This window comes from Euphorbia lathyris, chromosome 10 (genome assembly GCF_963576675.1).
Source record: "Euphorbia lathyris chromosome 10, ddEupLath1.1, whole genome shotgun sequence".
In the NCBI taxonomy this organism is placed as follows: domain Eukaryota; kingdom Viridiplantae; phylum Streptophyta; class Magnoliopsida; order Malpighiales; family Euphorbiaceae; genus Euphorbia; species Euphorbia lathyris.
Genome location: NC_088919.1, coordinates 17,131,578 through 17,203,426, shown reverse-complemented (window position 1 = coordinate 17,203,426; position 71,849 = coordinate 17,131,578). Strand labels below are relative to the sequence as shown.

Below are 71,849 nucleotides of genomic sequence, written 5' to 3'. Positions count from 1 at the left end.
TATAGTGCATGATTAGGTTTAAGGTTGTCAACTCCTTAGGGATTCTTACAAACTTAGGATTCCATTTCCCTCAAGGATTCCGGATCCTGGAAGGAATCATTTGTCTTGTAGGATTCTAGAAAATCTTTTGATTTGTTGAAGCTTGGAGCTTTTAGTGATTGGTGATGGACCACCGCTTGCTTGGGCTTGGACTACACCAATGGATTCTGTTCTATGGGAACTGTTCTGAGTCTTTGTTATGCATGAATCTGGACCAAAACGAAGATAGTGATGACGTCGCGCGTGTGATATGGTTTAACCTGATATCACTTACCAAAATATTTACTCCAAAGCTAATGTAAATTTGAGGTTGTATTTCAGTTTTGAATTTGTGTATATCAATAGGGAGGACTATAATTAGTTTTAATTTTTTTCATATAAAATTAATATAGGTGAAAAATGATTTTTTTTGCTGCGTTTTTTTAACACCCTTAATGAATAAGGCCATAAAACAGAAACACCCGTTTATACTATTTTAAAACAGGGATCCTTGTTTTCAAATGGCTAAAACCAAAGAAGTTTTATTTTATTTTATTTACATTACCCTATTTTAAATATTAATATTAATTTTATATTTTATAAATTGAAATATTAGATTATTATAGTTATTTTTGTATTAACTTTTTTTTTGGAAACCATTTTTTATTAACTTAATGTTTATTTTATTTAAATTTAATTTTTAATTAATATTTAAAATAAATATAATAATAAAAAAATCTTGGCATGTTCCTCAAAATATTCAAGCCGGGGATGGAACCATTTTCCGTCCTGTCACAAAAATTACAGCCCTAAAACTAATTTTCCTCTAAAAAAAATATAATATTTCGCTGCTATTAATCGGAATCTAGACAATTGATCTCACCAAGCTGCTTTTTCTTCAACATCTTGGGCCTGGGCTTAATTGGCTTCAAGAATTGGGCCTGCAGTCTAACCGTTTCCTTCAGCAGCCCAATCAGTCTTCCTTCAATCTCCGGCCCATTCTGTTCCATCGCCCCCAACCACCGCGCCACCGCCTCCAACGTGCTCACGCAGCCGCCGCACGGCTCCTTTCGCAAAACTAATTCCGAATCATATATGCTTCCTCCCTCCGTCTGCTCATTAAATCCATCCAAGCAGACTCTCGTCGCGAATTTGCTCAAATACCCTTCGCTTGATTTAACCATCTCTTTCGCGTGTTTCCACGTCGCATCAAAGACGATGAGAACTACAGGCGAAGTTTTGGTAATCTGGAATTCGTTAATGGACTTTTTGAGCTCGCTTAGGGTGACTGCAGGCGAGGACGGGGTGGGTGGAAAAAGGTAGAATGTGGCGGCGGGACGGGGTTGGCGATCAGTGAGGAGAGGGTGGAGATTAGTCCTCAGGCGTCGGGAAACGATAGAGGTCGCGCTGAGGAGGGATTTGGTGAGAAGCGGTGTAGTACTGAGCTTGTGGTGGGATTCGTGCGGGTGTTGGATTATTATGATCTGTGTCGCCGTTGAGATTCGTGAGGTTGGAATGACGTGGCATAGACAGACCGGGATTGGCCGATTGCAATTGCTGCAGACGGAGCGGCGCTGCTGCGACGGCGGAGACTTTTCTGGTTGTGATTCCATTTTTCAATGGCGATGGCCGATGGCTCTAATATTTGTTGATGTTTGAAAAGGGAAGAGTAGAGTGGTAGGAGACGATGAAACGCAATGCCGCTCATAGTAATGTTTCGACAGCAGGAAACGACGTCGTATATATAACATATGAAGCTATTAATTGACTGATAGCGTGCTGAAGAGAAGAATAGAACGGTGACATCACGGAGAGAGGAAATAAAGAGAAGATGACGAGTGGGAGCTCTGAGTCTGAAGTTCAAGTAAGCGAATCGGAGATTTCTCAATTCGATCACACGCCTTATTACTGGTATTTACCTACTCGCAAACCTTGATTGTGAGCACTCCAACAAGAAACTTACACTTCTTTCACCATTTCTGATTCAAATGCCTATCGAATTAATTTTGAGTAATAATCTAACAAACATACAAATTTTAGGTTTTCAGTATGTGAAACATTGACTTAATTTTTTTTGGTAATGAATTGAACTTCCTAGTAATTGTTGTTGCTATGCCCAGAAATATTGTGCGGGTGTTTGAGCCTGGGTTTAAATGTGCCTGGGTTTTTAGTTTTGGAATAGTAACATCTTCTTGAACGAAAGGCTGAATGTTGAAATTAATGAACTAAACCTAATCATTTTCAACTGAGAAAATTGCCCTGTTTGGTAATTTTCGCTACATGTTTTAAGGTTGATGACTTGCTGTTATAATGTTCATTGTTCAGAACAGTTTGTGTTTTCTTTGTTCAATTGTTGATTTTCTGTTTATGGAAGATATCTGTGGTTTTGTTGTTCATTTATTAAGTTTTGTCAGGAGTTCTTTTTTTGTATTGTCTGCTGAATTGCTTGATTTTGTTCTCATGTTTTTGTGTTTGTCACAGTGAGGAGAACGTGTACTTTCTTTGCAAAAAACTTTGCGAAAGTGGAGTCTCTGATGCTAAGGATACTGATCTTTTTGTTGCATTCATTTCCAATGAAAAGAAACAGGCATGTGTTCTGGTTTCTTTACACATTATATCAATGTCAGGTATATTTTAGCTAGAGTTCACCAATACTTACGAAATGAGAAACATTTGATACCGTTAGCCTCAGTTGTTTGTATAAAACGTCAAGTCCTGCTTCGTGTGCATCCTATAACCAATTTATTTATATAAATAATGCCATATATTTTCTAATGCATGGTGAGAAAGTGTGATACTGAGCTTGCCTTTGGTGAGGTGAACTGAACCTTATCATTTGATTGTTGTGTCTGGCTCGTTGTGTCAGTGCTACCGCTAGGACCCTAAGCTAGAATTTCGTTTCGTTTGCAATTTTTCTTCTCATGTCTTGGTGACAAATTCACTATAGGTTCCTCTGTGGCATCAGAAGGCCAGTACGAGAGCAGATGGGATTATCCTTTGGGATTATCATGTCATATGCATTCAGGTCAGAGAGTTTTGATGATTAAAGGTCATTTGCTTTGCAACTTGCAATCCTCTGATAAGATGTGTTGAAAAATGCAGAAAACAAGAGGTAATGGGTCTCAACATATGGTGTGGGATTTGGATTCAAGTCTTCCCTTCCCTTCTCCACTGGAATTGTATATGTCTGAAACTATCAGGCCATCATTTCAGCTCTTTGCTGATTACCAGAGGTAGTGTTGAAATCTTGACCTGATTTCAAATTTGTTTGATCAGTCTGTCAGTAGTTACTTGCTAGTTTTTCTTTAAAAAACATGCTTGCTTAATTGGTGGCGGTAACAATTAATGCTGCCCTTTTATAAGAATAGTCATTCTCTTCTGGACCAGAGAGCATGTCAAGGGTTCTATGTTATTTGAAAAAAAAGAAGAAGATATAAGTTATAGATGTGATTTATTATTATTATTAATTTTTTTTTTCATGTATTAGGTTCTTTAGGATTGTGCATGCTCCAATATTCCTCCGATACTTTGCATCTGATAGAAGACACATGAAAGATTCAGCTGGGAACTGGATTGCTCAACCTCCTGCTTACGAACCAATTGTAGCTGAAGGCAAGTACTATGAACTATACACTAATCTGCATCTGTTCATTTTAACCTTATTAAGTCTGCTGCTATGCTTGTGACATCTAGCATAAAGCTTTTCATTGCAGTTTGTGGCTCTTATAGCCAGGTATCCTATATTGATCCCTACAAGTATGTGATTAAGAATTAGTGGGATGGATTGTTTGGTTAGGAAAACATTGCTAGAATCTATAAAGTGTTGTTAAAATGCACATGTGCCTCGATCTGCACACGCAACCGTTGTGCACAGTAATGTTGAGTCGTTGGAGCTGGTAGAATGAGTATACTAGATTATTTGTGTTTGATGATTGTAAGCATTGAAGATTTTGTTTCTGCAGATGGGATAGTGCACAACTTAAATGAGTACATGGAGATCTCTGCATCGGACGAGTTGACAGATGACTCGGACTCGGTGAATCTAGTTTTTACCCAAAAAACTGGTGTCGTAATAAGTGAAAGTCAGCTGGAGAAATTCTTTTCTCAAATCTGTTCATCTGATGTTTGATTTCTTTGCATGTTGTGCATTTTCCTTGTCCTTGATGAACAATTGTTGGGGGCAAACATGAATAGAAGTGCTCCACTAAAGAAGCATTGAAAGCGAAAACTTGAACAACAGGCAGTAGCAAATGCAGAACTTGAACTTGACTCATGCCACTGCTCAAGCTTAATAAATCAGAATTGTCAAATAGAATTTGATGTGAATAAATTAGGGTGTTGTTAAACCCAGCCCCAAATTCCCACCCCTAGCCCCGTGAAAGGACGAAAATGCCCTTTCATGGGTTTTGGGGATGAAAAAGCTATTTTTTTTTGCCATTCCGTCACGCAGGCGTGTGGCTATCACGCCTCACCGCGTGGTCGGGCGTGATATCCACACGCCCCACCGCAAGGTCGGGCGTTTGGCTATCACGCCCGACCACACGGTGAGGCGTGTGGCTATCACGCCCGACCACGCGGTGGGGCGTGTGGCTATCACGCCCACGTGACGGATTGGCAAAAAAAAAATAGCTTATTAAACCCGTAAATAGGCTGTTAAACACGTAACTACAAAATTGTATTTAAAACCTAAAAATACCATACAATTTTAACTAAAATCAGTAACAATAATATAAGTTCATGAATAAATATTATTAATTACAACACATAAAACTAATATAATCTAGTCCAAGCCGCTCTCCTTTCAGCGTATAGATTGTCCAAGTGACGAACACTCAGATCACGAAATATACGCCATTGGGTGGCAATGGGAGGCACTGGAAATGCAGGACTTAAATAAAGACGTATGTAGTGATGATAACTCCCCAAATGACAAATCACAATCTCTCGCTCTGGTAGTCTAATATCGTCCGAACGCATCGGCAGTATAGTGTAACATCCTAACTATGATGTAGTAAAAAAGAATATTACTGCATTCAAAACAGATGCAGTAGCATATAAGTCATCCGGACTCACCATCCAGTGGGACTCACTATATCTCGCTCCTGCCCATTTAATACGCGTGAGGGCAGCATCGAATCCGTTCCCGTACACTGGCGCATACAGATCACGGTTTGCCCGCATCTCATTCTCTATGAGCACTCTCATCAGCTTCCACTCCTCCTGGTTATAGGTGATGGCATCGGCTAAAACACGAAATCCACAGTTACCATCTGCTACAACATCATGGTATCCAGTAATAAATGGTACGATGAGACCTTGAACCCGATGTAAATGGTGGTAACCGGCGATATCCGCATCAAATCCGACTGAAAATATTAATATATGAAATTCATCAAAAAAAAATATATATTTACTTTAACTTCGACATATATATTACTAAAATAAAATATACCCGGCATCTCGTTGTTATGCACAGATGAGGATGAGGATCGGCCTCGACTACGACTACTCCTCGAACCTGAGGACCGTGCTCGACCTCGTGGTGCCTGACTGTACTCCCATGCACTCAGATTTCGTTTCGTTGATGAATTCCCCTTTGGTCTACCCCTAACAGTGTCTTTGACCTCAGGTTCTTTGAAGCCACTTTGTTCCGGGTTTATCTGATCATGAATCATCATCGATATGCTACGCACCATTGACGGATCTAATTTTTCAACATTTTCCACAAGAGAGTGAAAAAACCGATGATCCTCAGACCCGTCAGCATATACGGGAGCAGTAACTGGTATGTCACTCAAACCTTCAAACGCAAGAGATCTCCAAAAAGGATGGATGCGGTCAACACGGACCGATTCATCTGTGTCAATATACGTTTTAAGCTCACATGCACACGGAATGCCATGAGTCATGGGCAACATGCATCCGCATTCACTTACCACACCCATACTCAATCCGCGCATACGCTTGAGCTCATCATTCAGTACACGCAAGCAGTAATGTGAAATGTGTAAGTTGAGATACTTGAAAGGTTGTTGACAGTGAGCCACCGCAGTTCTTCTTCTCGAGTCCTCGAGTGAGTATCTGATTATATACAGTAAAGGATTACAAAACTAATGTGAAACAATTTAAAAGATTAAATTAAATAACAGAATAAATGTCTTACTTGATCGCCTCGATCTGAGCCTCAATGTCCTTGTGCACCTTCACCCACACTGTATCGAGTGCACCAGTAGATGAATTCAACCATTGTTTCAACTGTGCATGTGAACTCTCCACTCGACAGGTTGTGGTGTTTCCTAAGTGCAACACCTTGTTCGTCCATGCTCGAAAAAACTTCTCTTTATGCACTAGCCATGTGGTCTCCACGTACTCTATCACACGAGGCCAGTTGGTAGTAGTAGTTTTCACGGCTACCACTGCCGCCTCATATTCGGCTACTGTCGGGGCTTCAATTATACGTTTCCATTTGGAATTCTTAAAAATTTCACCAAAACTCTTCATTCCACACAACTTGCCTACTCTATCCTCCACATCTTTATTAATATGCCATGTGCACAATAAATGATGACTATGAGGAAATACCTCACGAACCGGTCTCATCAGTCCTAACTCCCGGTCCGTAGCAATGGCTGTCGGATGCACATCAGGTAGGAGCAAAAGCTTCAATTTTTGTAACACCCACATATAACTTCCCTCAGTTTCATCCTTCATGATTGCATAGGCGATCAAGAAGTTTTTGTTTGAAGGCGTCATTCCAATGATCTCAAAGAATGGCATCTTATACTTGTTTATTTTATATGTTGAATCCATACCAATAAACAAGTAATAAGATCGGAATAGTGTGATCGATGTAGGATGTGCCATAAATAAGTGAGTCACAACATTGCTGCTCGGCTCCGCTTGCGTCCAATGTACGTATTCCTTATCTACAGCAAGACGATAAAACTAACCGATTACATCCCGACCCTCAAAGCTCTCAGTCCTGATTTTCTCCCTGTAGTTATAGACATGTCTTTGTGTCGGGCAATCCTCCGGATGTTTTTCTTTGATTACAGCAAAAATAGCACAAGGCTTAGCTTGAGCTGAACTCATTTCACGAACAAGTTTTTTGGAACCCGGGCTTAGTCCGCTCATCTGTCTATAGCCCTGACGATATACAGCCAACTGATGATAGTGTTGTCCTCTATCTCCAGCAATCCCATTCACTACCCAACCGCCTAATTCAGCGATTTCCAGAACCTTTATCTGAAATTTACAACCACAGTACTTTGTTTTTATATCCCTCTGTACTACTTCCTCCATATCCATATCCCTTTTCCTTCTATAATTCTTAATATCACGAGCACATTTAACCAATATCCATTTTGACTTGCCCCCTGTCTTGTGCAACGCTGTGGTTAACTCGAAGCCGATCCCAATTGCCGTCTGTTTTGCCCAGTTAACAGCTTCATGATATGTTTGAAATGTTTCTTTGGGAAAAAACTGCGAACTGTAATCAATGTCGTTTCCGTCAAATTCTTCAAACGAAACCTCCTGCCAATGTTAAATAACGAACATTACATTCCAACACGCGATATTTCTACAGTGTTTCAGTGTCTAAACCCGAAAAAACAACAACAAATATGCTCGGGCGTGTGAGCATCACGCCCCACCATGAGGTGGGGCACAAGGTGGGGCGTGATGCTCATACGCCCCACCACATGGTGGGGCGTGATGCTCACACGCCCGAGCCCCGAACCAGAATTTTTTTAAAAAAATTACAGAATTAAATGGAAGTTTAATCGGAAAAATACCTCGACTTCAGGGACAGCGTCACTCTCGTTTCTTCCCGGTGATAACAGATTGCTCTCCATCAAACGTGTTGTCTTTGATTTCGGATCAAAATGTTTTTGGGAGAGTTTGAGAGAGTTTGGGAGGGTTTGGAATTTTCAATTTTTGGTTAAAGGGCGGTTACGTCTTTTTTCGGGCTAGAAGTGTGAAATTGGGGCTGGGTATAGTAATCCATATAAATTAACATAGAATAATAAAATATGAGGATACACACAAAGCAATAAAGGGATGTATTAGATTTACATGGAAAACCTTTTTTGTAAGTAAAAAAAATCATGGGGTGCCACAGAATAACTCAACTAATAATAATAGTAGGCATACAGAAATTAAAGTTCTCTCAAGTACGCTCAAATTTAAGGTATGCAGTAATTTAGGAGATAGTTTGAATATTTAGATTGTACCATATTGTAGTATTTTTTTGAACTCTCAACTCTATCTTTCTATTTTCCTGCATTATTCTACGGGAAATCATTCTGGAAAATGAAGCTGGTAATAAGATTCTCGGATAATTTTCCACTTCTCTACCAAAGACTATTTATAGCTTATGAATTGCACAAGTTGTCAATATTGACAACTTGCAATTTCGATGTATTATTGTACTGAAATTTGCTCTTTATTGATACAGATTAAAGACGAACGTGATGATTTTGATCGTAAATCAACTAAGAGTTTATTCACTAGCTAAATTAGTAGGAGTTAATCTCAAGATATAGATATGAAAACCTTACTCTCAAAGAGAAGTATTGTTTGATGATTAAAAGTCAATCATCTTCACAAAATATTGGAGTTTAAATATTTCCCTTAAATGAAAGACTATGAACGTAAATGCCTTTACTAGGGTAACAAAACAATAGAGCAATAAGGGTAAGGGAAAAAAGGGTATAATGGCATATACAGTCAATAGGAAGAAACTCGGTTGATTGTCAGATTTGTCTCCTTAGGGAGAAAGTAATGTTGGACTCCTTTACAAGGAAGTAACCCATTGCATCTGATAAGGAAGGATTCGCTAGTGTAAGCTTTGCCAATGATGTATTCACCTTTTAGATTCCAAGATTCACCCTATGATTCTCATTGCCTTAAGTGGAGCATCTGTCAGGTCTTGTTCCAAAAGGGGATCTAGGTATGATGTCTTCATCATTCCCTCTTTCTTTTAAAGAGTTGGATCTCGACTCGCCTTTGGTAGTTTCAAGGGGTCCATCTGGCTTCCATGGACTGAGATCGCGTACGTTGAAGGCTGATGACATCTTGTCCAGCCAATTTGGTAAGGCCACATGATAAGCATTGGCATTGATCCTCTTAGTCACTTTATATGGACCATACCTTCTTGGCCGAAGTTTGCAGCTTGGGGCGCTGGCGAGCCTGTCTTTGCTTAGGTAAACCATCACTTTGTCCTCTGCTTTGAACTGAAGGTCCTTTTAGTGTTCATCCACTTTAGCTTTCAACTTCTGGTTCCGCTCCTCAAGAGTCTATTTCACCTCTTGATGCATCTGCAGATACACATTCGCTAGCTAGTGGGCGGTCACTTTCCTCTTATCCCCTTTTGGGAGGTTTGCTATATCCAGAGTGTGATTAGGGATTTTGGTATATAAACGGTGACTTCCCAGTCCCTGAATGTACTAATCCATTATAAGCAAACTCTGCCTGAGCCAGAACCAAGTTCCACATCCTGGGCTTGTCCTTACACTTTCTTCTTAATAAGTTCCTTAGGGTCCGATTAACCACTTTTGTCTGACCATCAGTTTGCAGATGTGCGACAATACTAAACTTTAAGGTCTTATGAAAGAGAGCCCATAACGTCCACCAAAAGTGGCTCAGAAACTTTGTATCTCGATCTAAAATGATACTTTTTGGTACCCCGTGTAATCTTACTACCTCTTTGAAGAATAGTTTGGTGATCGCTAAGGCATCGTTCGTCTTTCGGCATGCGATAAAATGGGCCATCTTGGAAAACCTATTAACCACAATGAAAATGGAATCCATTCCCCTCTGGATTATGGGCAATCCGAGGATGAAATCCATTGATAAATCTTCCCATACTATCTCTAGCACGGGTAGTGGTAGGTGTAGGCCGACGTTTGTCCCATGTCCCTTAGCGGTTTGGCAAATATAACACTGCTCCACCAGGTAAACGACATCCCTCGTCATTTTAGGCCAAAAGTACCGAGAGCTCACTGCCTCGTAGGTCTTGTCTCTCCCGAAGTGCCCTCCTAGACTCCCACCGTGTAAATCTCGGATGACATTCTCTCGGATGGAGGTACATGGTAAGAAAAGTTGGTTGCCTCTCATAAGATAGTCATCAAGCAGATGATACGCACCATCCACGTGTTGGTTTCTACTAGGGTTGTGCATTATGCGATTTGAAACTGAAAAACCGAACTGAACCGATACTGTTTGGTTTTTCAGTTCGGTTTTATAATTACACGGTTCGGATTCGGTGTGTTATTTTAGTGAATATCGGGTTTCGGTGCGGTTCAGTTCGATTTCTAATAAAAACCGAAATAACCGAATTGCACCGATTAGTTGCTACTATGTCATTTTATACATGTATGGTTGGAAAAAATATCATAATCCTTCCTAAATTTATACAAAACCTATCTAATGATTAGACTACCTGCTAATTTTTGAATGTATGATTCTGCCAAAACAAACCTTTAATATAACCATTAGATTCTAATCTAACACCTATTTACTTTAACTTTGAATTTATGCTCTTACTTAGTCTATCCTAAGTTAATTGTTCTCTCCAAACTAAAAAGTAAATGGGAAAAGAAATAGAAAAAAACACTTATTTTCTATCGGTGTCTCTTCACTTTGACTCTCTGGCTCTCTCTAGAAGCCTCCACAACCACAAGACTAAAAGATAACCTTTGAAATCCTAAATGTAATCCACTCAAAGTCTCAAGTCTCAAACTACCACCGCTCACTTCCCATCTTTTCTAATTCTATTTTCGTTTTGAAGCTTTTATTTGGACTACCTACTGATCTAGATCTCATTTTTCTCTTGCTATTCTTGGAAGTTCTAACCCGTAGGTAAGGTTTAACTTCTATTTGAGATTTTTTTCTGAGTTTATGTTACTGTTCTTGAGTTATCAAGCAAACTCAGAACACTTGATTTTTTTTAGTGTTCATCATTTTTCCACGACTCAGTTTTTTTTTTGGACTGAGCAAGCTAGATTTGCTCATCTATACTAAGATTGGCATAGGCCTTCATTGAAAACGATAAATATTGAAGAAGATCTAGATGATCTTGAAAAAGCTGAAAAGGGTATTACAGTATATTTTTTTTATTTGTAATACATATTTTAATTTTTTTTAATTGTTTCTTAATTGATAAGTTCTTGTTTTGATCTTTCAAATTTGTCAGTGGACAAGTTTGGTAAGAGTTTAATTTTCTTATATGATATCCATTTGTACTGATTTTTTTATTTAATGGTTATATTCATGTTTTTTTTCTTGGTGAAAATTCCAGCTTTAATGATCATAGCATGAGTTATTGGTGTTGCCATTTTAGCCATGCATATTTGTGGAAAGGTAAATTTGTATTGTAAAATATGATTCCATACAAAATTATGTTGCTGGAAACTTATTTTATTGAATTTTGAATTATCTTCAACTTGTTAGGTGAAACAGTAAGTGGATGCATTTTGGTCTTTTGGAATGAATATAGTGGTGAATACAAATGGTGGGTGGAATGGAATTGTGAAGAAGTTGCTTACTTTTTGGTGATGGATACTTATAAGCACATGGAGAAATATAGTTTTTGATGATGAATACTTGTAAATACAAGGAAAAACATACTTGTGAAGAATAGATCTTAACTTTGTTTTGAAGTCATTTGGCTAGTTTATGTAAATGGCTGGTTAGTTCTTTTGAAGTCATTTGGCTTTTTTATGCAAATGACTTGTCAAATATTTTTTGATGCATTCACCAACTATTAATATTACAATGGATAATGGTAGAATTTAGAAATTTGTGTGTTTGCAGTTTACATTTTTGAAGTTATTTGATAACTTGCAGGTATATGAATTAAAACTTTGTGCTTTTTAGATTATTTGTAAAGTTTTGTATTAATTCGGTTAATTTGGAAAAAACCGAACCAAAAAAAATCGGTTTGGGTTGGTTCGGTTTATGTTATTACAGTTCGGTACAAGGTTTTTAGATATTTTGGTATTTGGTAAATTCGCTTCGGTTCGGTTCGGTTTTAAACCGATGCACAACCCTAGTTTCTACAACTCTCCCAAATGTTTTCGAAGTCCGGATCCGCCCTATAGTCTCCTCAGATGTGCTCAAAACAATCTATCTCTAGATTCACTGTCTTTAAAAGTTCCACCCTTCTACTTAAGGCATCTGCCACTTTGTTCTGTTGTCTAGCCTTATGGATAAGTTAATAGGGGAACTTATTTATGAAGGCGGACCATCGGGTATGCATGGAGTTTCGGAGCTGCTTCTGACTTTCTAAACACTTAAGAGCTTGGTGGTTCGTGTAGTGGACAAATTCTTTCCCCACCAAGTAATGCTCCCATGTTTTCAAAGGCCTGAGCACGACATAGAACTCGTGATCATAGGTAGCCCACTTCTTTATTGCTTCACATAGTTTTTCACTAAAGTAGGTGATGGGCCCCTTCTCTTGGATCAAGACGCCCTCAATCCCAACTCTACCGGCATCACACTCAGCTTCAAACAGTTTATCGAAATTTGGAAAGGCTAACACTGGCATTGTACTCAATTTCTCCTTGATCAAGGTGAAACTATTTTCCTTCTCTCTTTGCCGCTTGAATCCATTTCCTTTCTTTAGGCATTTGATTAGTGGGGCTACTAGGGTGCTAATGTTTGAAATGAACCGTCGATAGAAAGTTGCTAGCACATGAAAATTCTTAATGTCTCCCACATTCCTAGTGGTAGGCCATTCCCCAATAGCTCTCACCTTCTCCTCATCCACTCAGATTCCGTCTCCGCTAACCATAAACCCAAGGAAGACTAGACTCTCCATGATCAAGTCACATTTATTGGTGTAGGTGTACAACTGATGCTTCCTCAACAGGTCAAATACTACCCGTAGATACTCTACATGCTCTTCTAATGTCTGGTTGTGAATCATTATATCATCAAAATATACAACCACAAACTTCCCAATCACTGAGCAAAGCACTTGATCATCAGTCTCATGAATGTAATAGGAGAATTAGTCATTCTGAAAAGCATCACTATCCATTTATACAGTCCATCCCGGGTCTTGAAGGTAGTTTTTCATTCATCCCCAATTCGGATCCTTATCTGATGATATCCGCTTCTCAAATCAATATTGGAGAAGACTTTGGATCCGCCAAGTTGATCAAGCATATCATCCAGATATGGGATATGGAATTTGTACCGAATAGTGATCTTGTTGATAGCCCTGCTGTGAACGCACATCCACCACGACCTATCCTTCTTGGGCGTAAGTAAGGCTGGGACGACACATGGGCGTATGCTTTCTCTCACGTACCCCATCTCAATGATCTCTTATACCTTCTCTCGCATGATATCACTCTCTTTTGGACTCATATGATAATGTGGGAGACTTGGCAAGCTAGTCCCAAACAATAAGTCAATATGATGCTGGATGTCCCTCATAGGTGGTAAGTTATATGTAAATTCTTCAGAAAACAAATCTTGATACTCTCCAAGCATACGGGTCACATCATTCGACATCTCTCTTCCTTCTTCCTTATTTGAGTCACGACTCGCCTTGACCATCACAATATACACCAGCTAACTATCCTTACATTCGCTGATGAAAGACTTGCGTGTAGGGCATACTACCAGTGTGGATTTTTTTGGTGACATTCGACTCTTTCATTATTAGTGTAAGCACAAACTTCACCCTATCCTTTATAAATCGATAAGTGTTTCTCCTCCGGTGTGGATTGCATCCCGATCAAACTGCTAAGGTCGGCCTAGTAAGAGGTGGCATGCATCCATATCAACCACGTCACAATAAACTTCATCCCTATAATCTCCAATTTAGATGGGCACCTTGCACCTCTGATCAACCTTGAGCTCACCAACATTCTTGATCCATCCTACTCTATATGGATCCGAATACGCCTCAGCCAACAATCTGAATCTCCAAAAGGTGGTGCTACATGCTGCCATTGTCTATAATGACATTACATTTCTCCCCTTGCACTAGACATCGGGTCCTGATCCAATGGTGCCTTCGGTCTCCTTCTACTCGGCCAGAGACCAACAAACGCCTCAGTACATTACATGTCCATCCTTGTATGTTCCATCTTCCTAACCTTCCACGGGTTCACAAAACACCTCATCCTCCTCTTCGTAATCATCTTCATACATTTCCACAATATTGACACTCTTCCTTTTAAGACACTCATTTGATCTATGACTCGGCTCATTGTATCGAAAACATTTGAAAGGTGTTGGTCTGGTGTATGGATTATTACCCCTAAGAAGTGGAGGTCCCCCCTTATAAGGTCTCGTATCTTCCCCATATACCTTTTCCCGCACTGGTGACTTTCACCCCACCAGTGCCTGTCACTTACTTGACCTTATCATATGGTTTCACGCTATCTCTCACTACGCCAAAACCCTCTTCATACGACAGTTAAAAACCGTCGTCCCGCGAGATATAAATCTGTCACGGGGCTCACTGCCGTCTATTGCACCTTCAGACGATGGTCAACTTCTGTCATGTTTCGTCATCACACATGACATTAGCCTATTTTCTTACTGTCATCTTACCCTTGTTACGATGCAACTTATTTATTACTGCCATCACCTTTAATGTCATCAAATGACATTCTAACAATTAAAACCGTCAGGTTAGGGTGTGGGAAATTGGCATATTTTATTTGAGATGACAGTTCGTATAATAATTTCTGCCGTTATAGCCTGTTTAGATGGCACAGGTCTTAATCAATCATGTCAAAAGATTTTTTTTCATGTGACAGAAACATTAATTTTAATGTCTTTTTATTGCTGTTTAGATGACATTTTTAAAAATTAAAATGTCACTTTATGCCTTCTTCTTCGTTTGAATTTCTGGTTTTTATACCTGAATACAGAAACATTCTAAAATATGAAGATTAAATTCTATATATCAATGGTTTTAATTTTATTGGAGACCAATACTCATAATATGTTTACATTTGTGCATAACGTCAATCCATATCTTGAATAACCAATACATTTCTGAATTAAAACACACAAAAAAAATAACCAATCTTCCATAAGTCAATCCATATCTTGGAGTAATAATTAGGCCTATAATCCCAAAGGTCTTGGTATCTGCAAAAGCCAAGCAGGTCATTAATATTACACACAACCCTAAACTCAGTAGTAATTACGTGACCCTTCCTCTTTCACGGCCTTTCACTTACCACAATCATATCAATATAAATATATGCATCATAATTCAGAATCATACCTTCAACAACCAGAAAACTTACCAACAATGGATCCCCTTGTTGAAACTCCGAGAGGCATAATTGCCGACTTGAATAAGTTGTACATGGAGAACTCAGAGTGGCTTCTGGCCATCAATGGTACGTATGTCAATCCATAGTTGTTCTGTAACCCTTCCTGGTTTCTTCTGTGTATTTCTAATGATTCTTCTTGGATGATAACGTACATGTCCTCTCGATGGTAACTTATTCACATGGTCGATCAGGATGAAAGGCCCACAATACACCCCATATGAAAGGGGTGTATTTGAAATCAGAATCAGCTACCATCCGTATTTCCCAAACAGGCCTGCAAGAGTAATATTAACTCAGATCAGTAAGATATAATCACCTACATGAAACATACACTAATAAATCTCTCCTCTTATTCTCAGTTTTGGTTCCGGAATAGGATATATCATCCTAATATGGCTCCTCAGGGGTCGATTCATCTTCCCCGTATCCTTAATAACCATCGCTTTTCCACTGCCACGGTATAATGCAACCATTTATCTATTTCATTTGATAAACATACAACATCATATTTTTTGTTCTAATTATTCTATGCATTTTGTAGTGTCTGTGGCACATATATGATCTACTTCTACAGCCCCACAGTGAGGAGCCATATCCTGGGCAAGAAGTAGTTACTGAGCCATACCGCAGCAACAGGGAAGAGTATGAGGGGATCGCCCGGATATGGACTGAGGAGTATGCAAAGTGGATATGAGGGTGTCCAAATCTCCTAAACTATCTTGGCTAAGAGAAAGGAGAATCAGAAGGCAATGTGAGCTTCAAATGTGGTTCTCATTCCAATTCCAAATTTCCTTTATATAGTCAAAATAGTTAAGGAGCTTTGGACCTTTAATTCCCCCCCTTTTGTAATATATAATGTAGAGCTTTGTGCTCCTAAACTGACCCTTTTATAATGCTCATTCCACTTGGTAATGAGGGTTATGATATTGTCACCACAAGGGACTCTGTTTGTGCTGAATATGAAGGGTGTTCAAATCTCCTAAGCTGTCCTGACTAAGTGAAAGGAGAATCGAAAGGCAATGTGAGCTCCAAATGTGGTTCTCATTCCAATTCCAAATTTCCTTTCACTAGTCAGAACAACTAAGGAGCTTTGGACCATCAATTACAACCGAAAGGCAACACTCATCCCCCCTTTTGTAATATAACGTAGAGCTTTGCTATTCAGTTTGTATGTATGTGCAAGTAGACTAAACTGGCCTTTTTATAATGCTCCTTCCACTTGGGTTGTATTCGTGGTACTCTAAACTTGGTAATGAGGTTTATGATGATGTCAAAACAAGGGACTCTGTTTGTGCTGAATGCATCATAAACCTATCACCATGTTTAATGTTGTTGTTACAATATCAAACCGAGTGGAAAGGAACATAGTAAGAGTATGGCCAATGCACATACATAACCCTTTAAGTAGAGCTTATTATTCAGTTCGTATGTATATGTATATTCTATCTAATCAAAATATATCTTATCATTTGCAAGCCATATCAATACATGCAATTAGCCTAAATTTACCCTTTAATACATGCTTCATAAACGAATTGCATTCAGAATCCTTACTTATCATCATAGGTCATGTTCAAATAAAAATGAGCCAGTTGAGTTCATAACATTTTCAGCTTTAAGAGTATGCCTAACATGCTATAACAAGTAGACAACTTATTCAAGTAGACATGTATATTCAAGTGAACATGCTATAATAAGTAGACAATGATGAAAATGGAAATCAGAGCTCAAACTTGGGATCTCACATCACTCAATTAAAGCTTCCCGATGGACCTGTTACCCGAACAAGAGCCAAACAGTTTGAAGAGGAGCTTCAATCATATATGGTCCAAGTGATGGACGTCGCGGATAAAAGCGTAGTTTGTGAAATTAATGGTCCATTAATTGTCGTATCTCTTTCAAGTTGCATAAGATGTGAATACGGAGGTCAATTGGAGCATTCGGACTCACATGAGAATGTTCAAGATTGATTGGCGTTGTTCTCAAGGATTTAGCAACAATTTCAGAAGTTTTCCTAAGGCGTGGGCACGGCTTAGACAACTTTGGCCTCTGTTTCTCCATAACAAAAGTGGCCTGGAAATTGACGTGGGCACGGGTTAACAGATATCGGCTTCTGTTTCTTCATAACAAAAGTGGCCTGGAAATTGACGTGGGCACGGCTTAACAAATATCGGCTTCTGTTTTATTTAATAATTAGGAAGGTTACCAATATACCCTTAACTTCCTATTTCATTCCTTATTTTATTGTAAGGACTATTACGTCCAAAAACTAATTAGAATTAGGTTAGGTATTTATAGCTTTCCCTTGGATTGTAACGGCAGACATCGATTATCATCAAAATTAAAGTTTGGAATTTCTTCTCTTGAGATGGTTTCTCTTGTGTTCTTTGGAGCACTACAACTGAACAATTCGGAATCGAATCCTTGTTAGTTAGACTAGGGATTGGGTCTTTGCAACTTCGTTTTGCAGGGGTTTTCTTCCGTCTCAATTTATCATTCGGATCGTATTCTTGGTTGTTGGAGATTGGGATTGGGTCTTTGTAACTCTGTTTTACAAAGGTTCTTTTCTATCCAACCCTGATTCGTTAGCTTTCTTGGGAATCAAATCTAGTTGTCGGGTTTTCGAGGCACCGTTCCTCGTGGGTTCGCATCAGTTTGGTATCAGAGCCGAGCTCTAACTTTTCAGGTTTTACCTATCTGTTTCTTTTCTTTGATTTTTTTTATTTATTTTTTTCTTTATTGGTTTCATCAAATTGAAATTAGGGTTCATATTTGATTTAGGGATTAAAGTTGATTCATTGATTACATATCAACCTATCCTGCTTTCCTAAGTTTTCCGAAAAAAAAATCAAAAAAATAATCTGTGCTTCAGCTAACCAATTCTAGTTTGTTGAAGGTATAGAAAAAAGAAATCGAAAAAAAGAGTTGTTGTGGAATTGAATTAAGATTTCAATTAAAAAAAACAAAAACAAAAGTTGCAGTGGAATTGAACTCAAATTCAATTCAAAAAAAAAAACAACACAAAAAAAAGTAAAGCAACATAAAAAAAATCGAAAAAAAAATAGTGGATTGAAAAAAGAGAGGCTAGTTGTACTAAATAATTGTCATTCCTATTAGACAGTTATTGTTTTGTTCTATTCTTTCGTATCGTCATTTTTTTGGTCATCGATTGTTTATCTGCGATCCGTTCTTGTTTATCGTTTTGCTTCCTAGGTTGTAGGATTTAATTCCGGTTTGGAATTTCAGGGTTTTGAAACTGAATTTTATTCTATTGAGTGCTTTAAAGAGCACAATAAGAGAAATCGAGTGATAAAAGGCAACGAGTGGTGAGCGTATCAGAGTGAAAAGCCAAAGAATTGAGCGAAACACCGAGAGGATTGTGAGCTTGGATTAATTTTTCTTGTGTTTGTTCAACGTTATCTGTTTGGTTTTGTTTCTTTTTCTGTGTAGAGAAAAAAAATGGCGGAGGAACGAGTATTGACATTGTTAAACCGGTTAATGGAGCGTATGGATGTGATTGAGGAGAATCATAGAGTTGCTGAAGAAGCACGCAACGCCGAAGAACAAAATCGACGTGATAACTGGGATAGACAAGTTTGGCAACATGAGGGACAAGACAGAGGTCTTGGGAATGTGAAGCTGAAGATTCCTTCATTCAATGGTAAGGATGATCCTGAATCTTACCTAGAATGGGAGAAAAGAATTGAACTTCTATTTGACTGTCATAATTATTCTGATGAGAAGAAAGTGAGGGCAGCAGTGATTGAGTTCACAGACTATGCATTAGTTTGGTGGGATCAACTTGTGACCTCTAGATTTAGAAGCAGAGAGCCACAAATTGACACGTGGGGTGAGATGAAAGCCGTTATGAGGAAGCGTTTTGTTCCTAATGACTACTATGATGGCTTATACAGAAAATTGCAATCCCTTCGACAAGGCTCTAAGAGCGTAGATGCTTACTATAAGGAGATGGAAATGGCAATGTTGAGAGCCGATGTAGTGGAAGATCGAAGAGCTACCAAGTCTCGATTTTTTGCTGGCCTTAATTGGGACATAGCCAATATTGTCGAATTTCAGCATTGTGTGGATTTGGAAGACATGGTGCATGCATCAAAGACAGCAGAACGCCAACTTAAGGAGAGGAAGGAAGCTAAAACCTACAATGGGGGTTCCTCATCTACCAACTCTAATTGGAAGAACCGATGGAGAAGTCAAGAGAGGGGAAGCAGAAATCCATCCAAGTTTGATAAACCCACACCTAAGACAGACTCCACTGACAAGAACAAGCAGAAGGTAGAGGAAAAGCCGAGAGCAAGTAAAATTCAATGTTTCAAATGCTTAGGCTTCGGGCACATAGCTTCTGAATGCACGAATAGAAGAGCTATGGTGATGAGAGGAGGTGCAGTGGTCACTGATAGTGAGAGTGAGTGTGAGGTAGATGAAGATGAAGGGGAATTTGATTCTGATGAGGCAGACGGCTACACTAAAGCCGAGAGGGGAGAATCAATAGTCATCTTACGACTATTGAGTGCTCAAATGAAGATTGCCGAGGACAAGAAACAACGGGAAAATATTTTCCACACTCGATGTCTCGTGCAAAGCAAGGTATGTAGTGTGATTATTGATAGTGGTAGTTGTGCTAATGTAGCTAGTACTACTTTGGTAGAGAAGTTAGGATTGCCAGTAACAAAGCATCCACATCCTTACAAATTGCAATGGCTAAATGATTGTGGGGAAATAAGGGTTAATAAGCAAGTTTTAGTGTCGCTCAAGATTGGGCAATACCAAGATGATTTGCTTTGTGATGTAGTTCCTATGCAAGTCGGTCATATTTTGCTAGGTAGGCCATGGCAGTTTGATAAAAATGCTATGCATTTAGGGAGAAAGAATCAATATAGTTTTATGCATGATTGAAGGAAAATTATTCTAGCTCCCTTGACACCAGAAGAGGTCTATGAGGACCAAATTAAGCTCAGAGACCGCAGCGGGGCTGTTTCTAACAAGGCACCTGAGTCCATTCATAAACAGAGAGATTTGAGAGAAAAGCATGATCAGAAGAGTGATGGTAAGGGGGACTTGGGGAGAGAAAAGCCAAATCTAAAAAAAAAAAGAGATAATTGATATTGATGTGGCCAAAGAGCGAGAGAGTCGAGGTAAAAATAGTTCTGAGAGTATAAAAGGAGAGGGGCCACATGCAAAAGGAGAGTCAAGAGAGAATAACAGTGTGGGGCAGAGTAAGGTCAATTTCTTTGCAAAATCCAGTGAGGTTAAGTATGCTCTTTCTATGAATAAGCCTGTGTTATTACTTATTTATAAAGACGCATATGTAAATCAAGCTAACAATGTCCTGCCTAGTTCTTGTGTTTCTCTTTTGCAGGAGTATCAAGATGTGATGCCTGAAGACTTGCCTGAAGGGTTGCCACCTATTCGAGGCATCGAACACCAGATCGACTTAGTACCTGGAGCAGTTATCCCTAACCGTCCAGCTTACCGGTGTAATCCTGAGGAGACTAAGGAATTACAACGCCAAGTGGAAGAGTTGCTCGCTAAGGGATACGTGAGAGAGTCGATGAGTCCATGTGCTGTTCTTGTGCTTCTCGTACCTAAGAAGGATGGGAGCTGGAGAATGTGTGTTGATTGTCGAGCCATCAACAACATAACGGTAAAGTATCGTCATCCTATCCCTAGGTTAGATGATATGTTGGATGAATTACATGGGGCTGTAGTGTTTAGTAAGATAGATTTAAAAAGCGGATACCATCAGATTAGAATGAGAGAAGGGGATGAATGGAAAACTGCTTTTAAAACTAAACACGGTTTGTATGAATGGCTCGTTATGCCTTTTGGTCTAACTAATGCACCATCCACTTTTATGCGCTTAATGAATCATGTGTTGCGTGCATTCATAGGCAAGTTTGTGGTAGTTTACTTTGATGACATATTGGTGTATAGTAAGTCATTAGAAGAGCATATAGGTCACTTGAAAAGTGTCTTTGATGTGCTTAGAAAGGAAACATTGTATGCTAACATGTCTAAGTGTTCTTTTTGCACGGATCGAATTGTTTTTCTTGGTTATATTGTGACTGCTAAGGGAATTGAAGTAGATGAGGAAAAGGTAAGGGCAATTCGTGATTGGCCTGCACCTAGTAATGTGTCTGAGGTCCGAAGCTTTCATGGCTTAGCATCATTTTACAGACGATTCGTGAGGGACTTTAGCACTTTAGCTGCTCCCCTCACAGAGGTGATTAAAAAAATAGTTGGATTTTCATGGGGGGTAGCACAAGAGAATGCTTTTAATATTCTGAAAGATAAATTATGTTCTGCTCCTGTCCTTGCATTACCTAATTTTGAGAAAGCGTTTGAGATTGAATGTGATGCCTCCGGCATAGGTATTGGTGCTGTTTTGATGCAGGATAAACGACCGATCGCTTTCTTTAGCGAAAAGCTAAGTGGGGCTGCACTTAATTACCCCACATATGACAAAGAGCTATACGCTCTAGTGCGGGCATTGGAGACATGGCAACACTACCTCTAGCCCAAAGAGTTTGTCATTCATTCTGACCATGAGTCCCTGAAGCATCTCAAAGGGCAAGGGAAATTAAACAGGCGGCATGCCCGGTGGATGGAATTCATTGAGACTTTTCCTTATACCATCCAGTAAAAGCAAGGTAAGTAAAATGTGGTGGCTGATGCACTATCACGCATGTATGTTCTCTTAACTTCATTAACTACCAAGCTCTTGGGATTTGAACATCTTAAAGAGTTGTATCATGGTGATGTTGATTTTGGTGACATTTACTCTTTGTGTGGTAAGTCTGTTGTGGACAAGTTCTATATACTTGATGGATTTTTGTTTCGTGAGAATAGACTTTGTGTCCCACAATGTTCATATAGAGAATTACTTGTTAGGGAAGCTCATAGTGGTGGTTTAATGGGGCATTTTGGGGTTAGAAAAACTTTAGATATTTTGCATGAACATTTCTTTTGGCCAAAAATGCGTAGGGATGTCAATAGATTTTGTTCTAGGTGCATCACTTGTAAAAAGGCCAAGTCTAAGGTTTTGTTTCAAGGTCTTTACACACCATTACCTGTACCTACGGAACCCTGGGTAGATATTTCCATGGATTTTATTGTAGGGTTACCTAGGACAAAGAAAGGTTGTGATTCTATCTTTGTCGTAGTTGATAGGTTTAGTAAGATGGCACATTTCATTCCTTGTCATAAAACCGATGATGCTACTAATGTTGCCGATCTTTTCTTTCGCGAGGTTGTTAAGTTACATGGAGTCCCTAAGACTATAGTATCCGATCGAGATGCCAAGTTTTTGAGCCATTTTTGGCGTGTTTTATGGAGTCGATTGGGTACTAAGCTTTTATACTCTACTGCCTGTCATCCAAAAACGGATGGACAGACTGAGGTCGTTAATCGAACCCTTGGTCAAATATTGCGTACGGTAGTCGGTAAAAACCTTAAGAGCTGGGAAGAGTGTTTGCCTATGGTTGAATTTTCATATAATCGTAGCATTCATTCATCTACTTTGTTTTCTCCGTTTGAGATTGTTTATGGACTTAACCCTCTTACTCCTATTGATTTGTTACCTTTACCTGTGGATGCAAGGTCTAGTACAGATGGCGTTGAAAAGGCTGAGTTAGTGAAATCCATTCATGAGAAGGTTCGTAAGCATATTGAAGAGAAGAATCGACGGGTTGCTTCAAAAGTGAATCAACATCGTAAACGAGTTGTGTTTGCTCCCGGTGATTTAGTGTGGGTGCATTTTCGAAAGGAGCGATTTCCTGGACTCCGAAAAATAAGCTCCAACCTCGAGGCGATGGACCATTTCGAGTTTTGCAGCGAGTGAATGATAATGCCTACAAGATTGACCTACCTGGTGATTATAATGTTTCTGCTACTTTTAATGTTTCTGATCTATCCTTTTATGATGCAGATACTGATTCGAGGTCGAATCCTCTTGAGGAGGGAGGGAATGATGAAAATGGAAATCAGAGCTCAAACTTGGGATCTCACATCACTCAATTAAAGCTTCCCGATGGACCTGTTACCCGAGCAAGAGCCAAACAGTTTGAAGAGGAGCTTCAATCATATATGGTCCAAGTGATGGACGTCGCGGATAAAAGCGTAGTTTGTGAAATTAATGGTCCATTAATTGTCGTATCTCTTTCAAGTTGCATAAGATGTGAATACGGAGGTCAATTGGAGCATTCGGACTCACATGAGAATGTTCAAGATTGATTGGCGTTGTTCTCAAGGATTTAGCAACAATTTCAGAAGTTTTCCTAAGGCGTGGGCACGGCTTAGACAACTTTGGCCTCTGTTTCTCCATAACAAAAGTGGCCTGGAAATTGACGTGGGCACGGCTTAACAGATATCGGCTTCTGTTTCTTCATAACAAAAGTGGCCTGGAAATTGACGTGGGCACGGCTTAACAGATATCGGCTTCTGTTTTATTTAATAATTAGGAAGGTTACCAATATACCCTTAACTTCCTATTTCATTTCTTATTTTATTGTAAGGACTATTATGTCCAAAAACTAATTAGAATTAGGTTAGGTATTTATAGCTTTCCCTTGGATTGTAACGGCAGACATCGATTATCATCAAAATTAAAGTTTGGAATTTCTTCTCTTGAGAGGGTTTCTCTTGTGTTCTTTGGAGCACTACAACTGAACAATTCGGAATCGAATCCTTGTTAGTTAGACTAGGGATTGGGTCTTTGCAACTTCGTTTTGCAGGGGTTTTCTTCCGTCTCAATTTATCATTCGGATCGTATTCTTGGTTGTTGGAGATTGGGATTGGGTCTTTGTAACTCTGTTTTACAAAGGTTCTTTTCTATCCAACCCTGATTTGTTAGCTTTCTTGGGAATCAAATCTAGTTGTCGGGTTTTCGAGGCACCGTTCCTCGTGGGTTCGCATCAGACAATCTCAAACATAACCATCAAACATACTCATACTCATACAGAACCTCAAGCATAAACATCAACAGAACATCATACATAAACATGTTTCATACCCATATACATACTCAATCACTTCTAGCAGTATAACTCATAGGTGTAAGAGTAGTGCCAATCTTAATGAACATTCAAAGCTTTAGAGTATGCCTAATCAGCCACATGCTTAATGACCCTTTTACAATGTTCCTCTAATATTTGATGCATGATGAATAAGCTACATGCCCAAATGAACAATCGTACACATACTCATACAGAACCTCAAACATAAACATCAACAGAACATCATACATAAACATGTTTCATAATCATACACATACTCAATCACTTCTAGCAGTATAACTCATAGATGTAAGAGTAGTGCCAATCTCAATGAACATTCAAAGCTTTAGAGTATGCCTAATCAGCCACATGCTTAATGACCCTTTTACAATGTTCCTCTAATACTTGATGCATGATGAATAAGCTACATGCCCAAATGAACAATCGTACACATACTCATACAGAACCTCAAACATAAACATCAACAGAACATCATACATAAACATGTTTCATACACATACACATACTCAATCACTTCTAGCAGTATAACTCATATGTGTAAGAGTAGTGTCAATCTCAATGAACATTCAAAGCTTTAGAGTATGCCTAATCAGCCACATGCTTAATGATCATTCATACATAAACTCTATGAGTCCTAGCTTCCTAAACAGTTATATCTAACCAATCAGTTCATACCAATCATTTCATCATCACCCACAACATCATACATATATGTAATCGTTCAGTTCAAACCCACATAACAATATATATACTAAATCAGGCTAGTTTCCTAAATAAATGAGTTCTAGGTTCCAAAACAGTACATCAAACATACACAATCACTTCTAAAGGCATGACCAATCAGTTCAAACTAACATAACATTAATATATATTCAGTAAGTTAAAGAAATCTTCACATATGCTAAGGGCATGAACCGATTGACAATCTCTTCAGTTAGCCTTCCCATGTACTGAAGCATTCTTACTATCCCTGCAAATAGTGTTCAAATAAAAATGAATCAGATGAGTTCATACCATCTACTGTATAACATTAATATATATTCAGTAAGTTAAAGAAATCTTCACATATGCTAAGGGCATGAACCGATTGACAATCTCTTCAGTCAGCCTTCCCATGTACTGAAGCATTCTTACTATCCCTGCAAATAGTGTTCAAATAAAAAGGAATCAGATGAGTTCATACCATCTACTGTATCAGGCACTATCTTGCCCTAGATTAAAAAAGATAAAGACCCAAGCTTTACATCAGTGAATCTAAATACAATAAAATCAGTGTAGCTAAGCGAGAGATCTAAACCTTTCAACGATAGGTCTGAAAATCACAAAATCATTATTCCAGCTGCTGAAATCGACATACACCAAAGTAAATCGGATGAGGAAAAGATAGAGTAAAGAACAATGATACTCTAATACAGCTAGAAACGAAGAAAATATGGCTTACCAGTACCGTGTTTCGAGCTCACCCAGTGATTGCATGTTCAAATCAACCATGGAGATAGAGCGGGATGAGAGGGATGAGAGGGATGAAGCTTGCGTAATCTAAACTGGGGTTTGGGATTGAGAGAGGGTTTATATATCAGCTGAAATTTCAGTCAAATGATATAGAGCGCCTAAAATTTGGTATGGCCGCGTAAGTGAAATTTCATTTGCCGCTTTTTTGTTTTCGGCATACAATGACATTCATTTATTAGAAGTGTCATCTGTTGAGCGCATCAAATTTAACAAAAATGCGCGTTTTCTTTGGATGACAGGATTCTGTAATCGTAATATCATCTGAGAATCGAGCGCATTTTTTATTTCGCCTTAAGATGACATACAGTTAAAATATTGTCACGAAAACAAATGTCTGTCATGTATCTTGTGTCATGTGAAAGGGAAAATGGCATAGTGTCTTCCTCCAAGCGAGTAGTCTGCTCCAGATATACGAGATCTATCCCAAATCCTAACATTTAACTAAGATTCGGCCTTTAGAGCTAAATTTTGGGCGTCTTGCACTCGAATCACCATTTGTGTGCCAATGAGGTCATGGATGTTGTATCTTAACCCTTCTAGATAAAACTCTCAAATAGTTGGCCAACTCTCCACATTGGATGGTGAAATGAGCAATGTGTTCCCAAGTGAAAAAAGCCATTTTCTCTAGAAAACAACGAGAAGTGTGAAATTCTACAGCCTATTGGATAATTATTATCCAAATTTATCACAGTAGGTAATGTTTATGAAATTTTGGGCGACCTATTTGGCGAAGGCCAGGCCCATAGAGCTCACATACGACCTCTCTAACTGCCTCCATAGTCAACAGAGGGACCTATTGAGGTTGAGGGTACATGCCTTCTAGCATTGCATATTGATGACTATTTGGAGGTATGTAAACACATATGTAATTTACAGGCCCTCTAAAGTTGCCCCCAAGTCTTCGACTCCTTGATAATCCATGTTTTCATATATTGCAGGATTGGAGATAAGGTTAGTATTCCCAAAAATTTGAGGTCCAATCGATTTACTTGCCTCATGCATGTTAGCACTAACGACCTTTTGAGATGTAGAATATTCCCTTAGAGGCGGGATTTAGTAATGCTGATTCGAAGCGATCCTTGTCCTTTTGGCACTTCTGAGGAATTTTGAGTGGAACTTCTATCATAAGGCAAAAATAACGGCTCTTCAGCAGTAGTGCTCACCTTCTTTGTTGTAGGCTCATGCATCTTTTGAGAAGAGCTCTTGACAGCTGGTATGAGCTCTTCTACAGCAGGGTTGATCTTGTTATATGCAAGCTTGGAAAAGTTTTTGTAAGATTTTATGTATATTATATTTCACATCTTCGTTCTCTTTTTACATGGAAGAAAAAAAGTTTCTCTAGGTAAGGGGAATTCTGAATCTCTATTGAAGTCTAAAACTCTCCATTCTTCATCCCTTCTATAACTTCCACCATTTGCAGAACTTCTCCTATTGGTGGTAAAATTTCTTCCTCCTTAGAACTGCCAATAATAAGATCTTTAGGCTTCAAATCATTCTTCTTTGGTGGCATGGTGATTGAGGGTCCCATCGAGCTTGCCAATTTTATTGTGGCCCTTTTGGAACGAAAATAAAATTAGAAGAGCAGACTAACTTACATTGTTACTTTGTTCCAACCAGCTATCAAACTTTCTCTTCTCTTTCAACAGTTTCCAATCACTGGCCAACTTCAGATCGAAATCCTTGACCGGGCCCACAGGTTCTTCCTCACCTCAACGAGAGCCCTACTTCAGATTTGAGAATTTCATTTCCCTTGGGATGGTAACTTCCTGTTGAGATACCTGACTCGCCTTGCCTTTTTGGTAAGCCAACTCATAGTAATAGGCAGGACATGAGATTTCTACGTTAATGCGAGTTAGGCTCCTCGATTGCATTCTCAATTGAGAAAACACATGCCTACCCACTATCCCAAACAAAGGAAGGAGAAGGGAGCGGTATAGGTCTGGAGGCTACTGCATATGCGACTGGGTCACCCGGGTGTATGGGGAGACTTCCTCCCAATGAGAACTTTCAAAGGCTCAATTGGAGCTAGACTTAAAGCTTATCTTGAAGCCAAACCAAAATTAATCAATGCAACCCAAAGCAAACCAAGAATAGTTTCGAGACGCCCACTATGGCCCAATTTCCCAGGGGTTCCAAGGAATCATCAAGTTTTCCCGTATCCCAATAATCCTCTAGGATCCCATTCATTGGGGAGCTTTTTTAACGATGTGGATAGCTCCTCAAGTTCTGTTGGCTCCGCCGGCCAGAGTGGAAGTGTCAATCAGCCACTTCCTAATGCCGATGTACCCTCGAATCCTAACCACGCTAGCCCCTCTGCTCCCCTAGGGAAAAATTCAAATCTGTCTACGATAGTGGATCAGCCAGCTTGAGAGCAAAATCCGTTAATCCCATTCCTTCAAGAAGAGGGGGAGAGGGGAGATCTTCTGAGGCATATACATAGACTGCTAGCAGAGCAATTAAAGCATTTTTGTGAGCGAGATCTTCCCAGATGGAGGTAGTCACAAGGCACTGCCCATTATGAAGAATCAACTTTATCCATATTAAATTCTCTTGAGATCGAGAAGGATACGATCCCCGAAATTCATGAGTTTATTCATGAAATCAATGAGAATCCAACCCTATTGAAAGATATTTACTAGACCTTCAAAGCGAAGTGAGGCTGGTAAAAAAAGTAGTAACGTGAATCTTCAAATATTTTGAAAATAATGTTTTTATATAGAAGCATGGCGACAATAAGAAAGTTTACAAAAGTAAAGTAAAGATGTTAGAAGGAGCTAAGTTAATTGGTGCGAAAGCTGCTTACCAACGGTTTATAGTACTCGCAAACTTTAGAATGCGCCAAATTTCACTTTCAGACGATTGTTAGGAATAAAATGGACCAAATAATTCATTAAGGGTTCAAATTATCAAAAGTTAAGCTAAAGAAATTAAGAAACTTGCAAGAATGCCATATAATTGTAAGAAGATTGCAACATTCAGACTCAACCTGTAACTCGACTCAACAAAACTGTATCAAAACTGTAACTGTAACCATCCAGAACATTACAGAATTCATTCAGAATCAACCTGTAACATATATACGACTAACTGAAACCATCCAGAACATTACAGAATTCACTCAAGATTTATTTAGACTCAACCTGTAACTCGACTCAACAAAACTGTATCAAAACTGTAACTGTAACCATCTAGAACATTACAGAATTCATTCAGAATCAACCTGTAACATATATATAACTAACTGGAACCATCCAGAACATTACAGAATTCACTCAGGATTCATTCAGACTCAACCTGTAACTCGACTCAACAAAAATGTATCAAAACTGTAACTGTAACCATCCAGAACATTACAGAATTCATACAGAATCAACCTGTAACATATATACAACTAACTGCAACCATCCAGAACATTACATAATTCACTCAGGATTCATCCAGACTCAACCTGCAACTCGACTCAACAAAACTGTATCAAAACTGTAACTGTAACCATCCAGAACATTACAGAATTCATTCAAAATCAACCTGTAATATATATACAACTAACTAGAACCATCCAGAACATTACAGAATTCATTCAGGATTAATTTAGACTCAACCTGTAACTCGACTCAACAAAACTGTATCAAAACTGTAACTGTAATCATCTAGAACATTACAAAATTCATTCAGCATCAACCTGTAACATATATACAACTAACTGGAACCATCTAGAACATTACAGAATTGACTCAGGATTCATTCAGACTCAACCTGTAACTTGACTCAATAAAAGTGTATCAAAACTGTAACCGTAACCATCCAGAACATTACAAAATTCATTCAAAATCAACATGTAACATATATACAACTAACTGTAACCATCCAGAACATTACAGAATTCATTCAAAATGAACCTGTAACTTGACTCAATAAAACTGTATCAAAATCTGAAATATACACAATAATAGCTAATTGCCTCTAAGGTTAACCAATCTTGTCCATTGTGCTCTCCTATCAGCATAAAAGCGATCCCACCCTTCAACGCTACGATCATGGTGTTGAGACCACCATGTCAGTATAGGGGGGAGTGAAAAATTAGGAGATAAATTTAAACAGATATAGTGGCGATAGTGATTACCCAAATGAGCTATACATATCTCTCGTTTTGGTCTTGTAGCAGCGGATGCGGCATACAATGGTAACACAATACCACAAAACTGTGATGTAATTCCACCCATGAAACCGAAAAACATTACAGCAGCATTGTATAATGTAGCAATCAGAAACAAGTCATCATAAACGAGCATCCAATGCTCCTGCGAACATCCTCCGTCGTCCCAACTTATCCTATTAATTGCCGCATCAACACCGTCAAGTAACACATTTTCATACCGAAAACGGTTAGCAATTATTTCATTTCTAAGGTTATGCCTAACTAATTGCCACGAATCTTCGGTGCCAAAAATGTAGGGTGAAACAACACGAAAGCCATAATTTCAATCACCGATTACGTCGTAATATGTTTCGAAGTAGGGCTTAATGATCCCGATTATTTTGTCAGAATGTACGAAATCATTAACTTCATACGTATTTCCATCTGCATTGAGTGAAATAAGATATTGTAAACCGCACAGAACTTATGTTAAGTGTAAATAAATTAGATATTGCAAAAATGTATTACCTGAGGATGCAAAATTATGGACAGATGATGAAGAGCTTTTCCTACCACTTCTACCACGGCTCATAGACGAACTACTAGAACGAGCACGTCCACGCCGAGTTTCATTGTACTCCCAGGAACTCGGCGTACGTTTTATGGATTTACTCACCTTGGGTCATCCTCGAACATTAATTTTTACATCAGGTTCGGTGTAATATGCTTCATCAGGGTGTAGTTGATCATGTATAAGTATTGAAATGTTCCGCAGCAAGGCTGGGTCACCTTTAGAGACCTGGTCGACTAAGGATTTAAAATATCTCTCATCCTCCGTCTGATCATGACACCCTTCAGTTTCATGAGTCTGACCATAATTAATCAAAAGTGTTCTCCAGAACACATGAACCCTCTCAATACTGATCATCTCGTTAAGCTCATAAGCTTGTTTGATCTCGCATGCACATGGTATCTGATGAGAGGTTCTCAATACACAACCACAAAGCGCATTCACTTCATGTCTCAAACTTCTCATGCGATCTAACTCAATAATTGGCAGTTGCATGCAGTAGTGGGATTGCATACCAGGTAGTTAAGGGGGAATCCGGAGTAAAAGACTCCTTTACGAAGCCTGGACTGCTCAAGCATGTACCTGATAAAGAAGATAAACATACTATCAGTTGACTGAGATTACAAATACCTAATAAGAATATAAACAACTTTTAGTAGAACGTATTGAAAATACCTGATATTAGTTGCATGGGATTCTATCTGCTTATGAACCTTTTGCCATACCGTATCCAGGGATCCTGTGGCTGTATTGAGCCATTGCTTTAGACTCGCATGTTCGCTCTCCACACGATAAGAAGTTGTGTTGCCAAAATGTAGGAAATCTTTTGTCCAAGCAACAACAAACTTCTCCTTATGCACCAACCACGTCTCCTCAACGTATGAGATAAGAGTTTGGTACCTGCTCATCGAATCCTTCATCTTGCTCAGATTTTGCTCTTACTCCGCAATGGATAAATATTGAATTATTGTTCTCCATTTTCCATTCTTGAATTTACCGGCAAATGATTTGTCTCCCGTAATTCTGTACACTCGATCTTCTACATCCTTGTTTATATGCCAGGTGCATATCAAGTGTGCTATATGTGGGAAAACCTCCAGGATCGGCTTCAACAATCCCAACTCCCTATCACTAACGATAACAGTCGGGTTGAGATCAAACCCAATCAAAACTCTCAGCCGTTGCAGGACCCAACGGTAGCTTCCTTCAGTCTTATCTTTAATGATGGCATGCACGATCTTGAAATTGTTATTGCAAGGCGTCATCCCAACAATTTCAACAAATGGCATTTTGTACTTGTTGGTTTTGTACGTTGAATCAATGCCGATGTACCAGTAATAGGTCCTGAATAAATCTACTAATTCTGGATGTGCAATAAACACATGTGTAATCACGCCAGAATGAGGATCGGCTTGCGTATAATGAGTATACTTGTTCTCGAGAGCAATATGATAGAACTGACTAGCCAGGTCTCTACCTTCGAACCCATCCCTCCTCATCTTATCCCTATAATTGTAGACGTGTTTAATTGTTGGGTTGTCTTTGGGATGCTTTTCTTTAACGGTTGCTAAAATAGCACAAGGCTTTGCTTGAGCCGAACTCATATCACGAACAATTAATTTAGATGCGGTACTGAGTCCACTCATATGCCGACTTCCCTCTGGATACACACGTAACGAATGATTGTGCTGACCAGTTAATCCAGCCTTAGCCTTTATCCCCCAACCAGTAAGGTCTGACCGTTGATAGGCTTTAATCTCAAATTTACACATGCACGCTTTAGTTTTAGTTTTTCGTATTAACCCTGCATCATCTGTTCTCCCTCTGTAGCGTTCACCCCGTGAACATGTCAATTGCTTTTACTTTCCCCCATGTTTATGCGAAGATATTATAATCTCAAACCCAATTCGAATATCTACCTGTTTTGCCCAATTAACAGCATCTTCACACGAAGGGAAAACGGTGTCCGTTATAAAACGGGAACTGTAATCAATGTCGTCGGGTTGCCAATCTTCTAACGGTACCTGAATATAAAAAAAATACATAATAGGTATTAACAATACGCGCAAAATTTTTAAAAAATGGCATTCGGGTGCATAATAGGTATTAACAATACGAGTAAAAATTAAAAAATATAAATTTGGGGCTTATTCGGGCAGCCTACCCGTTAAAAATTAAATTCCGAGCTTGTTCGGGCCTTGTATAGGCTAAACGGGCAGGCTGCCCGTTAAAAAGCAAAAAACGGGCCAATATTAGCCTAAACGGGCAGCCTGCCCATTCCACCGTCGGTTGGAACGGGCAGGTCAATCTGCCCGTCCCACGGAGGAATGAGCGCAGCGTGCGGCCCGTTCCGCAGGTGGAACGGGCGGCGCATGCCGCTCGTCCGCAGGCCGAACGAGTAGTTCATCCATTCGGCCTGTGGACGAGCGGCATGCGCCGCCCGTTTAGGCTTATTCCATAAAAAAAATTCAAAAATTAAAAAATGAATTTTTAATTTAAATTTAGATCGTAAGATTACCTCGTGTTCCAAATCATGGTCTTCGGGAATGCTCGGGTCCATTTTCGTCAAATTCGGGTTTTTAGGCTTGGGAGAGAAAGAGAGAAAAAAAAATTTGAGTTTTAGAAATAAATAAATGAGGAGGGCATAAATGTCAAAAGGGTGCGGTGGAACGAAAAAAAGTTGCGGTATATAGCAATACCCAATAATTATCATTGAAATAATATTATTTAGTCAATCTATTTATATAATAAAATTTAATTTAATTATATATTTAAATACAAGAATAAAAAATAAAATAATTGAAAAATGGGTATATAATTTTTTTTTTTTGTTTGAAAAGGGTACATTTTATGGCATAAAACTTATTTAGCTTATAGAGCCAAAATTAATTAGTTACCTATTCTCGTAAAATCAGCTATTATATTTCTAACTTTTGTAAAACTCATTAATTAAACAATATATATACAACTTCAATAAAATTAAGCTCCAATAATAATTGGTTTCTAAAAACGCACTCTTCTTTCTCATAATGACTTTTTCTCTTATATGTTAACTGATCCAGCTTGAATAAAGCTTTTTTTAGCAACAACATTAATAATCTTCTAATCTTTTATTATATAGTTTTATTATAACTATGATATGAAGTTTTTATGAGTAGTTTCGTAATTTTAATTTCAAAATTTTCATTTAAATTCTAAGGTAGTTTTGGATAAAACTGAAATATTATATCACATAATTGTTTATGTATTATAATGTAATGTTTGACAAAGTTAATCAGTTTAAGAAAATATCAATTTTCAATTCAATCTATGCTCTGGTACTAGGATTAATATCCACACGTTGTGATGATACTTCTAATTTTAATTCTTCATCTGAAGTATTTGTGTACAGATACATTTATTTTGTCTTTCACGGATCATATTCTTGCTTTTTTATTTCGAATTTTTTTGTTTACAGTATTTTATTTGACTTTGCATGTGTATGATTTAATTGATTGGTTTTGGAAAGATTAGGGATCTCTTTGATAGTGGGAAGAGAAGGAGAGGCTAATTAATTTTTATTTTATATACCAAATGTGATTTATACTATTTAAAATCATTAATTAATTAATTAAATTTAAAAATAATTAAAATATATCAATTTTTTTTTTGAAACTAAAGAACTTTATATTAAACTTAAATCAGAACAAAGAACATCAAGCAGAAAAGCGGGAGGACTGTCTCATTCACTACGTACAGACATAGACCCGACTGCCCTAGCTAGTGTATGAGCGGCCTGGTTCGCTGGACGTCTAATAAAAGAGATAGCTATATAATCTAAATCTTGCATAATAGAAAGACAATCATGAATAATATCAGATAAATAAGAAAATTGCACTGATGGTTGAGTGATTGCCATAACAACTGATAAACAGTCGGTTTGTATTGTAACTCGTCTATGCGAAATTGATTTCAACCAAGACAAAGCTTCACGTACAGCCATAGCCTCGGCTAAAATTGGTTCAAAATGCCCATCAATTGCACCATGCATTGCATATTCACATTGCCCCTGATGATTTCTGAGTAAGAAGCCAAATGAACAAAAATTCTTCTCCTTATTGACACCTGCATCGACATTACAGTACCATTGATTCTCAGGTGGTCGTTGCCAGGACGTATTCGCTGCTGTTGGACATCTCGCTGATACTGTTCGACTGATTTGCGCATTCCGCCAACCTTCCAATTCCTGCCGAGCTTCGCTTATAATACGACTTGGGGTTGTGATATTTCTTTCCCAAACATAAACATTACGTGCTCTTCATAAAGACCAAAACACCATTGCTATTCTTTCAACTATCGGTTTATTCAATCTGTTCACTTCTGTGGCCAGCCAGATCCATATTGATCCCACTCTGTTCATACGATCATCTCCAAAGAATAGCCTCCATGTATCCAATGCAACTGGAAATTGGAGGAATACATGTTCGTCGTCTTCACCAATTGATTGACATCGATTACAGATGTTATCAATTGCACAATGCCTGCGATTCAAATTAGAAACCGTAGGAAGTGTATTAGTGAAAAAACGCCATATACAGTTTTTTACTCGCGGAGGTACTGTCAATGCCCAACATACATTCCAATCTACTGGCTATGGTGTAGTAGTGAGTGAAGGATTACTGATATGATAACCACTACTAACCGTGTACATTCCATTTTTATTAAGCATCCAGTACCAACCATCAGATCGGGCCATATTTCTTCGCGAAATAGACGTAATCAATTGCCTGTCGCGTTCATTAAAATGCCGAGTAAGAAGCATTTGATTCCATTGTCCCGTGTTGAGCAATAAACTGTGTACCGTTTCTGGTGGATCAGAAATGGGGATTAAACTTGTTGGAGTCGGGTGCGTTGGATCCGGTAACCATGAGTCCATCCATATATTTATCGATCTACCATTCCCAACCTTGCATCGGATTCCTTTATGGAGCAGTTCGCGGCCTGCGATGATGCGTCGCCATACATACGATGGATTATGACCATAATCTGCTGATAAAAAAGAAGCGTTAGGATAATATCTAGCCTGTAACAGTCGTGCAACCAAAGAATGTGGGTATTGTAATATTCACCAACCCTGTTTGGCTAACAAGGCTAAGTTAAATGTGTGTAAATTCCTGAACCCCATTCCACCATTGCATTTAGGACAGTACTTCCCACCGCTGCCAGTGAATACCAGATTGTGCTGTGCCAGACGATTGCCACCAGAATTTGTTGAGCATACGATTAATATCTAAGCATATTGTTATTGGCATTAAGAAGACACTCATAATATAAGCCGGAATAGATTACAAGACAGATTTAATTAAGACTTCTTTGCCTGCACGAGAAAGAAATTTTTCTTTCCATCCATTGATTCTGTTCCATATCCGTTCTGTCAAGTATTTAAAGACTCGTAGTTTTCCTTTTCCAACTGATATTGGTGCACCTAGGTAGCAACCCATATCCGTTACTTCCTGCACTCCAAGAATTGAAGATACTATTCCTCTCTCCACAGAACTTGAATTCTGACTGAAAAGGAGTGTAGATTTATCAAAATTAACCTTTTGACCTGATGCAGATTCATAGACTTGGAGAATTCCTTGTATAACAGAAGCTTCCTGAGAATTTGCACGGAAGAATAGATAACTATCATCAGCAAAGAATAAGTGAGATATTGACGGTGCAGTGCTAGCAATTCGACATCCATGAAGCTCGCCTAGATTTTCTTTTGCCTGGATAAGTGCGGATAGACCTTCAGTGCAAACCAAGAACAGAAAAGGAGACAAAGGATCCCCTTGGCGTATACCTCTTGAAGGTATAATTGGCCTAATCTCATTACCGCTATGAGTAATAGTATATCTAACTGAGCTGACACACATCATTATCCAATTAATCCATTCTATACAAAAACCCATTTTTTCCAACATATTCTGTAAGAATTTCCATTCTATCCTGTCATAAGCCTTACTCATATCTAATTTAAGGGCAGCAATACCATGCTTCCCTTGCCTCATGTCTTTTAACTTATGTATTACTTCATATGCCACAATGATGTTATCAGTAATCAACCGATTAGATAAAAAAGCGCTTTGAAATTCTGAAATTAGCTTAGGCAAAACTTGTTTGAAGCGATTTGCAAGAACCTTAGAAAGAATCCGAACAACAACATTACATAGAGCGATAGGGTGTAAATCAGTTACCTTGTCAATAGCCGTTTTTTTTGGTATTAGAACAATTAATGTATCATTCATCGGCATTGGCATGTGTGTATTTTGTAGTATCATCCGGCAAGTTTTGACTACATCATTCCCGATTATCCCCCAAAAGTGTTGGTAGAAGGTCGGATTCAACCCATCAGGCCCTGGGCTTTTGTCTGGATGCATGGAAAAACAGGCTACTTTAATCTCCTCCTCAGTAATTATTGCAGCAAGGGCTTCATTATCCATCCTAGTAACCTTACACGAGATTAATGGGAGAATTGAGGTGTCTGAACAGCCCCGAGAGGTGAAAATATCACTGTAATAATCGCTGAGCAGTTGCGGTATTCCGGTATTCCATCCCCGCCATTCACCATTATCATCGTGTAGTTGAGTGAAGTTATTTCGTTTCTGTCTTGATGAAGCATATAAATGAAAATATTTGGAATTTGTATCTCCTCCCTGTAACCAAAATAACTTTGCTCTCTGTTGCCAGAAATCAGCCTGTTGTTGAGTCACTCTATCATATTCCTTTGATGCGATTCTGTATTGTTCAACTCCATACCGATCCCTACTGCCCCGATACCTTTCCATTTGACGTCGCCATATGTCAATCTCAGTTTGGAAATTCAATGCCAATTTTCGGCTCCATGTTTGTAGCGCTTCTTGACATGCATTGATTTTGGTCTGTAAATCTGCAGTACCCAGTTTTTCCCATATCGATTTAATTACCTCGCCACAATGTTGTTCATGTAACCAACCATTTTCAAAACGAAAACGTTTAGTTCCTTTGATTGGTATCCATGTTCTTATTTCAACAAATAGGGCTGAATGATCTGATGCTATTGTGGTCAGATTGTGTAATTTCGAATCTGCAAACTGTTCCTTCCAAGCCGGATTAACCAAAGCCCTATCAAGTCGCTCCTCAATCCAGCGATTCGTGTTTCTCCCTAATTCCCACGTATATGGGTGACCATACATATTCAAACTTGATAATTGACAATCCGCAACAGCATTACGGAATCCTTCAAATAACCAATTCGGATGTCGATTACCTCCACGCTTGTCATCAAATGATAGAAGATCGTTAAAATCTCCCATACAACACCATACTTGATCCGGATTGGAATTTAAAGATCTCAATAAATCCCATGATTCTCGCCTTCTGTTTCTTTCAGGGAATCTATAAAAACCAGTCAACCTCCACGATTGTAATTGAGGTGTGGAGATCAGTGTATCAATATAATTCTGTGTAGAGGATAAAATCTGTACTGATACTGAATCTTTCCATATCAAAGCTAAACCCCCTCCAATTCCTTGACTATCCACACTAAAATATTGTTGAAATCCCAATTGGGTGCATACTCTTTTTATTTTCTCCGATTTAACCTTTGTTTCTATAAGAAATAGAATCAACGGTTTGTGGGCTCGAACTAAGTCCCGGAGGACATTTACTGTTCGTGGATTGCCCACTCCACGACAGTTCCAGCTTAAACAACTCATGAGGTTTCACGGGTCTGATCACCAGAACCCGCTACTTGACCATGTTTTAACTGTACGGTACAATTTGTGGTGTTGTTACTTGTATTTCCATCTCTTCTAATTCGTTTAGGATCAATAGTTATAGCCTCCTCCATTTCTTTATCACTTTGGTTCCGATTTTGTGCCTCTCCATCAGTTTCAGAATGCACTTCTCCATCTGAAGGTTGCTCTCTCAACCATTCCCGACCCACTTGCACTCCTGTCTTCCTCAATTGTGCTCGTAAGTGAGTGCCATACATTCTTTTTGTAGGATTGTTAGGGTTATCAAACAACAAGCTACAAAATTTATCAGTATGTTCAATAACTCCACAGTAAAAACAGAACTGTGGTAATCTTTCATATCGAAAGTCTACCCAAAAACAGGTTCCTCCACTTCTCTTCATCTTCTGACCTGTGCGGATAGGCAAAGTAATATCAATAGCAACTTTGATTCGAAGATAACTTCTCCGCTGACCTGTGAAGTTTCTTGGGTCTGTTTCTATAAAAGTACCTAACTTATTTCCCAGTATAGTACATATCATCGGAGTTTGGAAGCCAATAGGCAAGTCTGATACTTGCACCCATATTATCAATTATGATAGATCCACCTGTGTTGCTTGTTCCTGTATGTCTAGGGCTCTGATGATCAATACATTTTGGTTAAAGGTCCATGGTCCATCATTTAACACCCTAGCAGCATCACGTTCATGATAGAATTGAAACAGATATCGTCCTTCCTCACCAGTTTCAGTAATAGTAACTCCTTTTACTGGCCTCTAGATTGAAGCCAATGTATTTTTCATAGATTCAAAGTGAATTGCACGTGCAGTCAGAAATCTTCCCACCACAAACCAGAATTGTCTTTCCTCATTAATTACAGCTTCATCCCCAACCTTCAGTTCGTCGGTTTCAGACGGATTAATTTGTAATCTGGCGTACGTGGCTGTGAGTTCCTTGGCAGTCTCCATGATAATTTTTCACTATGTGTTTTTTATTTAAAAAAACAGGTGAATGGCGAAAAACGAAAGGCTAGGTGTTAGGTTTACAGTAAATCCGAATATGGCTCCAATGGAATGGTGTGCGGCAATCAAAGGGATAGGTTTCGATTTTAACAGTATAATCAGAAATTATTTGAACAAGGATAATCAAAGGAATAGGTTAGGTGGATGGGATGATGTGCGGTGATCAAAGGAATAGGGTTAGGTTTAAAATTGTATAATCAAAAGAATAGAAGTATGTTTTCCAATGGGTGATATGCGGCGATTGAACATGAATAGATAAGGATAATTTGTGATTATGGATTTAAAGCTAGATTTAGGGTTGCATCTCACATAGAGAAGACAAAAAACACTCTATGAAGGAGAGACTCAAACAGCTCTTTTACTCTTTAAATTAATCAAAGCACTAATTAATTAATTTTTGAATCTAGCAGATTTGATTTTTCCTTGATTTACTCCTGATTTCCATAAATTATCTATGAATTCTTCTTTTGAATTTCTTGAAAGACTTTATATATATATCATTTCTATTAATATTTTTTTATATTATTTATTATTTTATCATTAAAATTATTAATTATTATTATATTTAAAAAATAATCTATAATAAATTATTAATAAAAAATAAATTAAATATGTACTAAAAAAAACTGGTAACCCTGCTGTCCCTCTTAACAATAGAAATCAAAATCAACACCATGAACCATGAATCGTGTAACCTACACCCACTAGACGCCGGCCAACTCCATCACCTCTAAGCAGCCCCGCCGCACCTCTGCCAATTATCCGCACTACTGGACTTCTCGCCTCCTACCCCTGAGTTTTGAGTTCTTTCAAATTTCGGTATGAGCTCTGAGTTCTGCGTTTTATGTCTGTGTTTCTTACCTCTTCCTCTCCTTTTCTAATGCTTTTTATACTTTAAATTCTAATTGAATTTCGAAGTTTAATTTTCACTTTATATTAGTATAAATTTGTTTTGGGACTGAGATTTTGCTCTCTGTAATTTTACATTTTCAAGTTCTGGATTATTATCATGGCGCACTTCATTGCAATTGAGTTTTCTTTTCAAGTTCTATGATAGCATCTTGGTTTTCTTTTCTTTCCTTTGTTCATTTGAATCCGTGATATGATTTTTTAGGTTTGTTAACTTGCTTTTATATTTTATTGTCACTGCCATTACCCAAGAACAAATAAAATCCAGAAAAGCGGGAGAATGGGGTTGCCAAATGCCTCTGCAGACTTATCATCAGAGATGGAGGTTGATGCTTTTAGACGTCTTTTCCCTCTTCGCTATTACGAGCGTCATCTTGCAGAGTCTATTCGACCTGATGCACGGCGGCTTGGAACAGCTAGAGATACAACAGTAGCTCTTGGTTAGTTTAACAAAGCATTGTTTATTTGGGAGATTTTGTTCATTTCTGCTTTTTAATTTAGTTGTTAACTCTGCTCGAACTATATGTAGGGGCTGTTGCATCTGCTGATGGGTCAGCATTAGTAAAGATTGGATCAACTGTTAGTGCATATATAATCCTTTTGTCTCCCTCTGTGTCTATTTGAGGCGTTCTTGTTAGCATCTTGCTTAATTGTTGAATTCATAGACTTATTACTTTGTTCCTCAACAGACTATGTTGGCTGCCATAAAAATGGAAGTCATGGCTCCTTCCACGGAATCACCTGATGAAGGCTGTATAGGTTATTGTGGATTCACTTATGTTATCTTTTATGATTCTTTATCCTCTTCTTGTTGCATTTATGGGATTTCAATATATAAAATCTTGGTATTTTCAGCTATTGATTTCCACATGCCTCCAATTTGTTCTCCACTTGTTAGGCCTGGTAGGCCGGCTGAGGCAGCACCGGTTGTGTCAAAGCAGTTAACTGATACAATATTAAGGCAAGTGACTGCTTCCTTGAGTAGTTTGTTTCAGCTTCAAATCTGTTTCCTTGGAGTATTGTTTTGTAATATTATTCTGCACTTGGTAATTTTATTAGATTTTGTTTTATGTTCATCATTTTTCCTTGCAAAATGCCTCCTCATATTGATATTATATGGCTAGATGTCCTCCATGATGCTTGACTTTGCTGGATATGTTCCCGACAAATGTATATTTTTGGCTTTATGTACTATCCATAAATTTTTAGTTTTATGGAGATCAGGCTACTATATATAGTTTCTGACATAAAATGAATGAGTAAAGGTACAAAGATCCTAATGTATTATGGATGAGCTGATTATCCCTAAACATTTTTCTTGGAGAAACCTAATCCAGTGTTGTTGTTATTTAAGGGTAACGTTAAGTTGACTTATTCAGCTGTTACTGACTTAGGGAGACTAGATATTAACTTAAACGGTTATCTTTAAATAAAGGGAAACGTTGACCGAGGATTTTATATCGATGGTAACTTTGCTCCAATACAAGCGTTAGAGGTTAATTAGCTCATGTGTAAACATATTGGAGGCAAATTTATAGCTTAACCTTAAATTGAATAGTGAGATACAATGAAATATCCGGTTTTGATCAGTGTCTTTCCAGTTTATTAGGATGTAATCGTGGTCTCATTGTTCAGTAGGTTCATACTGCACTACACCTTGCCCGCTAAAATGTATTTGGTTCTAATGCTAGGTAAGACTGAAAAAGGGAAGTCCTTAAACACTATAATCTGCTCTTGTTGTACACAGGTGAAAGGCTCTTTAATCGATGACACAAGGCAATATACCTTTCTAATGTGGACTGATTTGCTTATTCCTATTATTGTTTTCAATTGAAATCATGATATCTTCATTCAAGACTCATGCTTAATAATGCAGTCGTTTGAAATGAGCTCATGGTTGCAGAACATATGACAAAAAGTGAATTTTTTTTTTCTACTTCATTTCTGTTTTTTTTTATTATAAATCTTGAGTTTGAGAGATGTGCTAATATTCAAAAGATGGTTCTGACTTTTCGTTTAGGAGTCTGAGTGATAGTTATTTACGCTTAGAAAGTGAGGTGACACAACATGCCTTAATATTAATACTTTCACTTTCCTATCTTAATTAGGTTAGATGTTGGTTACGGTTGAATGCCAATCACCTGTAATTCTTCCTTCTCCTTAGCCATGTTTTCTAACAACTGTTTGTTTGTTTATTGCAGTTCCAACATGATTGATTTAAAAGAATTGTCCTTGGTTAGTGGAAAAGCTGCATGGATGGCATACCTGGTAATTGGTTTCTACATCTTTGCCTTGTATGTATGTGAGCAAAAGCCCATTTTTAGCTATATTCATTTATTAATTTATCCCATCTATTCATCACATTTGATTTGGCCCTTATACTTTTGTTTTCAAGAACATTTGGCTCTTGCTGGTCCATAACGCATGCTTTGCACTCTCTTTAGATGTGTGGCCTGACCACTTAAACAACAAGTGAACTAATGATATATGTTAAGCATGCCTAATGGACCCGTTTAAGAAGGGCCAATTGTTATTGAAAACAGAATTATTGGGGAAAGTGTGACAAAATTAATGTGAGGGGCTGAATTGACAAATTTTGCAAGTACAAAGGACCAACAAGTGCCTTTTCCTTTTTTTTAGGTGTGCACATGCGGTTGGCATTGATTTGATTTTTTTTTTTTTTTTTTTTTTGACATTCTGCGTGAGTGTATTTTTAGTATCACCGTGACAGCAAATATAGATGACATATTGCCATTACTTATGCAAAATGATCTCCTGCAGGACATTTATTGTTTGGATGCTGATGGTTGTCTTTTTGATGCTGCACTATTTGCAGCAGTTGCTGCTCTATCCCATTGTGAGTTTGGACCTTTTCCCAATTTGCATGCCTTGTGTTGCACATCTAATCAATGAATTGGCACAGCTTTTAAAATACTAGCTTGCTTGTAGCACCTCATTTGTGCTTTAAATGTTGTTTGTGATTCTCCATTGCTATGCTACCTTAAGGTTTGTTGTGCTTCTTGAAATCAATCACCTACAGTCCTGAGAGTATAGCAAACGCTGCTGTAAATTTAGAAGGGTCAGTTTCTGCCTGTGTTGGTTTTTATCTGAAGTTACACAATTACCTTTCCTATGGATATGTAATTATTGAAGAGAAAAAACATACATTGCAGGGAGCCGATTAGTTAGGAATTTAATCATGTCTTGGGGCCCAAAGACTGATAATCTTCTTAAGGATGACTCTGATTGTAAATTGTCTGAATTTGAGAAATTGCTGTAATACTAATTATCAGATGTTCTTCACTTTCTTAATAGGGTATTTTATCAATTTAATTCACACATATAAATTAATTCCATGCCCAAACCTTGAGCTTATGTACGTCTAGCATCAAATAGTATTCTTATGAATGTTCAAACTCAGTTTAATGTCTCTAGCTGATAATACTAATGTAATAAAAGCAAACTCATGTTCAAAATTAACTTTGAAATATCCTCCTTTGTTTCTCAGTTTTACTAATAATATCATTGTTATTATCTTTAGATCAAATATGTATCGAGTTCATAGATTTAACTGTAATTGCCTCATTTGCTATAATACTTTGATATCTTGCAGTGCAAATCCCCATAGTATCTCTGAATGATGATGGGAGGATAGTTACTATGTCTGAGGAAGATGAGGAAGGCAAGTCAAAGAAAAATCCAGTCAACAAGGAGAAGAGGAAGCTTATGCTGAAAAGCCTGCCATTCTCCTTGACATCCATACTTTACAAGAACTACATCTTGGCAGACCCAACTGCAGAGGAAGAGTCTATCATGGAAACTTTGGTAACAGTGGTTTTGGATTCATCTTCTAGACTTGTATCCTTTTACAAGCCAGGTGGGTCAGTTCTTGCCTACACATCAGCTGTCCAGGTAGTTTTTTTCTCCCTTAAGAATCTATTTCTTATAGCATCCAAAAATAAAATGTAATGTGGAGGGATCTTTCTTATTCGCTTGTGTTAGAAGTCAATTTTAATCAACATGATTTTCTGAACCATTATGATTGAAGTTTAAGGTGTTGGGCATCAGTCTAGATTATGCAGTGAGTTTTTGCTGAATTGCTAATCTAACATCCTTATAAACATTGTCCCTTGGACGCATAAGACTGCCTAGTGAGAATATTGAAGTTCAAATCTGAGCCAGGTGGATCCTATATGTCGAAGTATCAATGTTTATTAGGACATCAAGTCGCCAATTCCCCTGTTTGTTCGACAGAAAGTATACACCGATAGCAGATCTCTGTGATGGGACTTTTTTTTTTTGTTCACTGAAGTAGATGAACCATTCTAACTTGTCCATTGAACACATCCTTAGAGGTGTGGGAGAATATTGATGTTGATTAAGAAGGGGGTTTGTATGGTTGCAGGATTGTGTTGCATTAACCAGGCAAAGGGTGAAAGAACTGAAACAGATTTTAGACGAGGCGATTACCGGAATCGAGATTGATTAAGTTTGATATCTATTTCCTGGTGAGGTGGTAACTAATTTTGTGCCTTTAAGAAATGCAGTTTTCATTCTCCCAATGGTGAGAAAATTTTGGATGTAAGAATTGGCGAATTTCATTTCATATGTTAATAGGCTTATGACATTCAGAAAAATTGAATTAATTTCATTTCCTTTTGCCAATTCAGTAATTCATTTAATTTCTGTAAGGAGTTACTATCTTTTCCTTGGTAACTTTACTGAATTATTTTCCCAGTTTTGTATGTATCCAAAACTTGACCATGAGCCACACTTTTTCCCTGGCAGACTATGTAGACACATTGGACTTGTTATAACAACATATCAGTTTTTTTGTCTCTTTCTTCCCACTTAATAAAAACAAAAAATTAGATGCTACGAAAATAATTTTAATATATATATTTATATTTTGCATTTACCATGGAGCTTTCTGCAACTAATTTTATTTGTTATTATTTATTATACGATTCTATAACTATTTCTTCCTTTTGGAGCTATAATAACAAACTGCATTCCGAAATTATAGTTTCTATATTTTATTTTTTTTGTAAGATTTTGTCTTGTGTTTCTATTTCATAATTAAGTTCACTAAGTTCTACTTGGCAGTTCACTGTGCATGCGCGCGGTAAAAGTTGCTTGAAGCAAGTTTAACAAGGGCTCGGTAGTGTCAAAAAATAAAAGGACATAGGATTGGATTAAGGTTAATGTTTCAACTCGCATTATGTGTGAACACGACTTGAATCTTCAATACTTTTACATATCATCTTTTGTACTAAGATTACACGCAACGTAACCCATGAGTCATTTTTTGACGGTTAAGGTAACCTTGATAATTCAAAAATAATAAATATATAAAATATTTTTATATTCTTCTATATACAAAGATATTAAACTTATATGTGATTGGCGAATCCAACATGAAAATAATACGAATCTGATCAGTTTTTTTTTTTTTTGTTAAAGTTAACGTATTTAAACACAATCCCCTTACACAAATGCTTAACCTACTTAAAATCACACTCCCTCCACGTTACTTATTGTAAAAAAGATTATGGTAACAGAGAAAATGAAAACCTAATTTGAAATCTCAAATGGCAGGAATATCTACTTACTGCCATGAATATACATGATTTTTTTTTTTTCTGATGAAATTATACATGAAAATTAGAAAATGAACAAAGTGCATACAATTTAGACACTAGTGAAGGGCCACAGAAAATATCAAAACTCAGAGACAAACAAGCTCGTAACATAAAAATGTTGTCCTCTTTCTATATCTTCCTTGCTAGTCTGAAATCCAAGTCAGCCAATCAGAATTCGAGAATCTCCATCCCAAGAGATAGATAAGTGTAAACCCCCTCTTTCTCTCTCCTTAAATTTGGAAAACGAAACTCAACCTCAAAACTACACTTCCCATCATAATTCCTTGACTACCCACTTGTCCACGTGTCCTTCCCTCTCACCACTAACAATATTAACCAACTCTTCATCTCCTTCTCTTTAAACTTCACTGAACCATTACACCTCAGTCTTTCAACCTTCCTGAAGAAAGGAAGAAGAAAAAGAAGCGACCAAAGTTTGTATCTTTTTTCTTCAAAGCTTTGTTTACTTAATTGTCTCTTCTTTTTACTCTCCTTCTCTCCCTCTAATTTGAAAACAGAGAGGAGAGAAACATAGTACTCTGTTTTCTGTAATTCACTGAGTTTGGGATTTTTCCATCAATGGCTTCTCTGGTGTCTTCACCATTTACTTTGCCATCTACAAAACCTGATCAACTACTTTCTTCTTTATCTCAAAAACACTACTTCCTCCACTCATGTCTCCCCAAGAAATCCTCTAAATCAAACTCAAAATCAGGCTTGAATTTTAAATGTACTGCAATTGGCAATGGTCTTTTCACACAAACCACCCAAGAAGTTCGCCGGATAGTACCAGAAAACAAACAGAATCTCCCTGTTGTGAAGATTGTATATGTAGTTCTTGAAGCTCAGTACCAATCTTCACTCACTGCTGCAGTTCAATCTTTAAACAAAACCACCAATTTTGCTTCATTTCAAATTGTGGGTTACTTAGTAGAGGAGCTTCGCGATGTATCCAATTACAAATCATTCTGCGAGGATCTTGAAGATGCAAATGTATTTATTGGGTCATTGATTTTTGTTGAGGAGTTAGCATTGAAGGTTAAAGCTGCTGTAGAGAAACAAAGAGATAGACTTGATGCTGTTTTGGTTTTCCCTTCTATGCCAGAAGTAATGAGGCTAAACAAATTGGGTTCTTTCAGTATGTCACAACTTGGACAATCAAAGAGTCCATTCTTTCAGTTGTTCAAGAAGAAGAAGCAAGGTGCAGGTTTTGCTGACAGTATGTTAAAATTGGTAAGGACTTTGCCTAAGGTGCTCAAGTATTTGCCTAGTGATAAGGCTCAAGATGCTAGGCTTTATATCTTGAGTTTGCAGTTTTGGCTTGGTGGATCACCTGATAACTTGCAGAATTTTCTCAAAATGATATCTGGCTCTTATGTTCCTGCATTGAAGGGCCAAAAAATTGCGTATTCTGATCCAGTATTGTTCTTGGATACTGGAATTTGGCACCCTTTAGCTCCTTGTATGTATGATGATGTGAAAGAGTATTTGAATTGGTATGGGACTAGAAGGGATGCTAATGAGAAGCTTAAGTCGCCTAATGCTCCGATTATTGGGTTGGTTTTGCAAAGAAGTCATATTGTGACAGGTGATGATGGTCATTATGTAGCTGTGATTATGGAGTTGGAGGCAAGAGGTGCTAAAGTGATACCAATTTTCGCCGGCGGGCTAGACTTTTCAGGGCCAGTTGAGAAGTTCTTGGTTGATCCTGTTACGAAGAAACCGATGGTGAATTCAGTGATATCATTGACTGGTTTTGCTCTTGTTGGAGGTCCAGCAAGGCAAGACCATCCTAGAGCAATTGAAGCTTTGACCAAGCTTGATGTGCCCTACATTGTTGCTGTGCCTTTGGTGTTTCAAACAACTGAAGAATGGTTGAATAGTACTTTGGGACTCCACCCTATTCAGGTAGCTCTCCAAGTTGCTCTTCCTGAGCTTGATGGTGGAATGGAGCCCATTGTTTTCGCTGGCCGCGACCCCAGAACAGGCAAGTCTTTTCTCTTCTTTATTGTGCATTACTTACAGTTGTCTTTAGATACTATTTTTCTTTGCTCTCACTGTTTACAAATGGCTTTTTGGAAAATGATGAAGTTTTGTATCAAACCATTAGACTGCTTAGTAATTTTGGCCATGAGTAACGGATTGATTGAAGCTTACTCTGTTGAATATGAAATCTGTTAAAGATTAATAATGAATTATATGCAAATTCAGGGAAATCACATGCTCTGCACAAGAGGGTTGAGCAGCTCTGCACCAGGGCAATCAGATGGGCTGAACTGAAGAGGAAATCAAAGGTACTCATGACTGCTGATATAATAGACTCTTTGCTTAGTTTATTTTGAATCAGTGCTTGTTAACAATAAAATAGAGGTTAAAGAATATATTAGCTCTTAAGTTGTGCTATATGGTACGCATATTAGAACAAAACCGCTTGAAATAGTGTGTATATTACATATAAATTAAAGTTAGCCCTGAGTTGCATCCTGAATTAGGACTTTTAGTGCGTCCCTTCTTCTGTTTGCTTTGCCTGATCTTCTCAATCTATGTTTTGACCTATAGTTCAATTTCATAAATTCATATGATGTGATTGCAGTTTTTCCAGACTTGTTGGTTCTAGGTATTTTTTCTAGATGTTCTGTTAGAAGAAATCTGGTTTTGAAGATTTGATGTTTCGTTTTTCTTTTCTATTATTACCTAGAGGTCATAACTCGTGAATAAATTCATGCAGGCTGAGAAAAGGTTGGCAATAACTGTATTCAGTTTCCCTCCAGACAAAGGGAATGTTGGAACAGCAGCGTACCTTAATGTCTTTTCCTCCATCTTCTCTGTCCTTAAGGACCTCAAAAGAGATGGCTATAATGTTGAAGGGTTACCGGAGAGTTCAGAAGCCTTGATTGAAGAGGTAATTCATGATAAAGAGGCTCAGTTCAGCAGTCCGAATCTGAACGTTGCCTACAAGATGGGAGTCCGGGAATACCAGAAGCTTACCCCTTATGCCAAAGCATTGGAAGAAAACTGGGGTAAACCTCCTGGTAACTTGAATTCTGATGGAGAGAATCTCTTGGTATATGGAAAACAGTACGGGAATGTCTTCATCGGAGTGCAACCCACTTTTGGTTATGAGGGTGATCCTATGAGGCTGCTGTTCTCGAAATCTGCTAGTCCTCATCATGGATTTGCAGCTTATTACTCCTTTGTGGAGAAGATTTTCCAAGCTGATGCGGTACTTCATTTTGGCACCCATGGTTCACTTGAATTCATGCCAGGAAAGCAGGTAGGCATGAGCGATGCCTGTTTTCCCGATAGCCTTATAGGGAACATTCCAAATGTTTATTACTATGCAGCTAACAATCCATCCGAAGCCACAATAGCAAAACGTCGAAGCTATGCTAACACCATTAGCTATTTGACTCCTCCAGCTGAAAATGCTGGTCTTTACAAGGGCCTCAAGCAGTTGAGTGAGCTTATCTCCTCGTACCAGTCCCTTAAAGACTCTGGCCGCGGCCCACAAATTGTGAGCTCTATCATAAGTACCGCAAAGCAATGTAATCTTGACAAGGATGTTGAACTTCCTGATGAGGGGGTGGAGATCTCCGCAAAAGAGCGTGATCTTGTGGTTGGTAAGGTATACTCCAAGATCATGGAGATTGAATCCAGGCTTTTGCCTTGCGGTCTTCATGTAATTGGAGAGCCTCCATCTGCCATGGAAGCAGTTGCAACTCTAGTCAACATTGCTGCTTTGGATCGTCCTGAAGAAGGCATTTCCTCGCTCCCATCTATTCTTGCTGAAACTGCCGGACGGGAGATAGAGGATATTTATAGATCGAGTGATAAAGGAATCTTGAAGGACGTAGAGCTCCTTCAACAAATAACTCAGGCATCACGTGGTGCCGTCTCTGCCTTCGTGCAGAAAACAACTAATAAGAATGGTCAAGTTGTGGATGTTTCCGATAAGCTGACCTCAATCCTCGGGTTTGGTGTCAATGAACCATGGGTTCAGTACCTATCAGACACAAAATTTTACCGTGCGGATAGAGGGAAACTTAGAGTATTGTTCCAGTTCCTAGGAGAGTGTTTGAAACTCGTGGTTGCAGATAATGAGTTGGGGAGTCTGAAACAAGCTTTGGAGGGAAAATATGTTGAGCCTGGTCCAGGTGGAGACCCGATTAGGAACCCAAAAGTGTTGCCAACAGGGAAGAACATTCATGCACTAGACCCACAATCTATTCCTACAACTGCAGCATTGGCGAGCGCTAAAGTTGTGGTGGATAGATTAGTTGAGAGGCAGAGGGCTGACAATGGCGGAGAGTATCCGGAGACTATTGCACTCGTATTGTGGGGAACTGATAACATCAAGACTTATGGTGAGTCACTGGCTCAGGTCTTGTGGATGGTTGGGGTCAAGCCAGTTGCTGATACATTCGGTAGAGTTAACCGAGTGGAACCAGTAAGTCTTGAAGAGCTTGGAAGGCCGAGGATTGATGTCGTTGTCAATTGTTCAGGAGTTTTCAGAGATCTCTTCATCAATCAGGTACCAAGTCTTTTCTCATCGTAATTTTATTTGTATCTTCTTTTTTCTTTCTTTGTCGCTCACTAAGCTAATTTCTTTGTCTACAGATGAACCTCCTTGATAGTGCAGTGAAGATGGTGGCCGAACTTGATGAGCCAACTGACCAAAACTTTGTGCGAAAGCATGCTCTAGAACAAGCTGAAGCTCTTGGCGTCAGCGTTCGGGAAGCTGCAACTCGAGTATTTTCTAATGCTTCAGGATCTTACTCCTCAAACATCAACCTTGCAGTGGAGAATTCTTCTTGGAATGATGAGAAGCAGCTTCAAGACATGTACTTGAGCCGAAAGTCATTTGCTTTCGATTCTGATGCTCCAGGTGCAGGCATGCTGGAGAAAAGAAAAGTGTTCGAGATGGCTCTGAGCACAGCAGAAGCCACATTCCAAAACCTTGACTCCTCAGAAATCTCATTAACTGACGTGAGCCATTATTTCGATTCCGACCCTACAAACTTAGTGCAGAACTTGAGGAAGGATAAAAAGAAGCCTAGTGCATACATAGCAGACACAACAACTGCAAATGCTCAGGTTAGCAATTGAGAACTCCCCTAGTATTTAGATCAATCACTGATAACTTATATTTTTTGTGCTAAACAATTGTGAACTGTGTGGTCTAGGTGCGTACACTGTCGGAGACAGTACGGCTGGATGCAAGGACAAAATTGCTGAACCCCAAGTGGTATGAAGGAATGATGAGTAGTGGATACGAGGGTGTTCGTGAGATCGAGAAGCGACTTACAAACACAGTGGGATGGAGTGCAACCTCAGGGCAAGTTGACAATTGGGTGTATGAAGAAGCTAACTCAACTTTCATCAAAGATGAGGAGATGTTGAATAGACTAATGAGCACCAACCCAAATTCATTCAGAAAATTGGTGCAGACATTCTTAGAGGCCAATGGCCGCGGCTATTGGGAAACTTCAGAAGATAATATAGAGAAGTTGAAGGAGCTCTATTCTGAAGTTGAAGACAAGATTGAAGGCATTGATAGGTAGTACTCCACACCTCCCCTCTCCTCCCCTCCCACAAATACAATGTATGCAAAAATTACAATTTCACATTGTTGATTTAGCTCAGCTTCTCCTTTCTATTGCCAGTAAATCAAATTATGTACAATTTGTTTATAAGAATAACTCTGTTTTTGAGGGATGAGATTTGCTTTGCTTTCCTTTCTTAGAGTATGGATATTTTCCATTCCATTCCTCATATTATTGAAGCTGAAAAACGAAAAGAAAAATAAAAAAGAATCCCTGAGGATCCTTACATAAAAGATGCAATCAAGTAAGGGCAGCAATTCCTCACACGATAAAACGAATAAATGATTCATACGTTTATCATTTTTCTTGTATTTATATAATGTATAATAACATGAGACATATAGATAACATGAAATGATTTTATCACGAAAACTCAAAATTCCTTTTCCTACAATCAAGAAATACATTAACCAGCATTCCTAGCAAACAAGTGACATGATCTAACTGAATCATTTTATCATTGAAGGGAATCTCCAATAAGTGAATGAATCATACAAGGTAAATCTACAAAGAAATTGAAAGAAAAAAATTACAATTACATTTAGCATATTAAGACCAAGGAAAAGCCCTTCCCCTCTAGAAAAAAATGAAAAGAAAAAACGAAACAGAATTCGTATGACAATTACAAAATGGTACAGTTCTTTCTGTGTCCCTATCATGGTTCTAAGTATCAAAAAGTTTTTTGTACCTTCAAAGTTCAAACCAATTCCATTAGAAGAGGGTCACCTTCTGCCATCATCCTTACGAGCTTTATAAAATCTTGTTCACTTGATACGCTCCATGGATGAACAGCAGGAACTTCAGCAGAGTAAAGGGTAGAATTAGCAGTAGATGGCTTCTTCTTATAGACCATTGTACTCAACACAGAATCAAAATTCTGAGATGAATCCATTGAAACAAAGAACATTGATATGGCAACTTTCTGATGGATTTGCAGATCACCCACAAGACCAACAAGATCTGCAAAGTCAGCTACAAGCTGACGAGGAACGTAGAATATCTCAGAACTGCATATCGTTAAGCTCTGATCACTCTTCATAGTATCCTTGTAATTGACTTGAAAGTGAACAGGCATCGACTCAACGACCTTTTTAACCATTTCTGCTTGTTTTGCAAACCAATCTGAGTTTCCACTGGTTGAAACTGTACTCCAGGATTTGGATACCTGAACCAAAATGAAATAAGAATGAAGTCATTGCACTATTATGCTGTTCGTAAATCCCACAGCACTGCCTATTATGTTTGTACTACTTATAGTATCTAAACGCCACAATCTCCAGACACTATACTGAAAATTTTAAGGAAACAAACAAAAAGATCCAATTAACAAAAGAGTTTTAGCTGTTCCCTTCCAGCCCGAGAGCAAAATCATTAAACAAAGTGACTTTTAGATCTTATTAGGAAGATAATAAGAATAAACAGGAAAATGAAGCAGCAGAAGGGAGGAAGTTACCTTGTCTGTAATCCATAGCTTGGTCTTGTCTGCTTGAAGTAAATTCCAATAATTAAGGACAGTATTATCCTGAAGGAATAAAAATCCTTCTGCACTAGGAAAGCGATCAAATATCTTGGGCAGTTGCCTAGAAACATTAAACAATCAAACCACTAATCAGTTTCAGATGAAAAATATATGATTTCTGCAGTGTAGGATGAGTTAAAATATATTCCATAATGCACCCCTAGAAACCAATACATTGACAATATAACTGTTAAAACAATGCTTTTAAGATGTGGATAATACAGAAAAAACAAGAAACCTTGACTTTACAAAACCTCAGACCAAACTTTCGAAATTTTGCAGACAGGTGAGGACAAGCATCCACAATAAAAGGGCAATTATGGAGGTTAGTGTTGGCTACCAACGGTGAAAATCTCATCATTGTCAGAGCTTAGAAGTATAATGATTCGAAAACCATCCCCACTAACCCCTCGCCGCCTAGTTGGTGGGGGTTAAGACGCTATTCCTTCATAATGTTCATGCACATATATATCATATATACTACTCCATCCTATATAGGTCTAGCTGATTTGCACACATAATAAGAAAATTTAGTTATTTTCTAATGTATCCCTGCACTACTAAAGTAATTTAAAAAATAACGTCTAGTAATTCCAAACCATCATAAAATAAGGGTGTGATAGGAAATTAATAGATCAAATTTGGTTAAAACAGGAAATGGAACCATTCATGGAACATGCAAAAAAGCAAATTAGGCCTCTATTCATGGGATGGACAAAGTATATAAATACTATTAAGATTCTAAAGAGACATTGAAGCTTTTGCTTATAGAGGGGAAAGCAAGAAAGCACATACACCAGCTTAGGTATCTATATGACCAAAAATGTTTTTTCTGTCCACACAATGAGTTTCAAGAAATGGAGAACAGATTTATGTAGGCTTTCACTGCTTGTAAGGCAGAATTTAGATAGACAAACAGGTAAGGGTTCTTAATCGGATACTGACCCAAAACAGGCACTTAGAAGGCCATGAATTATGATAGACCTAAGACCACAATGCATTTTCCATGTGGAGTCTACAGCAAATGGAAATAAAGTCAGAAAAAGAGCATTTGACTCCGTACTACCAAAGGATTTTTTTGTACACTTGAAAGATAGCCCAAAAAGTTGAGAGAATTTTTTGATAATGAATTTATATAGCTCTTTTCTGGTTGAAACCAGACATAAAAATGACATTGACATAAATTGACAAGATAATATTTCCATTTTTTCATCAGAAAGGCGAAAGGGGCGGTGGTGCTCGAAGGATCTGCTTCCTAGAGTAATGCAAGAATTTTCCCACAATGCAAGCTGTAGTCTTGCATTGCAAGGAGGCCACTTCTGTGCTATATGTTGAAAAGCAACCTTTATATTGCATCAAGGGACACAGATATGTTAAGTAAATGCAAAATTACTTATGATTTCAAAATGGCAACAAATCCAGAACCTAATTGATGATTAGATTCAGACCTTAGGATGGGCATACCAAGTTGAAATAAACCTGTGAATACAATTTTTTTTATCTAACTACAACCCACCGAAACTCCAGTTTTAATATCCTAAGGCACAAGGCTACAACCTGGGTGATGTAAATTAAACCTAAAGAATGATTAGGTCTGATGATCTTAAAGACAACTAAATGAGTGTAAAAATCAAAACAAAAACTATCCCCACCAAGATCCTCTATCAACTCATCAAACACACAAGTCTTATCCTACAAAATTCTGAGCTCGTGGCCAAGTATTGAGATATGATCTTGGATGCATCAGAAAATATCTATTTGATGTCAATAAACACTTCAAACTTAGCAATACCCAAACTCGCTAGGGCGCAAACAATGATCACAATTCTATAGAATCAGCGATCTGCATAGTCTAGAGTGGGTATAATAGCAACCAAATATACATCCTTATGTCAATAGTTATCTAAGTTTGGAAACCAAGTCCATAGCCAACAGGAGATAGACAAATCCTAAACTAGCCAAAAATGCTTTTACAAATATAATCAACACCATACAACCAATGCCAATATGCGAAATCATTTTTATGTCAGAACTTACTTGTATAAATGTTCCAAATTGCCTTCTTCAACAGCAAGTCCTTCATTCTTCTGCTGTGACAAAATAACCACAGTTTTGAATATCCTCCCATAAAGCAATCTCCATTCTAAAGCAGTCCGTTCCACAGGACCAGTGCAAAACATAATAAGCACAATATTTCCAAAGTTCTTCCTCCACCGAATCAAATTGCCGATTTCATAATTCACTGTGCCTGTTTCCTCTACGCCAAGGTGCACAGATGGCAACTTACGAGGGATAAACTCTCTTCGATCCCCATGACCAATAGTTGCCCGTGGCCGATCCAATTCTAGTGACATTAATCTAGGCTGCTGGTAACCAACAGAAATCAAGTCCTGAAGCCAAGCAGAAGTGAACTTTAAATCTTGCTCAGACCAGAAGCCCTCTTCTGTCATTGCATAACTCAAGTCCATAATCTTTTCAAACAACCTATGTTTATTCGATCTCCATGCTACTAAGAACTTAACTAACCTCCCTACATTTACATGAAGATCCTTCTCCTCTGAAAAAGGGTACCCTTCTATCCTATCATATCTATGCACTGTAGGAGGGTAAACCACAACAAAGCCACCAATCTCCCACAAAAGCCTCTGTGCCCAATAGCCCCTCAACACATCAGAGGCCATCGTGCTAACTGAAACCGGAAGCATCAAAGCCCAGAAAGCCGAAGAATGGTATATTGTATTAAAAGAATTCAGAGGCACCATTACACCCTGAGGAAATGCCACTTTTGGAGCATGCTCATCAAACCTAATATCAAAAGCTTCAAAAGCAGTTTTTCTCGTAAAATAAAACACAGAATCAACATCAGGCAATCCATTTGATATCCCTTGCTGTATAAATTGCTTCCCACCAAAAACCTCAGTGTAAAACTCCTCATGTCCAATTTCTCCAACATTCTCCAATGGCAACCCTCTAGGCCAAACCGATCTCTGCCCAAAATGAATATAAGGATTCACCACAGTCCTGTTTTCGTTATGGTGACTGTACTGCAATACAGTTTCTTGCCTAGCTCCTTCCCCAACTAATTCTACATCAAAATGCTTCCCCAAATCATCTCCTATTACCTCCCCGCGATCATCAGCATCGAAGATCTTCTTGGCTCCATGCTGGATAGCAAACAAATACCCAACACTTTTCCTCACATAAGAATCAAACGGCAGAAAATCGACGACCCTAAAACCCAAATTCGCTTGCTGATCCAAAGACAAGTAAATTGCACCCTTCAATGCCCAATCACTAGGAGTCTTGGAATTCCCGATAGCCAGTAACTGCCATCCCTTGATTTTAAGAAGTTTCTTCAGCGAATCCGATGGGTAATCCGAGACCGAAACAACGATCCATTTCTCAGCCCGAAAATTCGAATAAGGAGAAGTCTTATCAGGGATGGGTGTGATACGATTCCAATTGATTTGGGGAAAATGAAGGGTTTTATCAATGGGTTGAGACTTAGACTGAAAATAGAGAAAAGCGGCAGTATCACCAGTATTCCGAAGAAAAAAGACGGCGGCAACCGTGGCAACAAGAAAAAAACAAACAACTATCTTGTACAGATTCTCAGCAAACCAAGTGGAAAAATCTAGAGATTTGGAAGGAGAAAACCGATAGTTCTGATGATGATGATGGATACTGTTATGCCTAGGTGATTTGGGGGTTCCTGCACGGTCCTGGACCAACATTGCTGACCCCCACCACACACCAAAAAATCCTGAAAGTCGCTCTTCACTGCACAAAAACAGTTACTGATAATCAATCCTCAGTGAAATTCAAAAGAACTGAATCTCAATATTTCTCACTCTCTGAGCTAAGATTGACTCCTATAGACACAGTCAACAAGCAAGTTGTGGTTTATTTTAGTATTATCTAAAAAAAATGCAGATTGAATTGATAATGGTTGAAGGAAAGAAGAGATAATTTTGATTGCTGTTGCCGACAGCAAGCTATTGGTTGGGATGCGAGGTTTCTTAAGCTTCAATGTACCTGCTACGCTACTTGTTTGGTGAGGGCGAGGGGTGGGGTGTCATTGTCTTCTTTCTTTTCCTTTTTTCTGTAAAAAAGAAGTAATTCTAATTTTGTTTGATGAATGTGCAAATAGATTAATTGGGTAATTACTTAATGGCTTAATACATCATTTGCCCCTCTCAATTTGTCCAAAAATGTTGATTAGCCATCTGAACTTTCAAAGCGTTCTGATAGCCCTCTGAACTTGCATAAAATGTTAAATTAGCCCCTGAATTTGAATAAAATGTAATCAATTGATCACTCGGTCGTAAAAAAAGTAAGGCCCTGTTTGGTGAAGAGCGTTTTGGGATAAAAAGAGCGGTTTTGACCAATTTTAGAGGTTTGACCACTGAAACCGCTGATTGGAGTGTTTGGTGGAGAGAGGTTTGGGAGAGAGTTTTGGGATGAAAACGCTAATTTAGAAAAAGCTCTTAAAATGAGCTTTTTCAATTAGCGTTTTGGAATATTAAAATTAATGGACTTCTTTAACCCTAATAGATAGACTCTCTCTTCTCCTGCGTCAAAATTAATGCCCTTATTCGTCTTTTTGCACAAATCGCTATTATCAATCAGCTAATTTTTATCAAACAGGTCTACACAAACAGCTAGTCAAATCAGCTAGTCAAATCAGCTAATGTAATCAGCTAACAGCTAACAGCTAATGTAACCAGCTAACAGCTAACAGCTAATGTAACCAGCTAACAGCTAATTCCCAAACATGGCCTAAGTTAAATGCGGAAGATGTATTCCACGAGTTTTAAAAAAAAAAGTAAAACGACTAAAATCAGAGTATACTGTTCTAATATTAGAAAAAACAAGCTGTATAGTTGAGCAAGCAATAACTTCCTTTTTAATCTATTTTTAATTATGTAATAACATCTAAGATACGTGGAATACATCTTCCACATTTAACTTATTTTTTTACAACTGAGTGATCAATTGATTATATTTTATGTAAATATAAGGGGCTAACTGAATATTTTATACAAGTTCAAAGAGCAAATTAAATTTTTGTTTGATAAATTAAGGGGCAAAGCCTTACTTAATTAAGTGGCTTCTGTTCTGTTTGGGAATGGTAATGGCTGGTGTATTTTGTCAATTAGTAGATTGGCTTAAAATTTGCCAACTGTCATGTATTAAATTAATATATCAAGAAAATGAGAGATTTGATATGTTTTTATTGCATTATTCTTTTTGGAATTGTGGGTAAAAATCACTTTTAAAAGTCTGTTTCATAAATTAATTCAAATTTTATAAAGTCTAGATATCAAAATTGATTAAGTTTTGGATTAATTGATTAATATTCTCAAAAAAAAAAAATTGATTAAGTTTTGGATTAATTGAATTAGCAAGCAACTGAAGACTCTTCCTAGTTTCTTGATTTCTTATTCTCATAATACTAATTACAAATAACATCTTAATTGCGTCAAAACTATCCATTTTTTTTTAGAAGAAAGTGATAAGTAAGCAAAACTCCTAACTATGGATGCTACTAATGACCTTTTATGTGGTAAATTTTGCATCTTTGGATCTGTTTGTTTCAATTGTTCCTATTTGTTGTTGTTATTAGTTATTTACTGTTTGTTATTACTGATATACAGTAGATATTAGTTGTTTTTTCAGCAAAAAATAGCTGTTTCGAAATTTTATCAAACACTTTTTATCTCATGTTTAATATTCGAAGGCAAAAGACAGTTCTGAAAAATAGAAACAAACAGACACTTAAAAGTATTTTTGTCTACCTAATTTCTAGGTGAGCTTTTCAAGAATATTATTTACCACATGAGGATAGATTAAGCAGGAATTGGCATAAAAACACAAGTCAAGAACTGAACCAGATCCAACAACGGAATGCAATGGGCAGATTCTGGAAGTTAGTGGAAAGTCTCTGATTGTCCTTGTCCAAAGGTGATTGTCAGACGGAGGAACAAGCTAAAAAAACCCATAAAGGTCCGACTCCAACTGCTATTATCAGCCTCACCCAGCCACAGGCTTCATACATCTTTTAGAAAAGTGCAGATATCAATTGTGAATAACCTCATTCCCACAGATCCCTCTCAATCGATGGGAAATTGAAGAAATCCTCCCCTAGTCCATCCCATTGGCATTTTGTGATCCAAAAGAGACAAATTCAGATTGGGAATTCAATGGCAGACTTATCTTACTAACCTAAGGGGTGTGGGCAGCTTGGAATGAGTGAGCTTAAATAGAAGCAGGAGCTGGGGGGAAAAGGTAGACAACAAGAATTAGTAGTTTTCTATTTCTTACAAAAACAACAATCAATATTATTTTATGTTTTGTATTTCGTTGATGGATAGCTGAACTTTTATTCTTTAGCCAGTGGATAATTTAAGGCAGGGATCAGTATTATTGTGAGACATTTTTCATATTCTAATCACATCCATGATATTGCATTGTTCATATATTTGTCTGAAGTAAATTTTGTTTAATAGTTATTTAACTAATAATCAATAATGTCATGTTGCTTATTCAATTAAATAGATTGTTAACAATCGAGTTTAGTAACTCCATAATTAGTTAGTACAACTCGGTGCAGTGATAATTAATGTGGTAAACTATTTAAAGGTTACTACGTTAAACAAGATATGTGTTTTGGTTTAAATCAACCATGCTTGCAGGTTGATTAATTCACATCATGTTTTCCAACTATAACTGTTAATGAGGAATCGATCCTAGGTTTTACTGGAAGCTCCTCATGTGCCGGGAGTGGTCCCCTAAAGACACTCCGACGATCAAATTAGTATAAGTGGAGTTAAGAGGGAGAAAGAGTAAGAGTTGGATAAAGAAAGAGTTGCCCTTGCGTTAGGCTGCTTTGGGGGTATTTATAGGTTCCCCATATGCTAAAGAGTTAAATGACCCTGGTACCCTAGGGTGTGGGGGGTTTGTCTGAAGGCCTTCTTCCGGTGGTCCAAGTCCGTCGTGTATCTAAGGTCGAGGGATGGGATCGACGACATATGCGTTGGTCGACCTCTCATCTACTTCATCAGACGTCCATCTCCTTTGGTGGAAGGAGCCATTGGGTGTGATGTCTTTATTATGTTATTGAGTTTTTTTTTGTTGATTGCTTCGTTTTTTAGGGGTATTTTGTGTTTCTGGTTTTGGTGTTTATTATATGACTCGGTACTCCATCATTGCCTGCCAAGTGCCATTTATGGTGTTTTTGCTTTTTCCATACGAGACTATTCGTATGCCCGACTGATATTATAAACTGCTAAGGAACTTTCCTTTTTTGCGTCTGAAAGTCCTCTTGTTGTCTTCCTATTCTTCTTTTCCTTCCATCTTTTTATGCTTCATTCAGAGCTAAGCCTTCTTCTCCGGTGAATTGTGTTACTTCCGATGTGCTTTACCTGTCTCCGACGAACTTGTTCAACCCTTTTTATGGCGGTGCTCCTTCGAGGCCAGTGATTTATTCCTTTTATTTGCTTTCTTTTTTATTATTATCCTTCTCCCTTCATCTTTAGACGAACCTTTGAAGTGTATGTCCGGCAACGTTGAGATCGGAGTACAATCAAAGGTAGGACCATCTGGGTTAGAGAGTCGTAGTGGGGAGTTTATGAAGGTCGGAGGTAGGAGGAAGACCATGCATAAAAAGGCGTCAGTATTATCATGGCCAGGTGGTGCAGTGGTTCGTGAGAACTAGGTGGTGGTGTCGATTAGCCTTCCTCATAATTTCGTGGGCGTAGATTTATCAGTGGTCGATGGTTATTATGATATATGGGGGAAGTTATGGCCTCGGGGGTCTGGGAAGAATAGTTCTTCCATACGCTTACATTTTGGTGCTGATAAGCAGTCACGTGCATCGAAGGTGAAGACTTTAGTAGAGGCCCATAGTCTTATTATTCCCAAAGTTTTGGGGGCTATGCTATTGGTTTATCGTGTAAGGGCGCCTTTGATTTTACCGGCGCCATCTCTATATGAGAGAGCGAACGACCATTATGCTCCTAACGAGATGGTTATCTATAAGGATCAATTAGATGAGAGGATAATGTTGCCTATCTTGCCTTTCTTCATGGAAGTTCTTCGTAAGTTCAACTTGGCTCTAGCCCAGATTACTAGAAATGGGTGGAGATGATGGTGACGATTTATATCAGGAAGCCAGATATCGGCTAACGGGTGTAGTGTTTTGATGTTTCTTTACACCATCCTAAGCTCGACCATCGCAGCACGTGAGCTTCCAACATCCCCACTTTAATGCTCTAGGAGGGTTAAAGTCGAAGTTTCTTGAATGGAATCATTGTTACATTAATGTGAAGACTACCAATCTTGCCTTTCCATTTCAAGTTAATTGGAATACGGGCCCGACTTGTCCCAGTACTTGGTTGATTGAGAGGGAGTTGACTCAGAATGAAAAGGAGATGGTGCGTTGGTTGAACGTGATTCCTCATTTGCCTAAATTCGATTGTTAGAGCCTTATTGAAGAATACCTATCTAACATGTGGTTTATGTATTCCACCTAGAAGGCCATTTATCTTAAGGGATGGAAGAAGGGGGCCTTCGTAAGTATTTAGATGAAAGAGGTTTGACAAAGTAGGATCTGATCGATCTGTAGTCGATTCAAGTGACCATAGCCGAGTATGCTCTTTCACAGGGTTAGTTTTATAATTTTAGAGAAGGATGAGACGTACCAATCTTAGGTGTTTGTCTAACCTTATGTTTGTTTTTTTGTTATGTAGGAATGGTTGAGGATGAGACTTCCAACTAGTTGACATATTTGGACCATCTGAAGTCCCCCCATGATCAGGAGTCATTAACTGGTGACTTTGCTGGTATAGATGGTTTTGAGGGTGTTCTTAATGACACATTTTTTTAGACTGAGTGGTTGTTAGGTGGGTCGTTGCCTAAGAATAGAGAGACGAATAAGGTTGATCTTGCCAAAAGGGGTTCTAAACTGGTCGCACGCCACTGCGGGCATTGATAAGGAAGGTTAGAGGGCATTGCGAGTAAGGAGCTCAGGGATGTGGAAGTATCTATTAACGATGATGGAGGCTGCAAGCCAGACGTCGTGGTGGTAGACGAAGATGAATATGACAATCATCCCCTATTGAAGCGGTCACACACTGATTCTTCGGTGCCCATAGACAGACAAGTTCCTGGGGGTTCATGATGTATTATTCTATTGGACTGGGCGGCGGCTTTGTTAGAGATATGAAGCACAAGATGGACTTATTCCTTGTGTTCATCTGATTCTTGGACCTAGATGTAGATATCTCTAACAGTCTGCTGGGTCGGCAGTTAGCTAGTTTGGCACTGGTGCTAGGCAAACAAAAGAGAATTGAGGGCATCGGGCTTCGTGAGAATTTTAGTCGAGCCATTGCTTTGAACATCATGGTATGTTTTGCCTTTTACTTCTTTTTTGCAACGTATGTTTCTTTGGACTCATTTTGACTTCTTTTTTTGCTTCTATATAGAGATTCTGTCTATTCTGAAAGTGTTTCACCATATATGCTTACCAGTGTATCCAACTTTTGACTGAAAGAATGAATTTTCCAGCCGATCAACAAGTTTTTTTAGAAGTCCATGTCAGAATGAACAACCAAGTGAAGACTTTTGCAAATAGATCGGACTAATTATTTATATTACCGTACTGGAGGCATAAGGATAACACTCAGCCTGCTGGGTTCAGAAACTCTACCTATCTAAATCCTTGGATGCCGGGATGAGAGATCAGCAGAAGGCATTAGAAGCCGAGATGATCGGTCATTGGAAGCAATCCGAGAGGTGATGACTGGATGTAAAGTCTGTTGCGGAAAGGACTAGCAAATTGAAAGCTAAAACATAAAACAAATAGAGAAGACACCAGAATTTAACGAGGTTTGGCCAATATTGCCTACGTCCTTGGACACTACTAAATATTATTGCAAATAAGCAAATATTACAATAGAGAAAGGAGGAGAAAACAACTAAGCCTTAGAAATTAGAGGAGGCTAGTTGTGGGGCACCTTAAGCCTAAAACCCAAGCCCCAATATATAGTCTTCCAAACTCCCCCAAAAAGTCTAACTTTCCAATGTGGGACTTTGAACAACTAATATACACTTTTTCCTCTTCTTCCCTTTAGACTAACAATATGAGATTCTTGAAAGAGAGCCATTTTTCTACAATCTCCACCTTGGCGATCTTCCAAGAAACCTCAACCAAACTATCTCTCCATCCTTTCCCATACTCAGTAGTGTCTTCAAATTTCAACTTCAAGTAGAGATGACATTAATCAAGTCCAAACAATGTTGAAACGTAATTGATGTTACTACCTTCGTTGCCATATTTGCAGGATTATCAGCGGTCGGAATCTTCTGAAGCTGCATTTGACCCGCTTCAAGAATTTCCCTTACAAAATGATAACGAACGTCAATATGCTTCATCCTTGCATGATAGACTTGGTTCTTTGCTAAATAAATAGCACTTTGACTATCACAATGCACTTTGACTTGCTTCTGTCCAACTCCCAACTCTTTTAGCAACCCCTGAAGCCAAATTGCCTCCTTAACAGCTTCTGCAACTGCCATGTACTCTGCCTCCATCGTAGACAAAGCAACTGTCGACTGTAAGGTAGACCTCCAACTAACTGGTGCTTTTGCTATGGTAAACAAATAACCAGTAGTTGACCGTCGATTATCCAAATCACTGGCATAGTCCGAATCACAATATCCTACTACGTATTGACCGACTTTCACATCCCGCTCAAACACCAAACCAACATCCACAGTATGTTGGATATACCGTAGAATCCATTCCACAGCTTGCCAATGTCTTTTACCAGGATTATGCATATACCTACTCATAACTCTAACTGCTTGTGAAATGTCGGGCCTTGTACACACCATCACATACATCAAGCTACCAACTGCATTCGCATATGGAACATTTGACATATGTTCTTGTTCTTCATCACTTTCTGGAGATAGAGCTGCACTAAGTTTTAAATGGGGAGCAAGTGGAGTACTGACTGATTTTGTCTTCTCATCCATGCCAAAATGTCTTAGTACTTTCTTCAGATATTCCTTTTGAGTCAAACAAAGTCTCCCCAATTTCTTATATCTGCTTATCTCCATAATGAGAATCTTCTTGGCCTCACCTAAATCTTTCATTTCGAATTCTTGATTCAGTTGAGCCTTTAATTTTTCTATCTCTTCTTTATTTTTTGACGCAATCAACATATCATCAACATAAAGGAGAAGATAGACAAATGATCCATCTTGTAGCTTGCGTAAATATACACAGTGATCATACTTGCTTCTGGTGTACTTCTGCCCCATCATGAACTTATCCAATCGCTTGTACCACTGCCTTGGAGATTTCTTCAATCCATACAATGATTTGCTCAACTTGCACACTAATTTTTCCTCACCAGGAACCTTGTATCCCTTTGGCTGAGTCATATAGATGTCCTCCTCCAAGTCCCCATGTAAAAATGCAGTCTTTACATCCAATTGAACTAGTTCCAAATCAAACTGTGCTACCAAAGCCAATAATATTCTTATGGAGGTGTGTTTTACAACTAGAGAAAATACTGCATTGTAATTAATTCCCTCCTTCTGACCGTAGCCTTTAGCCACTAACCTTGCCTTGTAGCGAACACTAGACTTGTCAGGAAATCCCTCCTTCATTGTAAACACCCATTTGCATCCAATTGCCTTCTTTCCCTTTGTTAGACTTGCTAGCTTCCATGTCTGATTCTTTTCAAAGCACTGCATCTCCTCATCCATAGCATTTCTCCATCTTTCATCTTCTGAACTTTGTACAGCTTCAGAATAAGAGGTAGGAATTTCTTCAACTGAAGATGCACAAGCCACCATATCTTTTTAGCGAGCATGATTTTTTCTATTTCTATGTGGCTTTCTCAATGCAATTAGCATCTCTTGTTATGGTGATTCTTATGTTGGAACCTCACCTTCTTCATCTGATCCTTCTAAAGTATGACTATCAGATTCCGTTGCTGGATCAATTTCTCTACTTCCTTCAAACTCCACCTGTTTGGAAGTATCCTCCACCTATTATGGAGTACCATCTGTTTGCTTATCTTCTACCTTCTTCAATATGGTGGATTCATCAAAGGTAACATCCATGCTAAAGATTATCTTCTTGGACTCACATCACCATAAACGATATCCTTTGACTCTAGAGGAAATGCCCATAAATACCGCTTACTTTGCTCTTGGATCCAACTTTGATTCCTTAACGTGGTAGTATGTAATGGAACCAAACACACGTAAGGAATTATAATCTTTAGCTGGTTTTCCATGCCACACCTTTAAAGGTGTCTTGCCGTTGATAGCAGATGATGGTAACCAATTAATGAAATGGCTAGCGTATGCTACAGCCTCCGCCTAGGACTATCTGCCCAAACCAGCATTGGACAACATGCATCGAACTTTCTCTAGTAGAGTTCGATTCATCCGTTCTGCCACCCCATTCTGTTGTGGTGTATTTCTTATTGTGAAGTGTCAGACAATTCCTTTATCTTGACAAACTTTCATGAAAGGGTCACTTTTGTACTCTCCGCCAATATCTATTCGAAAACATTTGATCTTTCTTCCTGTCTGAGTCTCCATCATCTTTTTCCACATGAGAAAAATTCCCAACACTTCATCCTTCGACTTTATAGTGTACACCCACACTCTTCTAGAGAAATTGTCAACAAAGGTAACATAACAGGATTTACCCCCCAACGAAACTGTTTTGGAAGGTCCCCATACATCTGAGTGAACATAGTCTAAAATACCCTTGGTATTATGGATTGTAGTGCCAAACTTCACTCTCGTCTGCTTCCCTTTGACACAATGATGACAAAGATCTAACTTGTAGGTCTGAACTCCATTCAATAACCATTGACTCGCCAAAGCTTTCAAGGACTTTTTGCCTGCATGCCCCAACCACATATGCCACAATCTAGTTGCTTCTAGCTCTTTATCATCACTGGAAACCACTGATGCTGCTCCAATAATTGTACTACCATCATAATAGTACAAGTTGTTGCTCCTTTGAACTCCCTTCATTACCACAAGTGCGCCAGAGATGACCTTCATGGAATCTTCTTTGATAACAATAGTGAAACCCTTTTTGCTCAAGACTCCTACTGAAATAAGATTCTTCATCAAGCTCGGCACGTATATGACATCTGTCAAAGTTCTGGTTGCTCCATCATGATTCCTCAACTGAATTGAACCAATTCCAGCTGTCTTACAAGGACTGTCATTTGCTGTGTGAACAACTCCACCATCTATTTCTTTGAAGTCAAAGAACCACTCCCGATTAGGACACATATGGTGGCTACAACTCGTGTCTAGAATCCATGTTTGCAACCCACTTGATGATGTCATAGTAGCTAATGAAAAGTCCAAATTATCATCATACTCAGCAACATTTGAATCAGTAACAGCCTTCCCTTTACTAGATTTGTTCTTCAGCTTCGGGCAATCTTTCTTCCAATGCCCTTTCTCTCGGCAAAAGGCACATTCATCTTTGCCAACTCAAGATTTTGACCTCTTCTTCTTGCTTTTACTCTTCGTCTAGGAACAACCTCTCATGACTAGTGCTTCAGCTACACCACTGCTACTTTCTTTCTTATCTTTCTTTCGGGTAAATTACATACGTGGTGTATAACCTTTACCCATTTTCACATTTTGGTGTACAACCTTTAATTTTGCACACTAAAGTGTACAACCTTCTGGTGACCTCCCACTAAAGTGTAATAGCCGGTATTCGTGACCGGTCAACGAAAGTCAACATTGCCACATCAGCAATTTGACTATTCTAAAAGTTAAAAATTAACCCACATATTATGAATTTACTAAATGCCCTCATCCCCTTCCTTGCAACTCCTCTCTCTCACTCTTTTCCTTTCTCTCGCTAAGTCCTCTCTCCCTGTAACTCATCTCTCTCTCTCTTCCTTTTGTATCTAATTCACGACATTGACAATAATCACAATTTGGATATTTGCAGCTTAAGCGATTTCAAGATTTGCATATTTGCAGGAAAACGATTTGGAGATTTGCGTATGCAAGATAATCACCATATTTACTTCTCCATCTACGATTTGCAGATTGAGCGGTTTTACGATGTGCTTCTCCATCACCATCTTCATCATCGGAGAAGTACAGTGCCTGTGAGTGATTTCTCATTCTCAAGCACTCAAAAAATTACTGATTTCTTATGAAGCTTTAACTCCACATCTGGAAATAAATAAAGATGGGTTTTTTGGGTACAATAATCAATAACTATAATTTGAATTTCATTGATAATAACTACAAATTATAGTATAATAAATAAAGAGAGTTTACAGTAAGATCTGCAACTTGATTTGTGTCTTCCTTTTATTCTTCAATTTTCCTCATTAATGGAAGTTTTTTTTATGGAAGTTTCTTTATTCTGCTAGTTGATTTGTTTCTTCCTTTTATTCTTCAATTTTCCTAAGTTTGTTTCTTCCTCCATTTGAATTTCATTAATGGAAGTTTTTTTATGGAATTTTTGTTGAAAAAATTGGCAGGAAAGGGAGAGAGAGAAAGGGAGAAACTGAGATTTTATAAAGCCCGTATCGTTTTGCGGCATATGTAAACAAAACAGATTTTAGAGAGAGATGAAGAAACCCAGATTTAAGAGAGAGAGTTGAAGAAACCCAGATTTTAGAAACCCAGAATTTAGAGAGAGAAAGGGGAAGAAAAGTTGCAGAAAAAATGAAAAAATGGTGATGAGAGAGAGAAGAGAGGTTTTAGAGAGATAATGTTGGATAAAATAAATTTTAGGAGAGAGAATTGAAAAATTCTTTTTATTAAGGATATAAAAGTAATTTAATAATATATGGGGACCATTTTTAATTTTTAAGGAGTGAAATTTGATGAGGTGTCACGTTGACCAAGTGGTTAACAGAGTTGACCGATCATTTTTACCGGTCGTATACTTTAGTGGGAGGTCGCCTGAAGGTTGTACAGTTTAGTGTGCAAAATTAATGGTTGCACACCAAAGTGTGAAAATTGGTAAAGGTTGTACACCACATATGTAATTTACCCATTTCTTTCTCAATTCGTAGCTATGCAATGCAGCACAAACTTCACTTAGAGACACTTCAGCCTTTCCATGAAGTAAAGTTGTTTCAAGAAATTCAAACTCCTCAGGAAGCGATCCCAACAACATCAATGCCTAATCTTCATCTCCAAAAGTCACGTCCAAGTTCATCAAGTCGGTAACAAGCTTATTGAAACTCGTGATGTGATCATTCATCATCCTACTAGGAACATATGAGAACCTGGACAACCTTTTCTTCATATGAAGCTTATTCTAACTGCTTTTCCTCAAAACCTTTTCCTCCAATGCCTTCCACAAAACACTTGCAGAAGTTTCCTTACTGAATGCATATTTATGCTCTCTGGAAAGGCATGATCGAATTGTACCACATGCCAAATGGTTTATTGTTTTCCAATCCTTCTCATCAACATCTTCTGGTTTCTATCCTTCATTGGCAATATCTAGACCTTGTTGAAACAAGTCATCCAAAACTTCGCTTTGCCAAATGCCAAAATGACCAGTACCATCAAAGATCTCCACTGCAATTCTGCTATTTGACACGCCTATTCTTGACAAAATAGATGTCTTTACCAATGTGAGACCTTGTGATGTTTCATCAGTCATCATTTCATCTCAAATTGAAAAATCACCAATAATAACTTGTCTTAAGTAACTTCACTAGAAAAATTCCCAGGCCACTGGTGGAGTCACAAACGGTCTCACTTAAGTACCAGCTTTCTTAGGCGATTATTGCCCGTTTGACAGAATTTTCCTAAGCACTTAAGACAATATATTATCTAAGATTTTTCCAAATGAGTGTTTTAAACACTACCTTTCAATTTGCTAAATTGTCAACGAAACTAAAAAAACTTTTCTGATGTACAGACCGATCAGTCTAGTTGCGGCGCACAGAGCATACTAAGTTTTTAAACCAACGAAACCTCGAGAAAAGAAACTTTTCTAATGTGCCGACCGATCAGTCTAACTACGGTGCACATAACATACTAAGTTTCTAAACCAAGGCTCTGATACCAATTGTTGCGGAAACGACTAGCAAATTGAAAGCTAAAGCATTAAACAAATAGAGAAGACACTAAAATTTAACGAGGTTCAACCAATATTGCCTACGTCCTCGGACACTACTAAATATTATTGCAAATGAGCAAATATTACAATAGAGAAAGGAGGAGAAAACAACTAAGCCTTAGAAATTAGAGGAGGATAGTTGTGGGGCACCTTAAGCCTAAAACCCAAGCCCCAATATATAGTCTTCCAAACTCCCCCAAAAAGTTTAGCTTTCCAATGTGGGACTTTGAACAACTAATATACACTTTTTCCTCTTTTTCCCTTTAGACTAACAATGTGAGATTCTTGAAAGAGAGTCATTTTCCTACAAAGTCATGGAAGTGTAAATGGAAAAATATGTTGACTGAAAAAGCGTGGGTTGGGAGGACAAGTGGGAACCTTTGATGCGCCCTCACCTAAGTTAGAGATGAGAACTCACTAAGGGATAAGTGTACCCCGTCGTTATCAAGTAATAAATTTCTGGTTTAAGTCCAGGTTATCGTCCACAGGATTTATTTCTGCAAGTACCGAGCTACTCGATCTCGGATGTTATCTAGGCTTAGGGGGTTTTGAGTTGGTTTGTTTGAATTAATCTACTCCTAGGTTGAATTATACTAATCCTAGCTAAGTTATCTAATTCTAACTAAGTTATTCTACGCCTAACGAAGTTACTCTACCCCTAATTGAGTTAAACTACTCCTAAGTGATCTTTTACCAATGCAATTAACCGAAGGAACATGAAGGGATACGATGATAATGAAAATAGAATGTTTAAACAATTGATTTGAAACCTAAGTCACTTGTGTCCAAGGCGATTAACCCGACCTATCCTCCTAAAGTCCCTAATTCGTCATTCCCTTGTAAGGCCGAAACTAGCTCTAGGGCTCAGTAATTTGGGCTTAATCTTCTATAGGGTCGTCAATCCTATAGGCACTGACTAGGTCAGATTCAGCTCGCAATATGTGCAAACCTAATTTTGGGATTATCGAATGAGTTAAACCAATCAGAAAAAGCGTAAGACAAAGATTAAAACATCAAAACAATTGAATAAACAAGAACTATAATATATATCAAAGATGGAAACATTGTCACGAAGTTACAATAAACCTAGAATTCATAGCATGTATCAGAGGCTAGACAGAATGTAAAAGAAGAAAAATCCCTTTCAGGGAACCTGTCTACCAATGCAGGCGTCTTTCTAGGATTTAAGGATGAAGCTTGAGCAATCCTCGGTGAATGGAGCTTCGGAGGTGTCTTCAATGGAGGTTTGAAGGATATGGAGGAGGTGGAGAGGATTTCTCAAGGTGAAAAGCTAAGAAAATTACAAAGGAAAAAGATCTAATTTACATTGGAAAAACTCTATTTATAGACGCGGCTCGGGCCCTTTTCTTGACCTAATTCGTGTCCTTATTGATGTAGGAAGTCGTGGGGTCCATCGTGGCATCGTGGGGGCGAAATTGGTCTTTTTGACCAATTCCCGCAGGTCTGCTCGTCGAGCAGGGCGAGCTGCTCGGCGAGCAGGGCTACTCGCGACGAGCAGCCCCCTACTCGCCGAGCAGGCGCCTGGCGGCCTGCTCGGCGAGCAGGCCTCTGGTGGCCTGCTCGGCGAGCAGGCACAGTGCCTGGGCAGTGCCTAGGCGGTGCCTGGGCGGTGGCGGGGCAGTGCCTGGGCGGTGCCTGGGCAGTGCCTGGGCTGCTCGCCGAGCAGCGCCCGGGCTGCGCGCCGATGCTCAATTCGCCGAGCGACTGCCGGGGGTCCCCGAGACATGATTTTTGCCTGAAATTGATCATGTTTTAACCTGCACACGCACATAAACTCCAAACAACATTAGTCCAAGGGCTAAATTGACCCGCCAATCGCTTATTTGAGCAAACGCTTCGTTTGGTGCGACTTTTGACGGATCAATTAGCTTCAAAAGATAACGGAATTATAATATGCATGCCATTTTGGCCGTATTTGCCTAAATTGATCATAAAACGAGCCTAAACAACGAAAAGTAAATAAAACGTTTCCAATTTCTAACTAACTCACACAAAAGCATTTAAATGCAAGAATTGCTCGCTTATTAACAAAATAACGCTAAAACCCGTCCTAAAACCGTACCCAAAGATAGGGGTTTTTGACCCCTATCAACCTTCAGTCAAGAGAAGAAGCTACTATTAATGCCCTTGAGGTGGCTCGTCGTGACCTATCGACTGTAGTGGAGTTAGCTCGAGGTTTCAAGAAGCATGTTGGTAAGTTGGAGGAGCTAAATAAGAAATGCAAGGACGAGGTGGATGGGCTTGTTGTGGAGCAGACTCAGATTGCCATCAGCATACTGGTTAAGGTGAACGCGACATATGAGGAAGTTGTAAGGTTGAAGAAAGATATGGCCTCAATTAAGGATGTTGCTGCCCATCGTGAGAAATCTCTACTGTCATTTCACCAGTGTATGGTGTTGCAACATCTGGAGGCATACGGCTCACGGGTAGATGAGAAAGCCTTATTTGCCTTGAATCCTTATGCCAAGGACAAAGCTACGGCGTCCTTCGAGTACGTCCAAAAGCGGGGGGACTGAATATTTCCAGGGATTGAGCTTTAGGCCTTGTAAAGTGGGTTGCCTTCTTTTTTTTATCGGGCTTGGCCCTTTAATATAACTTTTCCCTATATGAAATGAGGTACTTTTTTGCTTTCATTTTGTCCTGTCCCTTTAGCTTTATC

At 38.4% G+C, this 71,849-nt stretch overlaps 5 protein-coding genes across 7 annotated transcripts; 3 read left to right on the top strand and 2 right to left on the bottom strand.

Annotated features, from left to right (window-relative positions):
• Positions 1–741: 741 nt before the first annotated feature.
• LOC136209639 (tRNA-uridine aminocarboxypropyltransferase A) lies at positions 742–1,631 on the bottom strand. Its single transcript, XM_066001173.1, has one exon. It carries the CDS (start codon positions 1,629–1,631, stop codon positions 873–875), a length of 759 nt encoding a protein of 252 aa, XP_065857245.1. The 3' UTR covers positions 742–872.
• Positions 1,632–1,752: 121 nt separating this feature from the next.
• On the top strand, positions 1,753–11,801 carry LOC136209640 (protein N-terminal glutamine amidohydrolase). Of its 3 annotated transcripts, none has more exons than XM_066001177.1 (6): positions 1,753–1,929; positions 2,500–2,605; positions 2,966–3,043; positions 3,121–3,251; positions 11,318–11,379; positions 11,479–11,801. In XM_066001177.1, the coding sequence occupies exons 1-6, from the start codon at positions 1,850–1,852 to the stop codon at positions 11,610–11,612; spliced, it is 591 nt and encodes a 196-aa protein (XP_065857249.1). In that variant the 5' UTR covers positions 1,753–1,849; the 3' UTR covers positions 11,613–11,801. The 3 variants fall into 3 exon arrangements, with proteins under 3 accessions (XP_065857249.1, XP_065857247.1, XP_065857246.1); XM_066001175.1 differs by having other exon boundaries at positions 11,470–11,801; XM_066001174.1 differs by lacking the exons at positions 11,318–11,379; positions 11,479–11,801 and adding exons at positions 3,506–3,630; positions 3,981–4,346.
• Positions 11,802–39,969: 28,168 nt separating this feature from the next.
• On the top strand, positions 39,970–44,949 carry LOC136208996 (uncharacterized). The gene is made up of 9 exons (XM_066000325.1): positions 39,970–40,156; positions 40,499–40,686; positions 40,776–40,825; positions 40,936–41,005; positions 41,102–41,207; positions 42,448–42,514; positions 43,028–43,103; positions 43,860–44,158; positions 44,652–44,949. Exons 2-9 carry the CDS (start codon positions 40,527–40,529, stop codon positions 44,733–44,735), a joined length of 912 nt encoding a protein of 303 aa, XP_065856397.1. The 5' UTR covers positions 39,970–40,156; positions 40,499–40,526; the 3' UTR covers positions 44,736–44,949.
• A 1,258-nt stretch (positions 44,950–46,207) lies between these two features.
• LOC136208994 (magnesium-chelatase subunit ChlH, chloroplastic) lies at positions 46,208–51,603 on the top strand. Its single transcript, XM_066000322.1, has 5 exons — positions 46,208–47,875; positions 48,100–48,182; positions 48,617–50,419; positions 50,506–50,982; positions 51,072–51,603. The coding sequence occupies exons 1-5, from the start codon at positions 46,468–46,470 to the stop codon at positions 51,447–51,449; spliced, it is 4,149 nt and encodes a 1,382-aa protein (XP_065856394.1). The 5' UTR covers positions 46,208–46,467; the 3' UTR covers positions 51,450–51,603.
• A 329-nt stretch (positions 51,604–51,932) lies between these two features.
• LOC136208995 (probable glycosyltransferase STELLO1) lies at positions 51,933–57,100 on the bottom strand. The gene is made up of 3 exons (XM_066000323.1): positions 55,048–57,100; positions 52,945–53,071; positions 51,933–52,656 (listed from the first exon to the last, which is right to left on the bottom strand). The coding sequence occupies exons 1-3, from the start codon at positions 56,742–56,744 to the stop codon at positions 52,189–52,191; spliced, it is 2,292 nt and encodes a 763-aa protein (XP_065856395.1). The 5' UTR covers positions 56,745–57,100; the 3' UTR covers positions 51,933–52,188.
• Between the last annotated feature and the right edge of the window lie 14,749 nt (positions 57,101–71,849).

Coding starts and splice junctions, on each gene's coding strand:
- LOC136209639 (XM_066001173.1), bottom strand. CDS start 1,631: ATGGAATCACAACCAGAAAAGTCTCCGCCGTCGCAGCAGCGCCGCTCC.
- LOC136209640 (XM_066001174.1), top strand. CDS start 1,850: ATGACGAGTGGGAGCTCTGAGTCTGAAGTTCAAGTAAGCGAATCGGAG. Junction 2,606..2,965: donor TTTCCAATGAAAAGAAACAG/GCATGTGTTCTG, acceptor AATTCACTATAG/GTTCCTCTGTGGCATCAGAA. Junction 3,631..3,980: donor CGAACCAATTGTAGCTGAAG/GCAAGTACTATG, acceptor TTGTTTCTGCAG/ATGGGATAGTGCACAACTTA.
- LOC136208996 (XM_066000325.1), top strand. CDS start 40,527: ATGGGGTTGCCAAATGCCTCTGCAGACTTATCATCAGAGATGGAGGTT. Junction 40,826..40,935: donor TAGTAAAGATTGGATCAACT/GTTAGTGCATAT, acceptor GTTCCTCAACAG/ACTATGTTGGCTGCCATAAA. Junction 41,006..41,101: donor ACCTGATGAAGGCTGTATAG/GTTATTGTGGAT, acceptor TGGTATTTTCAG/CTATTGATTTCCACATGCCT.
- LOC136208994 (XM_066000322.1), top strand. CDS start 46,468: ATGGCTTCTCTGGTGTCTTCACCATTTACTTTGCCATCTACAAAACCT. Junction 48,183..48,616: donor AACTGAAGAGGAAATCAAAG/GTACTCATGACT, acceptor AAATTCATGCAG/GCTGAGAAAAGGTTGGCAAT. Junction 50,420..50,505: donor GAGATCTCTTCATCAATCAG/GTACCAAGTCTT, acceptor CTTTGTCTACAG/ATGAACCTCCTTGATAGTGC.
- LOC136208995 (XM_066000323.1), bottom strand. CDS start 56,744: ATGTTGGTCCAGGACCGTGCAGGAACCCCCAAATCACCTAGGCATAAC. Junction 53,072..55,047: donor AATTTGGAACATTTATACAA/GTAAGTTCTGAC, acceptor TAATGTTTCTAG/GCAACTGCCCAAGATATTTG. Junction 52,657..52,944: donor AGCTATGGATTACAGACAAG/GTAACTTCCTCC, acceptor ATTTTGGTTCAG/GTATCCAAATCCTGGAGTAC.